The sequence below is a fragment of the Lissotriton vulgaris genome, chromosome 5, assembly GCF_964263255.1.
Source record: "Lissotriton vulgaris chromosome 5, aLisVul1.2, whole genome shotgun sequence".
NCBI classification, from domain to species: domain Eukaryota; kingdom Metazoa; phylum Chordata; class Amphibia; order Caudata; family Salamandridae; genus Lissotriton; species Lissotriton vulgaris.
The window spans coordinates 1144651778-1144723866 of NC_141693.1; the positions used below are offsets into that span (position 1 = coordinate 1144651778).

At 39.7% G+C, this 72089-nt stretch overlaps 1 protein-coding gene across 1 annotated transcript; it reads left to right on the forward strand.

Moving 5' to 3' along the window:
* Positions 1–32121: 32121 nt before the first annotated feature.
* On the forward strand, positions 32122–43596 carry LOC147712116 (uncharacterized). The gene is made up of 4 exons (XM_086920288.1): positions 32122–32130; positions 39499–39936; positions 41284–41499; positions 43333–43596. Exons 2-4 carry the CDS (start codon positions 39499–39501, stop codon positions 43594–43596), a joined length of 918 nt encoding a protein of 305 aa, XP_086776414.1. The 5' UTR covers positions 32122–32130.
* The last annotated feature ends 28493 nt before the right edge of the window (positions 43597–72089 follow it).

Here is a 72089-nt window from a genome sequence, read left to right on the forward strand (position 1 = left end):
CAATAAACTATTGTCTAAGCCTACTGAGTGTGTATTTTAGTTGGTTATGTGAGCATGCTGTATGTTTACATGCCCGCTTGTTCAGCATATTATGTTCATTACTAGCTTGTAGAGAATTTTCCCAGAGTATATTTTATGACAATGCTATTCACATTCAGAATAATATACGTATAAACTTACTTTAGTCTGCAGGCACATGCTGTGCATGTATGGGACATTTGTGTGTGAGCTATGCATGAGTACACTATAATATGTGCATAATAATATTATCTTATTTTGATGCCTCGACCATATTTTATATAGGTTGTGTGTAGTCTGTATGTGGCAAACTGTGCATGAACATTGTGTTTACCTGGGAAATGGAGACCGGCCTACCAAAAAAGATAGCAGCTTCTTAATATTCGCCCTGCGCCCTTTCAGCTGCACGCAGCCCCACCACTCTCAAAATTCACCAGCCACACCTGCTTTTAGAGCAATGTCGTAACACACTGCAGTTTAGCTGCAGATGCTGAAAGCTAAAGCGTGGCATGTCACTGTTGCTACAAAAGTCAATAAATAGAAAAACAAAGGCAGGCATAATCAGATAGCCTTTTTGAGCACTATATTTCAAGATATTCTTTAAAAATCCATAACTCTGGTTCCACTTATTGGATTTTCGTCTCTTTTGGTCTTGTTTTATTCATTAAATTAAGATCTATTTTTCTAACCAGGTGTGGTTTATTTTTGTGTGGTGTTTTTATTGTTTGACTGTATTAAGTTTTAGATGAATACCTTACACATTGCCTCTTAAGATGAGGTTGACTGCCCTGTGCCAAGTTACCAGAGTTTATTTAAAATGTGTATCTGACTTACCATGACTAGGATTGTAGTCTCTACTTGGACAGGGTGCATACGTCTGCCAACTAGAGATTCAATTTCTAGCACCCATCCTCATTAGTAGGGGACATGTCATATTCTAATGGAGCTTGTTGCTGATTGGGTAAAATGATCATGGGTGCGGATATTACGGCCCACTAAAAGAAGCAATACCGAGGATATACATCAGGATAAATACAAGATACACAATATACAACAGCGACAGAAGTACAGATTGCAAAGGTTGCAAGGGATGGAAAGATACACCAGGCAGAAATTGCAGAGGTTGTTGTGGTTAGAACACAATATGTAGAGGTTATTGCAAGCACAGAACAATATGCAGAGTTTGCCACAGCCACAAAAGTACAATGTACAGAGTTTTCTGGAGTGGGGAAGTACATTGTCAAACGTTATAACAGCTGGAGAAGTACAGTATTCACTTGTTGTAACAGCTCGATCTCAATATGCAGATAGCTTGGCAGCCAGTCAAATACAATATGGAATGTTTATTGCAGCTGGAGAGATTTAATATACAAAGTTCACTAGAGATGAAGAGATGCAACGTGCAGCGATTGTTGGAGACGAAGCAGGACAAACAACAAAGCTTGTCATCAGAAGAACCTGATGGTGTAGGACACCACCAAAGGCCGGACAGGCCTTTTATTCCGTCGGGGCATTTACCTGGTGGGCAGGAGCCCCTGGAGGCCGGTTTTGAAAGCATAAAGCCATCCCTGATGCCTCTATCAGTCTCCCCAGATCACCGAGGTTAATTGCATTAGGAGCAGGGAGATTTTAAGAGACGGACAGACAGAGAGGAACAATGTTGAGAGAAAGCGATCAGAGAGGGAGAAGAGAGAAGGAGGGACTAAGAAAGCGAGAATGCACAGATGGAGCGAAAGAGATTGCACAATGAGATGAAGGATTTTGGCCGGGGCTCGTTTGGCTCCCTAGTCTAACCCTGATTCCGTGTATCAGGTGCAAAATAGCTGTCAAGCACTGCCTAATTACCCAAAGCAACCTTCTTGCCACGGAAAGAAAACAAGGGCACTCCACTTAGTAGATTGTAGGCAATTTAATTGCACAGGTTACAAGGTCTGATGCCTTGGACCCAAACAGGTCTTTTCTCAAGGTAGTTTATTTAACAAACATGGCTGACTCATTTATAGTGTCAGACATAAACAAAATACTACCATAAACTGAAATAAAGTGTTAAATTATCATCATATGTCAAATATATACTCTTTTACAACAATGTATTCAATTACAATGTCTTTATATGGTATTCGCAGATCAGTGAACCAAACCCTGTTGCTTTTACATCATAGACTGGCACACTAGATATAATGCTAAATAGTAGCTGTCAAATATTTATAATAAAGAATGGATAAGACAGGCATCCTTTAGGGTGCCGAATAATGAAATAATAGAGTAAATAATGCACAAGTGGGTTTAAAAATTCAGCATTAGAACACCACACCTGCTTATTTAACGAATTCAAGTATAAATTGGCATGCCTTCTAGTAACATAACATATAAAGGTGGACATAGGATAATATATATAATTGTGATATTACTTAATAAAGACCAACTGGGGAAATAATCCTTGTGTTTTCTATCATCAATTACATAGTATCATGTACTAGAAGGCATCTCAAGTTTGCCAACTCTGGAAACTTTGGCTATAGATTCTTCTTGAGTTCAGGAACTCAGTGTCTGCCGCTCCAGCTGTCCGCACGGTCATGGTAACAACACATGTTTGTTAAAGTTGTTCTTAATTCACCAGTTTCTTATTTGTGGGCAATGTGCATAGTCTATGGGACTTCTATGCGGCTCGGATTACTTCCCTCTGACCACGGTCCGATATGTCTCCCATCTTTGGCACCAATTGGATCCCTACTCACTGTTTTAATGATAAGTTTATTCTTTTTCTTTTTTTTTTCCTTCCTTCTTTTGCAAGTATGCTATAATTCCATTTACTAATAGTCAATGTTTTATGATAGTTTCAAAATACTACTCATAACAGTGGATTTTAGTGAACACCATACATGGAAGTAACAATGTCTCTCTTTATGATTTTTTACATTGGAAAACAAATCCAACACACATTTCATAGTCAAGATGCTCTCCAGTGATTTCAAGAGATGGTCCCAAGCTGTATCCATTAAGTCCATGTACATGAACCGAGCCCGCCACAGTGCAAGCACGAACAGCATTAGAAAGCTACATTTTAACAATGTGTGTGTCATTTCCTTGATGTGGATGTCCTCAGTGATGTGTGGAACGTGGGATACATTGTCTCCTCACTGGCTGAATTTAGGAGTGTTGCGTGGCAGTCTGAAATGTTCATGATTGTAAATATTGCCTCTAATGCAGTGAACAACATGGAGCTGGTTCTCAGGTTAGAAAGGAATCACCGTAGATAGGTTTACAACTGATATTTATTTATTTACTTATTCATTTCTTATTTTTTAATCTGTTAAATTGATTTAATCGGAGTGTAGAGGAGTGGCTTTCTGCTGAAGTCTCTGGACAAAACATAGTCACCACATTACTGATGTTAGCGCCAGAGAGGTGCGTAACAAGGAAGACTCAAAATGGTGTAAATCTCTAGGTCAGATGTACCTGAAGCCAATGATGTCTGAGGTGGCAGTGGTTGTGCCCTTACCCACTGAGGTCAATGGTATTTGATCGATAGGAAATGGAATCAATCTCACTCAAGTCTAGTGGGTCTGGGGGTATATCAAAGGTCCAAGAATTGATTCTCCACGGATACAAGAGACTCTGTTGAAGCTGTGGGGGTAACTGTGTCAGTGTTGCAGATACTGTTTGCAGTGAAAGGGACCTGGTCTATGAAGGACTTAACAGAAGAGTACAAATACATATATACGAAGAGTGATTGGATTAGAAGGACCAAGACTCCACTTACACTCACCTATGCGCTCTGATAGCAGCAGGGTGCACTGATATGTATGGTATCTAGAGCTTTGATAGTCACTATGGATTTTGTCTCCAAAGGTCATTTGGAAAATTCCTCTAATTGAACTTACTACTCCTAGTGGAGGACTACCTTACATGACCTTACTTCATGAGTTACACAAGCACATTTTCGTTTGTACATCTGGTAGCCAGTGAGCGAAAGAAACAACTGCAAATAGTTTATACTGAAGCTTGCTATTACATAAAGACCAATGAGGGCTCAAATCAAAGTGTCCGATGGATCATGATAATGAACTCAAGAATTAATGCAAATGAAGAAGGCTGGGGTCACTATGCTTTATGAACCGGCTAATCCTACAGTCATAATCAGAAAACTGAGTAATACAGGTAGCACTCGTAAAACACTTTTCTGCTGGAAGAGGTGGAAGGTGGAAAGCTTAAAAAGAGTATGTGGGGATGGATATCCACGTCTCCTGCCATTTGTAGTGTCTTTGCATCCTTAGTATTGGACACATTGGGGGTGCCAATGAGACACTTCATGTAAAGTTCTATCAATGACTTCTATGTCACCGTTTGGGCCTTTTCTGGAAATCGGTTACCCCCATAGCAATAATTTGCTTGCACTTAGTTCTCACTGATAACGTTCCAACATTTGGATGCCCCAAGCATGTGTCGGAGTAGGTTCTCACTCATTGAATACACTGCTACCCGTTTGCATTCCTCTCAGTCATATGAAGGTGTTTGCACCAAGGGTGTCTGCTCTTCTTGATTTGGGTCCTCATCTTCTGGTGCTGCTTGAGATTCAGGGTTACTGGATGCATGCCCATCTTGTCTATGTTGGTCTTTGGATCACCATGTCATGCCCTCAGCTACTTCTGCTTTCTTACCAGGTCGTCGTATCTGTAGTTGATGGTTTTGTATCTTTTCCAAAGGTGAGCCTTTTGCCTTTACTTCTACGTTTAGTTTGTTATTGTGGTTTCTGCTCTCTTATGCCAGGCTTCTTTGGTATAAATGGAGAATGGTTATTCTCCCACTACAATGATCTTAACTTTGGCAAAATAGACTAACATATATTTAATGTCCATTTCATTGGAATCTTTTTTTTTTGGCTAGCATTGTGCTGGAACCCAGTTACATTTGCAACGTTCAGGAGATGGGTCCCTGTTCTTCTGAACTTAAAAGTGGCCACCATTTTAGCTTGTTGTAGTTTGAAGCCCTGATATTGGTAGTCCAATATCAGGCACCGGCTACAAACAGTCTTCTGTGAGCATCTGGTGTGGGGCAATTGCTGAGCCCTGTTCATAGTGAAGAAAGCTGAAAAACCTAGAGTCACTACCTGCTTGCTGAATCAGGCTTACAAATATTCTGTCATATATTCCCATAAATGTTTTTTCTGTCAGATCAGTGATATTTACACTATTTGGAGCGTTCCTCAGAGCCCTGCCATATTGCAGACTCTTTGCTGTAGATCTGCCACTTGGTTTTGTACAGATGTTCTCTGTGAGGGAAGTTTAGAATCCCTCCTGTTTTCCTTCATTGTCCTATTCCTTACTCATTGAGGACTTATTCTCCACCCAACAAATGGCCACCACTTACTGCACTTTATTCCATTTCCATGGATGAGGACAGTCATCCCCCTATAAACTTCACTGCCTCCAAAGGGTTCTCCTATATTTTTTCCTTTTGCCCTTCTCGTGTTCTAATTCTGGCGTTTGAAAGCTGGAGGGGCCCTTTCCTTTGTTTACTGGTTGTTTATCTTACATTTTTATAACAGTGCAGTGGTCTCTCTTAATTACTCTTTTTTTCAGCCGAGGCAATGAAGGGGCTGCAGGTGTGGCAGACATGCCGCGCTCACAGAATGGATTTTTGCCTCTTCTGGCTATCGGGATTCCCTAGTGGAGCAAGGCCCACTGTGAGGTCTTTGAAGGCTCTCTCTTTATTGACTGCTGGGAACATCTTCATGCCAGGTAGGTGGTGGTGGTGCATGAGCCCGTTTGGACAGCTTACTAGGCGTGCAACGCCCATTAGGCTAACAGGGCTTCAGCTCACCTCCCGCCCCCCCTCGTCGTGTGTCTCAGCCCGGGTTGCTGTGGGCTCGGCTGGGCAGTGTCTGGAGTCTTATCTCCAGCATGCCTGAGTTTTTCACAGGTCTTTAAGGACCATTTGCATATATACATACCTTTGTAAACTGGTTACCGAGGCTTAGTTTTTTTTTCCCGGTTCCAGTACCACCTGTAAACCCACTCTACCTATTCCTTTGCTGTAGTGTGAGCATGCATTTCATGAAAACAATTATAAAGTAGGGTTGCCAAAATTAAAATGCCAGCCATGTATTGTTTAAAGAGCCTGCAAAGATCTCATCTTGACTAAATAGGGGTTTAAATAAAAAAGTATGCATTCATTTGTAATGTGACTTTTCGGTCTTTGATCACTTTAATTATTGGCCATGGATCATTCAGACAGCCCTAGAACTCACTTAAAAGTGATTTTTATTTATATTTGCTGTTCGAAATATGCACAGATAAGTGCTGAAAACACTACTTTGGGTGATTGTTTATTTTAGTACCATCTGGTTCATAAAAATAATTAGCTGGCAACCCTAATCCTAAGACTGGAAGTTTGTTGCAGGATCAGCACATTATTTATTTCCTCCACCCTCGGTACCTGATTAATTCCATAATAGCAATAGTTTAACTTGTATCTTAAACCCCACGCCACTGTCAATAACATACTGAATTACTTGAAATGTTGTATCAATGCAGGGTGCATTCCCAGATGCACTCCTCATTCCTGCCCTTCACTTTCACGCTTACCATGCACTCACAATGCACTCACACTGATCCCCATGCACATGTTGTTTTAACTATGTACTGGCTTTTGTCGAGTTTTTTAATTTTGAAATAAGTAGGAACATTAAAACACTGGCCATATTGATTAAAAGAAACAAAAAACAGACAAGCGGCAACCCGACTTCCCACTAAATCAGCCCTTCCACGAGTTCAGGAGGATTGCAGCCATATTATAGAAAATTCACTGTAGATGCAGGGGTCGGCGTTGTTTTCTTTAATTGGATCAGTGGGAAGGTATCCACCTATATTAGGGAGAGAAATTCTAAAAGAGAAAGAAGAGGAGAAATAAAGAAAAGACTAACATTGACAATAGAATTTCCTTTTTAGGGCTCGCACTGCGACGCAATCGCGAAAGCGATTGTCGCAGTGGAGTCCTATTGTAATCATTCTGGCTTTCAAGGACTAACGAGGTTTGGGACAACAGACTGGCACGCGCACGCACGCAGCCTGCCAGGATCGGATCAGGTCGCGCGCTCCGATTCCGGCAGGCTCTTCAGTCACCATGGATCACGCATGCACACAGAGACACACACACACAAGTGCACACATGCACACATACACACACACACACCACACCTCCACCCTCCCCCCCGGCGCCCACGCCCACACGAGCGCACCCACAGACAATCCCCCCCCCGCCCACACACACGCGCACATACAGAGACCCCGCCCCCTTAACTAACCCCACTCACCGCATCGCCGGACTCTGCAGCCTCCGCGGGGCTGTCCCTCGGGCATGGGAGCCCCGCGTCACCAGCACTGTTTATGTCCAGGCACTCCGTGGGTGCGGGCTTCCGAAGACGGAAGTCCCGCCCCACGGCAGGTTTCGTTTTTGTGCACGTCTTGTTGAAGCTGTGATGGGATAATTGTATTTTTTCATCCGATAAATATATCCTCTCATCTAGGTTGTAATTATTCATCCATATTAATTCCAGTTTTCTTTGACCTAATCTGCCTTCCTTTAGCTCACTTTAAAACCATTCACACTTTAGAAACATTGGTTTTACTTAATGTGTTCGTGCATACTCAGCGATCGTGCTCATACTTTATTTCTCTCCCGGTACATTTCCCCATTCAGTAATAATAACGAAAGTTACTGTCATTTTAACGTTCAAAATATTAGATGTGAGTGGATTATTGTTCTGCCGTATTCTGTCCCAAAACGTGTACATACTACTTGCCATCTCTGCAGCCTACCTTTCGTGAGCTACGTTTTGCTGGAGCCAATTTAACTCGCATTTACAAAACAAATGATTTCTTCACCCTTAAATTAGCACTAACCTTAATCCCTGCCTTGAGCAATTAAATAATCGTCTCAGATAGATTAGCATTGCTCGGAATCATCCGCTGGCAGATTGTAAGGGCTTCAAATCCAGGACGCTCCATTGTCTCTCCTTTGTCTCTATTGCATGGACTGCAAAGATGCCGCTACTGGGCCCTCGGGAGAGCCCCGTCTGCGTAGTAAGATTGCCGTGGGCCCTAAAGCAAGCAAGGAAATGGCCCCAGCGATCCTTTTGTGTGATGCTTTTCGAAGCAGGCATGGTACAAGGCCCTGCTGGCTGCACTTGAAGACTTTGCAGCATTGCCTCTGCAAGGCGCACCTAGAACACTCTAGACTTCCTTCGTCCCTCGGTCTGACAGGATGGCTGGCTCCTGACGTCTTACACTCGTTAATCACTCTGATCGCATACGAGTACTCTCTCCCTAAACCTGCCTCCCCCATCCTACAGCCCCCCACTTATTTCATTGTGTGTACCCGAGGCAGAGGCATATGTGAATCACACATTGTTTATACACAGCGGATTTCCCATGCACATGGACCCTATGTAAATATCTGGATACATTAGCATACACTCAACAAGTTATGAAGAAATCGAAATTCGCTTCCGACCACCGTGTGAATATTTTACAGATTCTTTGGCAAGACAGATTTACTGGCGGCGACCAAATAAAACCGATTCCAAAAAAGCGCCCGCCTATCGGGAATAGATCCCATGCACATCGGTATGTCATGCAAACACTCGAGACGAGAGTATGTACCATCTGTGATGACAGAGTAATAGAAGATCTTGCTGTTTGGAAGGACCTGTGTGCTGTGTTCCTAGATCCGGAGGCGACCGTGACCTCTTCTGATGGCGAGGATACAGAAAATGGGGCAACCAATGGGGGAGGAAACAGAGTGGGTGAATGTCCTATAACCAAGGTATCCTGGTCTATAGCAGGTGCTTATGTCCGTGCAAGGGATCAAGTGTCTGGAGATTCAGAGAAAATGACATGGGGCCAGTTAGGAGTTCTTTATATTCCCCAGAACTATTGGCGTATATTTATAGGCATACATTGTCATACTATGCTGCTCTACTGTGTATGATAAAATTGAAAATTAAAGGTTAATAAAACAAGCATTTGCAATGCAATAGGTCTCGCATTACTGAATGTTTGAGCTATTGGTGTTGCATTATTATTATCTATGCCAATAGCTCAAACTTTAATAATGCAAGACCTATTGCATTGCAAATGCTTGTTTTCTGTTGTGTCTCACTTTCAGCATTGTGTTGTTCTGAACAAGTGTTTCTTGCTAAATTTCTAAAAGGTCAGAGGGGGGACGCTTCTGATTCTTCCTTCTTGGAGAGAGGTTTGAGGCATGCAGCAGATCTGCATGTCGCTTCTGTATCAGATTTTTAAATATGCCTTTTTTTGATACATTATGTTTTTTTTACATTCTATACAGAAGGCAGCACTATGGAATGCTGTCTTTTCCCTGCTTGTGAGGAAACCAATCCTATCTGGTCCTCTTCGCGGATGGTGGTCAGGTTGATGCACAAATGTTTTTATGGTTTAGAAGTCACCAGTGCCTAGGTTGTTTTTGGCAATCCTCTTCAAAAAGACCCCACTGCGCCTGGTGGCTCACTAGGCATAGAATGCAGATTTATTGATGATGATCCATCTTTAGAAATTTCTCCACAGGTGCTGATTTAATAAAAAAAAGTTATTTGGAAGTGCCAAAGTGGAGCTCATTGGCAATTTGGGTCCACTGTTTTGCTTTGAAGCAAGTATTCTTGTAAATTAATCAGTGCCTTTCCTCTCAAGCAGTCTCTGATACATGCATACAAGTCACAAGGCGATAGATTACCTTGGTAGTTAATTCCTGGGCACCTGAATTTGTGGTTTTGGGTTTGCTCCCCACAATCCACGAGGTTCTCAGTTCAAAGTCTTCAACTTGGAGTAGTTAGTAGTTCTGGAAGACCGGTTGCCTAGCTTATTTTTGGAACGAGGAAATAGGATGTTTCTCCTGAATGCATTTTTATTATTCCTGCAGTAGAATTTTTTGGGCAACATTTGATCAAATGCTCACTTTATCCTTTCATGTATCTCTTGCCGAGTCCTTCTGTCTTTGAAGTTACTTGGGCATAAAATCTTAAGATTTCTATACCCATACAGAAATCTACTATTGGGTTTTACTTGTGTTACCTTTGTTTGAGAGACTCATGGAAAGGCCCAACTATAAGGAATGTTTTCTTAGAGGCATTCAACTCATCGAAGAAATTCGGAGAAGTGTTTCCTTCTCTGTCATCAATATTTAGGCTCATGTAATGGCAGATTTGTCTTCTCTTTCCAGCACAACTTTCTTTAAAGAGCTATTTCGACCTTTGCTAAAGAAGAGGAAATGTCCTTCTCATTCTGAATCTCGATAGCTCTTAGGAGTTAAAGTTCAGGCCTGGATTGAGGCCCCCTCCAATCACCTAATACCCTAGTGGCTCACAGGTTGCCCATCTGAATGGGCGTGCCTGCCGCTTGCATCTAAGGAGGCCCTCCAACTGCCTAATTCCCCAGTCTGTCAGGGACATTTACCTGAGGCCTTCTGGATGCAGCCACTATGGGCAGACAAAAGAGAACCAGGAGCCAATCCTGCCCACCCTCACCGACACCTCGAACATTGAATTGGCTGGAATGTGGTGACCTGGTACCTCCACAGCCCCAAAATAAGCGAAAAACGATATTACATTCCATCAAGACCTCACGCACAGCTGTCGAACCATGTATAGAGGAAATTCTAGTAGAGTTTGGACTCCTCCATGAAGACCAGCGGAACTTAGCCTCTAGGGTCACTGATGCTGAGCATTGCCTCTTGGAGATGACGCCCTGTTTGGCAGATCAAGGCAAGTCCACACAGGATCTCCACAAACTAAAACAAAGGTTGGAATATTGCCAGTAGGATGCTGAGGGGATGGCCTGGCAAAACAACATCTGGGTGGTTGGTCTCCCAGAGGGTGCAGAAGGATACCAAGCGATGGTTGAATTCCTAGAGGGGTGGGTGAAGACATTCACACCAACATAATCCCTCCCCCAACATTTCCCAAGGGAAAGAGCACACCGGGTACCCTGCTGCAGACTTCCACCTGGAACACCCCTTGGCCAGTGGTGGCAAAGATGCTTCACTACAAAGACAGGGATTCTGTCCTACAAGCAGCTAGACATGCCGCTCCGCTGAAATGTGAAATCTGTTGCATATTGATTTTCCCAGACTACACAGTGCTGTCTCAACAGCAATGCTCCTCCTTTCTCACAGGTAGGCTAGGGGCGTCATCCTTAGAAAACATATTAACTTAGCTGCACAGCTCCAGTCAGTATCCCGATGGCTCGCAAGAACCAACCTCTATGAGCAAGCACAGGAGACGGTTCACTCTCCTCCTATATAATACGCTAGCTCTTACACCCCACTATCAAGAAACATTGCTCCTAGTCTCTACATGGGTGAATAGCCCGAAAATGTCTAACTAGGGTTTTCCAGCTCACAAGAAAAATCACCCCATACTCCATGAAAATACTCCTCCAAAGCCTACCGGAACCATTAGGTCCACTTACAGATAAGCAACTGTTGGAATTGTAAACACACTCCTTGGAAACGGTGGGAGACCTCTTCCAAGATGCCCAGATCTTTACATTCGAGCAAATTCCTCAGGACTATACTATTCCAGTGATACAGTTACCAAAATACATGCTATTGCTTGTGGCACTCTAATCATTATGGGGAACACTGTAGGACAAACCACCTTACCATGTGGTAATACATACTCTATGCCTCATGGGGGAGGTTGACATCTCATCACATGGCTTTACAAAGCCATTAGGGAACACATGGACATCTCTCTGGTTCACCCTCGTTGTCTGTGGGAGGACTTAACAAGACCTCTTCACAACACCGAGTGGTCTAGAGCCCCTGAGTCCCCCTAATGCTGTTCCCAGGAATGCTTCTTTTTAAAACATCAAATATATGTACTTCACAGGGCTTTTCCTACAACCCCTCAACTAAACCATATGTTCCCCGCAGCCCATTTCACTTGTCCTAGATGTCTCACCCAGGTTGCCAACTTTCAGCACATGCTCTAGTCCTGCCCCAGCAGAGACGGTTTTTGGCACGCAGTACATGCTTCATTGACCACTGTCACAGAACTCATCACGTTAAATTTAAGGGAGGCTACTGCCTGAGGTTTTTCCACAGACAAAAAAATCTCAAGGTACGGGTGCGCTTCACCAACCTTGCCCTCCTGTTGCCGATACATCTACTAACCATGCACTGGAGGGCCCAACACCCCCTGCTCTCTCCGAATGCTGCAAGGCTATGCTTAGATGGGGAAAGGCAGAAATCTCTGCACCGCCTTGGGAGGAGGCCTTTCATATACGCCACCACCATATAGACACTGCATGGGACACTATGCTTATACAGTAAAAAGAACTGGCAGGAGAAGACCTCCCTCCTTCACCATGTAAAATTGAAAGGCCTCAGGCCCCCGATTACCCTCCATCTCAATCAATCAATCAGGATTTATAAAGCATAGCTAATCACCCGATAGAGTACCCAGGTGCTTTCAGGCCCCGGAGGCTTATTTGAACAGCAAGGTCTTGAGGGCAATTTGGAATTCCAGAAGTGAGTTGATGGTCCGGAAGTGCATGGGGAGGCTGTTCCAAGTCTTTGCTGTAATGTGGGAGAAGGAGCGTCCTTCAATACTGCTTCAGTAGATGTTGGGGGTACGGGCAAGGGAAATGGAGGTGGAGAGTAGTCTTCCTGATGGTTGGTGGAAGTTCAGGCATTGGTTAATGTAGGAATGTCCTTGGTTGTGTAGAGCCTTGTGTGCTTGTAGCTTTATTTGGCATCTCTTCTGTGCGGTGAGTCAGGGGAGTATCCTGAGGTGGGGTGTGATGTGGGTCCATTGGGGAAGGCCAAGCATGAGTCTGGCTGCAGCATTCTGTATGGTCTGAAGTCTCTGTAGAAGGTGTGTGGCATACCTAATTAGAGGGCAGTGCCATAGTCCAGTAGGCTGGTGATGGGGACTTGTGTCACGGTGCGTCTCATGTGTAGGGATAGCCACTTGAAGACCTTACATAGCATGCGCAGAGTGAGGAAGCAGACAGAAGAGACAACATTGATCTGTGATTTCATGGTGAGTTTGTTGTTAATGACATCTTCGGTTTCTGGTGTGGTTGGAGGTAGTGTTTGAGGGTCCTAGGTCTGAGGCTCACCAGGAGTCTTTCCATGTGTTTCTGCTGTTGCCAAAGATCAGTAATTTTTTCGTGTCTGTGTTCAGCTGCAGCCAGTTGTTCTTCAACCAGTTGGTGACATTGGTCATGCATCTGTGGAAGATGGTTCTGGTGGTGGTGGCCCATCAGTGAGTAAGAGGATGAGTTGAGTGTCGTCTGAATAGGAAATTATGTTGAGACCGTGAGATGTAAAGATGTTGGCCAGCGGGCCATATAAGCGTTGAAGTGCATAGGGGTGAGGAATCAGCTCTGGGGGACAGCCCAGGAGATCTCCTTGGGTTCAGAGGTGGGAGGTGGATCATCTGGGTTCTTCCAGTGAGGAAGGAGGTGATCCATCTAAGCGACTCCCCTACGATGCCAATGTGGTGACGTCTTTTGATCAGTGTGTGGTAGAATACTGTACCGAAAGCTGCTGAGGGGTCGAGGAGGATCAAAGTTGCTGTTTCTCCTCAGTCAAGGGGGGGTTCAGCTGTCATTGGTGGTTGTTACGATCAGGGCTGTTTTGGTGCTGTGATTGCTGGTATAGTCGGATTGAGAGGTGTCAAGTAGCTGATTCTGCTCCAGGTGTGTTATGAGTTGATTGTTGATGATCTTTTCCAGTACCTTCTCTGGGAATGGGAGCAGGGAGATTGGGCAGTAGTTTTGGAGTTCGCTCCGTTGATGGAGGGTTTTTTGAGTAGTGGTCTGACTTCAGCGTGTTTCCATGCACTGGGAAATGTTGCGATGGTGATAGGGGTGTTGAGTAGGGTGGTGAATTCCTTGCCAATCCTTTGGTTTCAGAGGTTGAAGATGTGGTGTGGGCATGGGTCTGTGAGAGCTCCTGTATGGGTGGATTTGATGGTGGAGTTGGTGTCCAGGGTGAGAGGATGTTCAGGTGGTCAGTGTGTGGTTCGTGTCTGTTACAGTGATTTCTTGTCTGTGGAGGAAGTCCATAGGTGTGGGTTGGGGCTTGAAGTTTCTAGGTATGGTTGTGATCTTGTCATGGAAGACGTGGGTGAGTTTGTCGCACAGCTCCTGCGTGGTTGTGATGTTGTTTTCTCTGACAATCAGGTTGGGGAATTCCTTAACGATGTTGAAAAGTTCCTTGGTGTTGTTGGCTCTGATTTCAATGCGTGGCTTTCTTCTTTGTTGCCCTCAGCAGGTGGTGGTAGAGGCTGAGGGAAGTCTTGAAGGCTGCCCTGTGGGAGGTGTCTTTGCTGGTGCTCCATCTCCTCTCCAACTGTTTGCTGTCTCATTTTGCTGTTCTGAATTTATGGGTGTACCAGCTGGCCTCTTTGGAGGATTTTCCCTGGATGTTGCTATTGATGGGGATGATGCTGTATGCGCAATGGGTGAACCAGGCGTTGACATTTTTACTCCCTGTTCGAGGTTGGTGGAGGTAGCAGGAGGTAGAGGTGTTGAAAACATTTGCCCAGCTGGTCTCTGTGATTTAGTTCCACCTCTGGTGGGGGGGTGTCGGTCATCTTGGGGGTGGCAGGGCAGGGGCTGGAGGAGCTGAAGTGGACAATGGAGTGATCAGTCCATGTGAATTCTGTGACATGGCTGTATTTAATGCAGTTGCTAAAGGAGAAAATTGGGCCCAGCATGTGTCCTGCAGTGTGTGCAGAGTTGTGAATGATCTGGTTCAATCTGAGGCTTCTCATACTGTCAAGAAGGTATGCAGTGTTTTGTCATTGTAGTTGTTGATGTGGAAATGTAGGTCTCAGAGGAAGATGCACTCCTTGTAGTCTAAGGCTAGGGACACAATGAAGTCTGCAGTGGTGTTGTAGAAGCTGGAGCACAGGCCTGGGGGTAGGAATGCAAGGGTACCTCTGATGGTTGTCTTGTCGTCTGTGTAGAGCTTGAAGTTGAGATGTTCCATGGCGTTGGTGGTATTGTTGGTGGTACACTGTATGGTCTCTTTGTGGATGATGTCTGTTCCTCCTCTTGGCTTCTTGGTGTGATCCTGGTGAGGGATTTTATATTCGTCAGGGACTGCTGTGGCAAAGCCTATGGCCGATGTGGGTTTGAGCCAAGTCTCAGTGAGGTTCACTATGTCAGGTGCAAGGTTGGCGATGAGATCCCATAATTCAGTGGAATGCCTGCATAGTGAGCGTGTGTTAAGAAGGGAGCATGCAAGTTGTTTTTTGTTGTTCAGGTGGTGTTCGGAGTGGGGCTGGTGAGTGGACTTGTGTGTGTGCAGTGGAAGGTGAATTAGCAATGGGATCAGGTGAAAGGTCCTACCGTGGAGCTTGGGTCGGCACAGTGGCAGTGTTTGTTGTGGCATCCAGGGTCGAGGGTATAGAGCTCAGCAATGGTATATCTTCGGGAGGGCCAGTGGTCGTGGCGTAGGTGGGCACAGATTGGCTTGCCTTTGACATGCCTGTTGCATGTGTCCTCTGCACGGTTGCACTGAGGCCTGCATTAAGTAGGTCCTGGGGTGGTTGGGACTTCTGCTGGCAGGAAGAAAAGTGAGTGGAAAAACCTGGTCTGGAAAGCACCAGCGGGAAAACCCGAGCAGCTGCAGTGTCACTGGATCAGTCTGGAACAAGCAGGAACTGGTGGCCACAGGCAAGTGGCAAGCTAGGTGTCCAGGTGCCTACTCACCAGATTTCACACCTGCTCCAATAGAGTGCACACCTGCTCCGCAAACCCCTCCAATTTCTGTTTCACAGCATTATACCATTATCGCTTGTGCTCCCCTGGTTTCTTTTTCCAAGTTCTGCAACCCATCCCCATAATTCATTGGGTCCCCCTCTTCTTTTAAGGACACATAGGGAGACCATTTTTAAATGGCAGCACATAGCTAAATGATTCTAACATTTTACATCATTATGAGCCAATGCAATTCAGTCCTAGCCTATTGTTTCTGGAGGTACTGAACCTTGGTTTCTTTCATGTATAGATATTTTAATGTATCTGAAGATTGCTACCAGTTTTGTTCTTATCCTGCTACAATTGCTAATGTCTACATAAGAATGCCACCCATTTTTGTTCTCCTCTTGCTGCAACTGCTCATGTCTATCTATATCTATACTACTATAATAAAGCAAGAACTTTGAACCTTTGAGGCGGGTAAACTCGGGAACCACAGTGCCAATACACACACCCGATACATCATTAGAATCGTGAGGGTCTGCAGATGGACATAGGCTATATAAATTAAAAAAAACAACGTTATTTAAAAAATTGACGATAAAAAAAAAGTAGTCCCTTGGAAGTAGCGCCGGCCGTGTGCGCTAACGACGTGCGTGCTGACATCTGCGTGGGGAGAAGCGGCAGCCAGGAGCGCGGGGAGGAGCGGTAAAGTTTGCAGTGGCTGAGGAGCGGCGGTGCCCGCGGTGGGCTTGCAGCGTGGAGCGGACAGGAGCGGTGAAGTTTGGCAGCGTGGAGCGGACAGGAGCGGTGATTTGGCAGCTTGGAGCGGACAGGAGCGGTGAATTGAGGAGCGGCGGCGCCCGCGGTGGGCTGAGGTCGGTGAGTGTGGGGTTGCAGCGTGCAGGAGCGTGGGGAGGAGCGGTGATGTTTGAGAGCCTGATTGATCCCGGACAACGTCGGGACGGGCTGCTAGTAGTTGATAAAACCCAATAAAACTGTTTAATCAAAATAGTCTGTGTCCCTTTTGACTTTTCCTTGAGTGGGTGAAGTATCGGTTCTCATCTTTTGCTTGCTCTGTCAGTAGAGGTGTTTTCTATGCAGGATATTTCCTCCTCCCAAAGGAGTTCCTTTCTCAGACAGCTGCAGACTGCCCCTTGAACTGCTCATGTCTTCCTTTGTTTCTCAGAAGGGAGGTCACAAAGCAAGTTCAATGATTTTTTGGGAATTCAGATTAATTTTTAACCTAATAAAGATTTCTTAAATCGTCATTGCATTTATGATACATTTGTTTCATCAGGTTGCAATAATTAAATAAGTATGGTTTATCTGCACCCAGGTTTGAAGTTGTCTGGGTGGTGTATGTTGCTGACTGTTTCTATCAGACCGTGATGAAGGCCTACTGCTTGTGGAAACCCTCAATGAGCAAGGAATAAGATGAGGAAGAAAAAGAGGCGGTATTGCAAAAAAGCTTGGAAAGTGGTGACCGTTTGCGAGGTGAAGGATTATTACTCAATTATTAAGTACTGCGATGAGGAAAGACCAATTGGAGTAATGTAGATTTCCAGTAAGTAATTAAGGCATTTGGTCTCGGTGCTGTGGTTGATCACTTTTGCTGGTCAGCTTTATGAACACTGAGGTCCAGCTTTACAATATCAGTTTTGGACTTCGGAGCATTACAAGTTTCTTTAACGGCTGAAAGGATGCGGGCCAGTTTCCCATCCCTTCTCTTGTTTGGTGTTTTTGGCAGTTGTCTGTTTTGGTCTGTGTTCTTCATTCATGTTGCTTGCCTGGGGACAAATTAACTCAGTCTGTTTTACAGTTTTAGGGTGACCCATTAAGAAATTCATCAGGTCCAGATTTTGCTCTGCCTTTCTCAGTTCATCTTATTGGCCGGGCTGTCTTCACAGCATTATAGGCTCCAGGGCAAAGCAGTGCACTGGGCCCTTCCTACACAACCACTCACAGGAATAAAAATGTTTAACAGAAAATTAGTGTTAAATTCTGGTCTGCCTATGGCTCCTATGCTCCTAGGCCCACGGGCAGCTGCCTAGTGTGCCCATAGGTTAGCTTAAGACGGCACTGCTTTTTGGAGCCTACATCAGATCGTCTCTGAACCGTCCCGTGGCAGGGAGGAAGGTGAACAGCTCATTTACTAGCCGGAGGCTGTCCTCAACATCTGGTGTGGGTTTTGGACCTATACTGGAGACACCTAATTAACATGCATCTCAGTTCAACTAAGCTTACCAGCACCATTAGGCTGCTCTACACAAAAGGCATCTTAAAGAAACATGTATCATGAATTACTGCGCAGCGCAACGCACAATGTTTTGTTTTTTAGCTCAGAAAGGGTGTAATAGGGTTGACAGAATGTGAAACTGCAAAAGGCAACTTATGCCTAGGCATCCAAAGTCGGTGCACAGGCCACTGAGCTATCTTACCAGCTTGTAGGTAAATTGAAGGGGTGTTATTAAAATCCGACTCTCTGATGATGTGGGGGTCTGCTATTGCACTCTGTGGTTCATTGCTGCGAAACAGTGGGCTAATGAGGGAGAAGGCAGAAGCGGAGACGGAAAGTAATGGAATTGAGCATAAACTGCTAAAACAAGCAACATTTCTGCATTCAAACGTACCTGGAGTCGCTAAGATGCTAGATCAGCACTCTGGGGACGGGATCACAGAACGCGGCGAAATGAATTCAGCTGCTGGAAGGAAAGGCACACGGTGTAAACGCTCTGAGGAGTTTCCTGAAAGATTTATTCTGCGTACACGGTCGTAATGAGGGAATAAGTATTTTCTCGCTATACGAGGTTCCCGTAGGACTGCTGACCACCGTGGAACACTAAGGTAGACTGCGCACCTGATATGGCTGAGAGACAAACACGCTAACATTTAACAAGTGAGGCGCCCGAAGGCTTTTTTGTTCCTTTTTATTTTATTAGGTCTCGCCTGGAAATAGCATCCGAAGGATGCGTCCAGGCTGGAGACTTATAGCTACCTGACACGGGGGAATGAGGGACACAAAACTGTCACGAGCTTATCCTTGGGTGGATTGAGCTGCGTGCACGAGCTTTTTGCCTTCAGCCTCCAGTTTCTTTTACAATGTTTCTTTTTTCTTTGTGTGAGCTTGCCTTAACCGACAATGTTTCTTTCTTGGTGTGATCGTTCTTTCACTTTCGTTTCCTGTGTTTCTCGTCTTAGACTAGAGTGTGGTTGTTCTGAACACGAAGTATGGGGCACAAGGCACACATTCACGTGATACGCAGCAATCAAACATTTTAAATAACAGATGCACGATGTTAAAAGCAAGAATGAGTGCATGTTGTTTTCGACTAAAGCGCCATTATAACACGCAGCAATCAAACCTTTTAAATATACCTGTCCGACTGCATGCAATCAAACAGCACAGATGCACGATGTGAAAAGCAAGAATGAGCGCATGTTGTTTTCGACTAGAGCGCCATTATAACACGCAGCAATCAAACATTTAAAATATACCCGTTTGACTGCGTGCAATCAAACAGCACAGATGCACGATGTTAAAAGCAAGAATGAGCGCATGTTGTTTTCGACTAGAGCGCCATTATAACACGCAGCAATGAAACATTTAAAATATACCCGTCCGACTGCGTGCAATCAAACAGCACAGATGCACGATGTTAAAAGCAAGAATGAGTGCATGTTGTTTTCGACTAGGGCGCCATTATAACACGCAGCAATCAGCAACAATCAAACATTTTAAATAACAGATGCACGATGTTAAAAGCAAGTGTCGTTTTAGCCCATAGTGTGTTTATTTCACTGTTCACTCTCATCCAGGGTCACATTTCAACACAGACCACATTTTAAATACAGCCTTTCGAGTGCGTGAAAGTAGCACCCAAGAAGGGCGGGAGTTATTGTTCGAATCCAGGCGCCATTGCGTGAAAGCAGCACCCAAGAACGGCGCGAGCTAATGTTAGAGTACAGGCGCCATTATGGCGGGGCTGAATGCAAAGTGAGCCCATGCATATGCCCCATGTTAAAAGAAACAATGAGCGCATGTTGTTTTCGACTAGAGCGCCATTTGCAGGTGCTTAATGCAAAGTTAGGCCATGCACAAGCAGCAAGTTAAAAGCTACAACGAGCTTATGTCGTTTTAGCCCATAGTGTGTTTATTTCACTGTTCACTCTCATCCAGGGTCACATTTCAATACGAAATAATTAGAATATCATGTGTCTTTCTACCATCACTTTCGTTTCTTGTCTTAGAGCTGAACGTGTTTATTTCTACTGACCGTTTAACAATGGGCATTTTCCAACATAAAATATATAAAGTAATATTGTGTTTCTTTCTCTGTGCTATTGTGTTATATTTTACAAATATAAAATGTGGCATACAAGCATACGTTTACTTCACTCAAAAACATTAACTAAAGTAATCACTTGCTTTTTATTTAGCACCGACTTCACTCGAGTGCGTAAAAGGAGCAGGCAACAGTGGGCGATTTAACCTGTATTGTTGACTTTACTTATGGTTGTTTCTGCTTGTAATTGTGCTTTCTAGAGCGCATCAGCCTATCTTACTAACATCCGCCATTATTGGGGGGCTCCAAACAAAGCGAGTGAATGTACACGCAGCAATTTAAAAGCGACAAAGATACCATGTATATGCAGTCGCTCGTTGCTTGTCTTAGAGTGCCTTTACTTACAGTACAATATTCTCAAAAATAATAAAACACTTTTGATGTACTGCTTCTGTCTACATTAACATTATTTTGATTTTCTTTTCGTAAGCAGTTTGCTACAGACTTTAAAGCCTGCAGGTATCTACTTGCATGAATTCGTTTACACATTCTTTTCTCGCCCCTACAGTTATCGACATGGTGTTATTTAGTAGGTGTAAACAGTCGGAAATAACAATAGCACTTCAAAATGTGCTTTGCGGCGGCACTATGTCTGCGGCGATGCTATGTCTGCTTGTGTAATGAGATTTAGAAATGTTGTGCTTTGGCTTTATATTTACAGAAAAAGATTATAGTATTTATAGTGTTGCATTATATATTGAAGGTACTGGCATTATACATAATGCGATAAAAAATAGCGCTTTTTAAATACGTCGTTGGCATTAACTTTTGAGGCCTTGATTGATATCTGAAAGAAAAAGCTTTACAGTAACATGCTGCAAATTGAAATAGTAAGTTTTAAAAAACGTAGTCTTCACCCTCTTAAAGATCGTGTTTACATGTGAAAGAAAATGCTTTACAGATATTTAACGTGGCATACTTTCACTTTATACCTAGCAACTAATTTCTTCGGCCTGTTTTTACATCGTAAACAAGAAGCTTTACAGATTTACATAGCATACGTTTATTTTACACGCAGCAATTATATATCTCGTCGGTATGTTCCTCGATGGTCTAGTTTCAAATGTTGAAGTTTGCATACTTGCATTCTGGTTAAAACACCCAGGCTTAGTCACACCACTTGTAGTTTCATGTGCCACATGGCATCGCCTTCTTTGTTTTAGGAGTTTAACATTTCTAATATGGTGCATCTACTTATGCGTGTAATGAGTGAAAAATGTTGGAACTAGTTATCGCTGAATACAAAGCTCCATAAAACATTAGCAGCGATATTCTTAGAATAAGGCATACGTTCACTTTACATACAGCGATACAATAACTCAGCGGGATGTTTGTAAAAGGCCTTCATTCAAAAGTTCAAGTGAATGCATGTGCCTCATATTAAAGGCATCACAACAAAAAACTGCCGACAGCATTTTACCAAAATGTTTTACGTCTATACATTTTCAAATCCATTTTGTATATATTTTCGCATGCATAACTTTAAAAATATATCCATTTACATAAAGCATTCTAAGACTTATGGTAAACAACTAATATACATTCATTAAGTTATATTTTACAAATACGAAATGAAACTCAAGCATGTATTACAAGAAACGAAAGTGTTTAAAACTGAAACTCACGGCATGCATTCAAAGAAACGAAACTGTTTAAAAAGAACAGTCCCCTTTGCCCTTTTAATTTACATTGAGAAGTGCCAGACATGTTTTTTCGCACTTAGCCGACTTTCTCACGGCACTGAAGTATTTGTTAGTCCTGTGAGCCTTGCATTTTATTGCTTTTAACGCTTGGTATCTGATCGCAGCCGATACTTATGTTGGGACTTTACGAGTTGTTACACAGACCCTCTGTTGCTGAGAACAACAACCTACGTTCGGATACTTATTTGCTTCGTACTGGACTTCGCTGCTGATCTACCAATTCTTTGCATTTAAAGGTAAGCTTTTATTTGCGTATTTTTTAATATTATTTGCTGCTATTAATGTACCAGCATTCAATAATTCATTAAATTCGTTACTTTATTTACTGGCACGCAGTCTAGTCTGACCAAATTGATCACCTGATATTGTGCATGCAGGTCTTTACAGAGAGTTAGTAGAGCACTATATCTTAAACAAATACAAAGACTGTGCTTTGTACTGTTAAATCATGTATGCGCGCTTGCACGACGAAACGCTAGTAATAATTTGTTGATATGTTGGTGAGTGCTTCGAGAAGCTACAGTTCATTGAAAGTCATTTTCTAAGTGACATAATTGTGCGTCAATGTGGCATTATTCAGTTAAATATTTCTGTAATGTTACTTCCATTTGTATAGCTTTGATATAATGTGACGGAAACGGAGTTTTCTATTGCGCAAAATATACTAGCTTTTAAGCATTTCCGCCATTAAGTCTACCTTCTACCGTACACGAATACTAGATGTTTCGCCTGCAAATATCATATTCAGCAAAGCTATTGTGCTGAATTATAAAATATTACACAGGGAGTGTGCTTTAAATTAAGGCCGTGCACACGCAGTTATTTGAAAGCAACAGCAAACGCGTTTAAAAATATAACCGCTCCTTGTTGTATCATTCTGCTTCCTACACTGCGGAAGCCCATGTTAACAGGCGCCAGTATGGCGGCTCTCAATGCAAAATAAAGCTACGCAGCAATTAATAAGCAAAACGAGCCCATTTTAAAAAATACAGCCGCTGGTTGTCTGTCTTATAGCACCTTTGCTGATACCACTGTATTTAAATAAAGTCATCTGTAGCAATTAAAAAAGCGCGGACCTCACCCAAGTGCGTGTAAGCTGCATACTACGGGTGCAGTCATGTCACCCGTAGTGTCGACTTAGCAATAGACAACAACGAGTCCATTTTAAAAAATAAAGTCGCTCGTTGTTTTTTTTCATAGCGCCTTTAATTAGACAACCGTATTTAGATAAAGTAATCTGTGACACTTGTAGATAGTGCGGACTTCACCTAGCATTTTATATTTTTTTTTACACGTTACTCTATTTAGTGCCCCGCAGTTTTGGTCTACCTTAATTGATATTTAGATATTTTGCATGCAGGTTTCATTTACGATGAGATGCACAACTCTATATTTAAAACAGATACAAAGAGTGTGCTTTGTACTATTAAATCATGTATGCGCGCCAGCACGAATAAACGCCATGTTCAATAATATATTCATATGTTTGTGAGTGCTTCGAGAAGCTACAGGCCATTGCAAGCCATTTTTCCAGTTATATGATTGTGAGTTAATGTGGCACTATTCAGCAAAGTATATCCGTAATGTTACTGGCATTTGTGTAGCTTTGATATAATGAAAACAAAAGCGTTTTCTATTGTGCAAAATATACTAGCTTTTAAGCATTTCCGCCATTAAGTCTACCTTCTACCGTACACGAATACTAGATGTTTCGCCTGCAAATATCATATTCGGCAAAGCTATTGTGCTGAATTATAAAATATTACACAGGGAGTGTGCTTTAAATTAAGGCCGTGCACACGCAGTTATTTCAAAGCAACAGCAAACGCGTTTAAAAATATAACCGCTCCTTGTTGTATCATTCTGCTTTCTACACTGCGGAAGCCCATGTTAACAGGTGCCAGTATGGCGGCTCTCAATGCAAAATAAAGCTACGCAGCAATTAATAAGCAAAACGAGCCCATTTTAAACAATACAGCCGCTGGTTGTCTGTCCTATAGCACCTTTCCTGATACCACTGTATTTAAATAAAGTCATCTGTAGCAATTAAAAAAGCGCGGACCTCACCCAAGTGCGTGTAAGCTGCGTACTACGGGTGCAGTCATGTCACCCGTAGTGTCGACTTAGCAATAGACAACAACGAGTCCATTTTAAAAAATAAAGCCGCTCGTTGTTTTTTTTCATAGCGCCTTTAATTAGACAACCGTATTTAGATAAAGTAATTTGTGACACTTGTAGATAGTGCGGACTTCACCTAGCATTTTATAATTTTTTTTACACGTTACTCTATTTAGTGCCCCGCAGTTTTGTTCTACCTTAATTGATATTTAGATATTTTGCATGCAGGTTTCATTTACGATGAGATGCACAACTCTATATTTAAAACAGATACAAAGAGTGTGCTTTGTACTATTAAATCATGTATGCGCGCCAGCACGAATAAACGCCATGTTCAATAATATATTCATATGTTTGTGAGTGCTTCGAGAAGCTACAAGCCATTGCAAGCCATTTTTCCAGTTAATCGATTGTGAGTTAATGTGGCACTATTCAGCAAAGTATATCCGTAATGTTACTGGCATTTGTATAGCTTTGATATAATGAAAACAAAAGCGTTTTCTATTGTGCAAAATATACTAGCTTTTAAGCATTTCCGCCATTAAGTCTACCTTCTACCGTACACGAATACTAGATGTTTCGCCTGCAAATATCATATTCAGCAAAGCTATTGTGCTGAATTATAAAATATTACACAGGGAGTGTGCTTTTAATTAAGGCCGTGCACACGCAGTTATTTGAAAGCAACAGCAAACGCGTTTAAAAATATAACCGCTCCTTGTTGTATCATTCTGCTTCCTACACTGCGGAAGCCCATGTTAACAGGCGCCAGTATGGCGGCTCTCAATGCAAAATAAAGCTACGCAGCAATTAATAAGCAAAACGAGCCCATTTTAAAAAATACAGCCGCTGGTTGTCTGTCTTATAGCACCTTTGCTGATACCACTGTATTTAAATAAAGTCATCTGTAGCAATTAAAAAAGCGCGGACCTCACCCAAGTGCGTGTAAGCTGCATACTACGGGTGCAGTCATGTCACCCGTAGTGTCGACTTAGCAATAGACAACAACGAGTCCATTTTAAAAAATAAAGCCGCTCGTTGTTTTTTTTCATAGCGCCTTTAATTAGACAACCGTATTTAGATAAAGTAATCTGTGACACTTGTAGATAATGCGGACTTCACCTAGCATTTTATAATTTTTTTTACTCGTTACTCTATTTAGTGCCCCGCAGTTTTGGTTTACCTTAATTGATATTTAGATATTTTGCATGCAGGTTTCATTTACGATGAGATGCACAACTCTATATTTAAAACAGATACAAAGAGTGTGCTTTGTACTATTAAATCATGTATGCGCGCCAGCACGAATAAACGCCATGTTCAATAATATATTCATATGTTTGTGAGTGCTTCGAGAAGCTACAAGCCATTGCAAGCCATTTTTCCAGTTAATCGATTGTGAGTTAATGTGGCACTATTCAGCAAAGTATATCCGTAATGTTACTGGCATTTGTATAGCTTTGATATAATGAAAACAAAAGCGTTTTCTATTGTGCAAAATATACTAGCTTTTAAGCATTTCCGCCATTAAGTCTACCTTCTACCGTACACGAATACTAGATGTTTTGCCTGCAAATATTATAATCGGCAAAACTGTTGTGCTGAATTAGAAAATATTACACAAGGAGTATGCTTATTATTAAGGCCATGCACACGCAGTTATTTAAAATCAAAAACAAACCCATTGTAAAATATAACCGCTACTTGCCTGTCTTACAGCATTTTTTCTTAGACTATCGTATTTGAATAAATTAATCTTGCATTTCTATTTAACACGGACTTCAGTGTAGTAAGTAAAAGCTGCATGCAACAGTGATACCATGTCACCTATAGCGTTGACTTAAACATGGTTCTTTCAGCATATAATTGTGCTCTTCGCAGCGTAAAAGCCCATATACACAGGTCGCTTTTAAGGCTAAATACTAAATTAGCCGATGTAACGCAGCATTCAATATGCGATGACTGGCAAAAAAACTAACATGAAAAGTACTTTACTTAATGAAGTCTTTTAAGGGTTCTTTTTCACCTACCTACTACCGATGCCTTCCTGCGCTTTGCCGATCACGTACACATTTTAGTCCGGCCTTAATGGTCTGTTACCACCATTAGCAGCAAGTGTTCAAGGAAGTGCCCCGGGGTATTGCTAACTGCTGTAACGGTCTTTCAGTCTTTACTGTTCCATTCTAACGTTCGTCTGAAAGCTACTCGGCGCCACAAGGCTGGCGCCCGGGCTGATTTGTTTCAATGTAACATTTCAGCCAATCTTGAACACATTGCAAACAGTTAACTATTAAGTTACTGAGCACCGCTGTTACTCAACTCGGGCCTGCTTATTCACCCACTACCCACTTCGAGACCTCCTTTTCGAAAACAAATAAAAAAATTCCCGGTAGACATAAAATGTACATGTCCATATTTATGCTTACTATGTCGCGCATGTACAAAATAAGATGTGCATTGAAAAAAAAACAATCTGCAATGCGTTCCTCCTCCTCCAAATACATCTTTTAAAAGCATGCATACACATTCTGTCAAACACACAACTGGACGCATGTATTACAACGCTAATATAATTGTAACATGCATATTATTAATGACTGCATTCGCGCACAACCATTAATATGTCTTTTTACATGAAATTAATTCATTAACAATGCTTACATCACAGGCTGTCGATATATTTAAGCAATGTCGAATTAAACGGAATATTATAATTCAACAACCAGCAAAATACTTTTCAGATGACTATATAAAGTCCATAGTTGTTTTTATTTTAACTCACCTTACTTCTCGATTCTATCTTGTAGCACGTAACAAAATCCTTTAACAAACAGCTCCACGCTCAATTTCTATTTTACTACCTGCTGCAGCTATTTCAATAACCACTGCTGAGCACAGGCTACAGTTCCTTACTAACATTAACATTACGATGCTAGACTTCGCTGCTTTGCTGCTTGCTTTGCCTCTCTTCCCTCCCATTCACTTCCTGTTATCCACGTAACTTAACCACTCCCACTTATTCTTCCTTTTTGGAATCGTTCTCCATGAAAGTGCACACAATATGCATCTAGCTTAAAAAAAAACGTCAATAAACACTTAGCCTGCTAAGAAATAATACATATATAACAAATAGGAATTGAAAAAGCAGTTAAACTCCCTAATTCGTACTTACCTTAAAATTGCAGCTATTTATATATTTTGATTTTACAAATCAATTGTTATTAACATTCACACATGAGGCTTTTAATGCCCCAATAATAAACGTGGATGAAGCATATATCAATAGGGAAATTATTATATTGCATGGTAAAAAATATTATTTATTTATCGTTGCTTGCAACTCTCATTCATTAAATAAATAAAGAAATGTGGATTGTGTAACTGAGCACTTGCAGTGTGCTTAATTTTATTCATTTATGCATGTATGTTGCTTGGCTACAAATTACTGTCATATTATATACTAATAATATATAAAGTATTATATGTATATTGTAAATAAGAGTTATACCAGGTTTTATTTATTTTATTTATTAATACATAATTCGAACATGCATTAATCTCAATCCATTTGCATGCATACATAATACTTTCACACACCATCAATTCATGATTTCATCAATACAACCATTTATTATGCAAACAGCCATAATTCATGCATCATACATTTATCCTTACTTCTATTATGCAAACAACCATAATGCATGCATTATACATTTACCTATACATATATCATGCATGTATTTATCATACATGCATCTATTTATACAGTTAATGCTCTCACTAATCAATCCACCCACTTGCATCTAAACATACTTACATGCAAGCTCCATTCATCTATTTATCCATCCATTACTCCATCATGCATACAGCTATCATGCATGCATTCATGCAATTATACATACATCATTAATGCATCCATCTATCAACTGATCCAATTATCATGCACCCATTTATCAGACATGCATTCACCTATTTATGCATCTAACAATGCTGTACCATTACATTACTAATCAATTTACCCACACATCTAATTATACAATTTTCCATCTATTCACAAGTATTTATCATGCATGCATTTATTTGTACATCATTCTTGCATATACTATTACATCCACCCACTTGCATATAACACTTTGGCTGCTAAGGGTTTTGCCACTTGGTGCTGGATCTTTATTTTACCATTGTTCATGACAAGGTTAGCTCGTCATCAGCACAGTGCAGGTAACACCCATGATGAGGTGACCTTGTCATTAGCATGGAAGGGTTAAAAATCTCACTGTGATTTCTAAGGTTAATAAAAACAAGACAGCATTACTATTTTCAGTGTCAGTCTCATTACTCCTGAAATCCCTGGTCATGTACGTTACCTCTGACGGCAGTAGTGTTCAAGCAGACACTAACAAGCATTGGCTACTGCAAGTGCTTTCATACACATGGCATTGGCACAAAGGGACACTTGGATAGTTTAGCTACTTGTAAACTTCCTAGAGAAATAGGACCTGACCACCTACTGCCTGTACAACTTCCTCCTGAAAGGCTGGTACCTTACTGGTACCAATGTCTAACAACACAGTGAACTAAAGCAAGGGTGAAGCCTGCAGAGGCACAGAAATGACCATATTATGTCAAAGGAAATGCGAGTTAGTTGGCAAAGTGTTTAACAATCCTGCACGTGTTATTGAGAAAGTAAATTTTTCAATGATTTGGGATTTGCATTTGTTGAAGTACCAACAGACAGGCAGGTTTTGATGCCAAATTTTGCTATACTTCCCTAGTTCTTGCATTGACTGCTCTTTTTTGTCCTTCGTCTATTCCCAGGTAGACAAATTATATCTGTAGTAAAAGGGGGGGGGGGGAAGGGAGCATAAATTAAATACTCAATTGGGGGTACTCTGGAGAGTATCAATTTGCTAATGGCCTACCAACCACTAGGGTGACTATACCCCTCTATATAACCTACATGTGGGAAGTAGGAAAAGCCCTAATTCAGAATTCTTTACTTTTATTAAAATAATGATAGTGAAACCCATTTTTGGTAGTGCACCTTAGGTAGCCCACCTTTATGTGTATGACCAGCCTGTATGTGAAACACGCCTTTTGAACATCAAATTTCTCTTCTAGAATGATGGCAAATAGGCTTCAGGGCACGGATGGCATTCCCAGATCTAAGGGGAAGCCGTAGTATTAATTTCAATGCAGTAGATGCTTTGAAACTCTTGGCCATGTGATGGTAATCTGCTAGACATCCTTCAGGAGGAGGTGTAATCACTTATGTTAAGCAGGCCTTGTTCGTAGCCACTGGGAGGGCGGGCTCTGACCTGTTACAGTCAGAAACTCTCGGTAATGTAATCGCAGGCTGTACAATTTTAGTTAGCCATTACACTAAGTGACTAGAAGGATTAAGAGAGCACCTTTAAAAGCCTTTAGTGTGTATGTATTTATAAATACAATACTGTCTTCATACTTCATATGCCATGCATTCATCCATTCATCTTTCCATCTATATATATCCATCATTCATATTGTTATAATGCATGTATTGATGCATTTATACAAACATTAATAATTCAAGCATTCATCAATAAATACAATTATCATGCGTTAATCTATCAAGCAAGCATTCACCTATTATTGCCCATCCTGCATCCATACAGCATTTATCAATTCTTAAAACTTACATTTTCACTGTAACTATTACTACTTGTGTTTGTAACTTGTTAAAATGTATAATATAATGACATCTTCATGTAAAGTACTTTCTAAATAATATGACAATAAATGAATACTTCAAAACATAATGTAGCACTATTATAGTCTACAGGTAATTAAGACAAGCTTTTTATATACTGCGTACTGTATATGAGGCCGCTAAATATTTCATACAACTGCTTTCAAAAGTACTAATCAGTTGCATTATAAAGATTGTTACATTTTATTATTGCTTGATATACAGTATAATTTAATATGAACTTTTGTAAAATACCCACGAATAATGCTTTCTAATATTTCTTTACAGCATTTATTACGCCTACACTAAACACCAAAAGAAAAACAAAGAAAAGTTCAACAATAAATACAACGTAAGTGCATTTGAATAGTTTTTTAACTTCTGCTTTACAACTAGTTATTATCCTAATGTAGACATATATATTTTGCATATTACTAGAAATTCTGTTCAAAACTGTTCTCTTACATGTACAAAAGGAGTTTATTGAGCAAATTGTTTACTAATTTCAGAAACAATTAATAATCAACATAATAAAGTGGTTTTGTAAAGGATGGTGAGTTAATGCTATTGTAGGCTAAAAGGTTGACTGCTACTGTAGCTATTCAGAAATGAGTACCATTAAAAGCAATGGAAATTAAGTGGTGATATAGACATTAGCCATTGAGTGATGATATGAACAATGCAGATTGAATACTGCTATGTGCAATATGTTTCAATAATACTGTAAACATTGCAAGTTAAGGAATAATATAGTGGCAAATTACTTCTTACTGTATGCATTCAATTTTTTAGCAAGCATACTCCTTTAGACATTACTGCATGCTTTCATCATACACACATCCTTATTTGTTAGTGCATGCTTCAGCAAACATACATAACCTCAGTTATCACTACATGCTTTACAAGCCACATATACTATCAACAGTTAGTACCTTCTCTACAAAACACAAACACCACCAGCTGGCAGTATACATTTTCAACAGAAACACACATTATTAGTTATTGGTACACGCTTTTACCAAGCAGACATCAACAAATATCAAAGCCCACTTCTAACAAACATACACCCTTCCAGCCTTCACAAAATGCTTTCATTACCAGCTAGCTGTGCACACTTACACTATGCACAAACAGCAGTAGCCATGAGTACATGCTTTCACTAATCAAAAACTACCAGCTGACAATACATACTTCCACCAGACACACACACTATCCATCAATATACAATTTTTACATGCACACACACCACCAACCATAAATGTATACATCTTTTCTGGACACAATTAGAATTAGCTATTATAGCAATGGCACTATTGTGCACCTTACTTTTAAATATATTCATCTGAAATGCAACATGCCACTATTGCAACAAAAATAAAAACATATCTTTTATCGTTTCTATTTATACCGTTTTTTGGCATTTGATGTTCAGATATTTAGCAATGCTAATAGCTAACATATTAATAAATATAACACATATTGCATTATAAATGCAAGTATTTTAAGCTGTCAGGTGTTTTTCATGCTGTGAATAATGAACACTGACATGTTTTATTCTGTTAGAAGATAACACTGCACTATTCCACTTAACATACAGCACCATCTGTCATGCATGCTTTCACAAAAAAAACATCAACAACATTCAATATATGCTTTCACCAGGCAAACATCAACAACTAAAACGGCATATTTCAAATAAACAGACAAACATCCAGCCATCAATGCATGACTTCCACAGACACACATATCACAAAGCTGTGCATGCATTATGTTAACATTTTTATAATTTACAAATATATCAATTGCAATATGGCACACCTAACTTTCACACTAATTCATAAAGCCAGCATGCCACTATTGCTACGAAAACAAAGATACACATTTTTGAGCTTGCTATTTGTATTCTTTTGTTGCAGTAGCTGTTCAAATATTTAGCAAAGCAATTAGGTGAAACTTACTATGAAAATATATCGCATTAGAAATGCTAGTATTTTAAACTGTTATCAAATTTACATTAAAAATTAATAACAAAATATGTATAATTATTCTTTTATGGAAATACAAGCCTAACATTATAGTAGGATTGAGTAATTAAACATTATAATATTATGGTAAGGACTAATATGTAAGCAGCCTGAAAGCACCAGCATAGCTAAATAGACAATAAGATGCTACTTATATATACTTTTAAATGATATAGAATGTATTAATGATGCTGTATATAATATATTTGTGCAATATTACAGCAATCATCTCCAAATAAATATTAAATGTTTGATATATTTATATTAAATCATACAAAAGTTTATTATAACATCTTGGTATCATCCGGTTCAACATGTTTCTTAAAATATATGTTCTTTAACATGCATATTGTTTTAATGCTATTATATTACAGATATATCATATGTACATATTATTAATTATATTAAACAAAACTTTGTATTTCAGGTACTTCAAATAAAGAAGAAGAAAACAATAAGGTAAAGATCTATTCTTCTATTGTTATTATCATTTAAAAGCTGACCTATAAAACAGACTACTTGTTATTATTTGTACAAAATTGTAGATATACAATATATTTAATAAATACATACAATTTGTAAAATATTAACATACAAATAACCTTTTGTAAATATAAAATAATGCATAATAGCATACAAGCTCAATACCATCAAGGCCATGAAAAGTTTTCTATACATTCAAGAGGCAAACAATGCCTTCCAAACAGTACTTTTGCTATTATTCACAACCAAAATAAAATAGCTAATATATGGGATGCAGAAGATTTACATAATATAATGGATCTTGGAAATGCATTATATTTAGAGATGCATTCCATCAATAAACAGGATTATATGCATCCTGATGATCTGCCTAAATATATTACACATGGAAATGATATTTATGCAATTAAATTAGGAGAAGCTTACTATGGTAATATATTTACACGTTTTGATTTGATATATCCAGACATACAAGAAGCATTAAATTTAACAATAACAGCTTCTGGAGTATTGCTTTGTATGGATGTCTATGTTATATCTATTTTTAAAAATGAAGATAGCTATTTTGTATTTGATTCACATAGCCGAAATGAGACTGGAATGCCACAACATGATGGCACATGTGTACTACTTAAAAAAAAAACTTTTGAAGAAGTAATTCAGTATATTAAAAATTTAGCAAATAGCATCAAAGCATTTAATGCAGGAGATGTCCAGTTTGAATTAACGGCAATAAATATTCAGAAAATACTAAAAAGATCATTTAATCGTGCTTTAAAAATAGAAGAAAAAAAATTAAAAAATAAAACAAATTTTTTTGTACATAAAGCAAACATTTATGTACAACAAAATAGCAATAACATTGACAATGTTAAAGCATCAACATCTAGATTGCAAAGTACACTTACAGAAAATGCTACAAATATCGAAGTAGGTAAATCAGCCTTAAATACATTATCTGAAACGACTACTTTAATAAAAACAGCAACAAAAAGACCTTCCACTAAAATTAAAAATAGTAAACGTTGTAAAAAACAAAAAATTACTGTTCTTAGCAAAGAAACAGAAGTTACTAAACACTTGCAAAATTTTAAAAAAGATAAAAAGAAAATATCAAAGAATAAAACAAATATAGAAGAGTTAATTTTAAAAGAGCAATTACTATCAAATATAACATTGGATACTAGCCAAAGTAAAGTCAGTAATGTTACCGCAAAAAAATCTAAAAATAGTCATATCGAACAACTCTCAAACAAAGCATTACATGTTAGTAATATAAGCATTGTCAATAATGAGTTTACAGGTAATAGCAAGTTATTGGAAGTAAATAATAGCATTTTAAAAACAAAATTTCAAGATAATGAACTACATAGCTTATATATTTGCTATATTATATTTGCTGTACTTTACAACAAATTAACATTTATGAAAAACTGGTCCATACAAGAGATACATAATATAATGCAACTTGGCGAAAAAATGTATGAAGACATGCTGATGTTTTATAAAACACAAAATATAGACATAAATGACATACCTAAATACATTAAATATAATAATACAACATATTCAATTCAGCTTAAAAAAAAACAAATACATATAATATTACAGAATGATACTTTACAAAGAAATATTACATTTGCTTTACAAAATACATTAACTACATATAATTCTGTCATAATGTACTTGAATAAAATTGTATTTGTTATTACAGAACAAGATAACAACTACTTTACTTATTATTTGAATACAACATCACAAAGTCAGGAAACACATAATTGCAAAACAATACTTTTACATAGTACAACAATAACACATTTAGTGAAGCATCTAACAATGCTTTCAAATAACATCTTGCCCCTAATTTATGAATCAATATCACTAACTATTATACCAATTACTATTAATTCAATACTTAAAAGTTCTTTTCAAAAAACTCAGAGGAGACTAATTACACAAAATAAAAAAGGACTTGCACATATGATAATACATTATAGTGTTAAGTTGGCATCTGAAACTATACCTATTACTCCTATAGATATTAGAGTAAATGTTACTAACAAGAAGGGTAATATTAGTTTACAACAAACAAATAAAACAGAACATACTATAAGCCCTAATATTTGTAATGACTACTCAGAAATACCGGATGCTACTATTAGCCAAACAAAAAATAATGATTCTTTTGTTGAAAATGTAGCATTACATGTAACACAGAATACAAATATTAATCAACCAGCTACAAAGTCCATCATAGATCATTTTATTAATGAAATCTATTATGGACCTGAATATATATGCACTATTTGTAACCAAATGTGGCATAAAGAATCAGTTAGAAATATCTGCAATATAATGCACAACAAGACTTTTATATTATGTAATATTAGTAACCAGCCAAGTAATTATTCATGTAATACATGCTATAAGTACATTATTCAAAATAAAATACCACCATGTTCAGTTTATAATGGCATGAGTTTCCCTGATATACCACCTGAATTACATTTGTATGACTTAGAAGAAAGATTAATATCTCCAAGAATACCTTTTTTACAAATTAAAACACTGCCACGTGGATTTCAAAAATCCTTAACAGGTGCTGTAGTAAACGTTCCAGCCGATGTTATGACCACCGTTACAATATTACCAAGACAAATAAGTGATACTATGACAATACCAATTAAATTAAAAAGAAAATTACAGTACAAATCATACACACACTATGAAAATGTAAGACCAAATATAGTTAAAAGAGCAGCTTCATGGTTAGCATACAATAGTGATTTGTTTAGAGAATATGGAGTAACTATAAATTCAGATTGGGAATATGTTCCAATTGAAACAAATAGTCTACAAACATCTAATAGTAGTGATGATTCAAGTAGTACAGACAACATGCCTGTAGGCAATTTAGATACATTATTAACTAATGAAACAATAACAGACGATAACAGAATTGTATTGAGTTTGGCACCTGCTGAGCATAATACACCACGTGGATTATTTGAGGATAAAGATTCAGAATATTTAGCATTTCCTACAATATTTTGTGGTAAACGTAGAACAGCTAATGAAGATAGACATGTATCAGTACATTATAGTACAATATGTAAAGTGGAATTAAGAAGTTATGATAAGAGAGTAGCTAATAATATAACTAATCTGTTTTTCAAATTAAAAAAATTGCAAATTAAACAAATACAAGATAAAATATTTATATCACTTAGAAAACATTTTACAGATGGCAAAATAATAACAGTAAAAGACATAAAAGAAAATTTACAAACTATATTGCACTTTAATGAGGGATACAAAATATTGAAAACAATACGCAGTTCTCCTCCTTACTGGGAAAATTGCAAACGTGATTTGTTTGCTATGATAAGACAATTGGGCATTCCAACTTTTTTTTTGACTTTGTCTGCAGCAGAAACAAAATGGTATCACTTAATTAATATATTGTTACGTATAAAGAAACTTAAAGAATGCACCAGAGAAGAATTCAAAAGTATGTCTTGGGAAAGTAAATGTAGTTTAATACAACAAGATCCTATTACTTGTGCACGACAATTTGATTATCAAGTAAAGAAATTATTTAACTGCATATTATTACACAAGAGTAATCCAATAGGTAAAGTATCAGATTATTTTTACAGAGTTGAATTTCAACAAAGAGGATCACCACATATACATGCTTTACTTTGGGTAAATAATGCACCACAATATAGCATAGACAAAGATGACAAAGTTATATCTTTTATTAACAAACATATAACTTGTCAAAAAACAGAAGAACTGTCCTTTGAATGTTTACTTCCATTGCAGAAACATGGACATACTAAAAATTGTCGTATAAAACATAAAAAGATTTGCAAATATCAATACCCAAAATATCCTATGCCATGTACTAAAATATTAAAGCCATTACAATTAGATAAAAAAGATACAATTGCAAAGCAACAAATTGATATTATCTATTCGACTATGTCCTCAGAAAGCTTTCCACATTACACATATGAAGAGTTTCTACACAAAATAGAATTGACAGAAGAGCAATATATAAAATGCATACGCTTACAAATAAACAAAACAACTATATTTTTGCAAAGAACACCTGCTGAATCTTTTATTAATAATTACAACAGAATAATATTACAGGCATGGCAAGCTAACATAGATATACAATATGTCTTAGATGCATATGCTTGTGCAGTATATATTGTATCATATTTGAGTAAATCTCAACGAGGATTAAGCAAAATAATAGCACAAGCCGCGAAAGAAGTCTCTCATAATGTAAACATTAAAGAGCAATTAAAGCATATTGGAAACAAATTTTTGAATTGCACTGAAATTAGTGCACAAGAAGCTGCTTATCTAATTCTACAAATGCCATTAAGGAAAAGCTCTAGATCATTTTTATTTATTAATACAAGTTTACCAGACAAACGGACGTACTTAATGAAAGACATGCATACAATTAACATGATGCCAGAAACATCAACAAAAATACAACTTGATAATATAATTAATAAGTATAGCAAACGACCAATAACATTAGAAACATGTACTTTAGCTGATTATGCATCTAAATATGATATAGTACCAAAGAGTAAAATAAGAAAAGTACAAAACAGTTATGATAATTTACTGTTAGAAACAAACTTTTATAGTTCTGATGATGAAGAACTTGAAATAAATGAATTAACTTCCAATGAAACTACTAAAAAATACACTTGCCGTAAAAAAAAAAAAATAATACGATATCGCAAATTTAATAAAATTAATGAACCAGAAGACTATTACAGGGAATTATTAATGCTTTTTTACCCCTGGAGAATAGAAAGTAATATAATTTCAGACAAAGATACATACTACGAAAGATACCTGGAGTTACAAATAGAAATTGATAATAATTTTTCATTATATAACAAGCAAAATATAACACCCTATGATGATGTAGAACATAATAATGACAATACACTAATATCACCAGCATCACCAACAGAACAAATACCAATAGATGACAGTGAAATACCTGCACATAATGATGATAATGTAAACTACGACTTGTCACTAGATTTAGGAGTTAGAAGCACAACAGAAGAAGATTTACTGGTAAATAATTTATTACCTGAAGAAGAATACAATAACATAATGCAAAATTTAACATCTGAGCAACTAAATTTTGTGTATCACCATTTACATTGGCTCAAAACTCAAACAACAAATTTCTTTACTTTTTGTACTGGAGGTGCTGGAGTAGGTAAAAGTTTTCTCATAACTGCACTTTACCAAACATTACTAAGATACTACAATACCAAAGCAGGAGAAAATCCAGACAATATTCATATCTTGCTTACTGCACCAACAGGACAAGCAGCACATAATATTAGTGGACAAACATTACATAGCACATTCAAAATTCCAATCTCACAAACTTTATCATATAAACAATTAACACATGAAAATAGAGCAGCACTACAAAGCAAACTAATGCATTTAAAAGTATTAGTAATAGATGAAATTTCAATGGTAGGAACAAATATGCTCACTTTTATACACAATAGAATGCAAGAAATAAAAGCCTCAAACAATACTTTTGGAGGAATTTCTATAATAGCTATTGGAGACTTTTACCAATTGAAACCTGTTTTTGATTCATATATATTTGAAAATTCAAGACACATGTATGCACCATTAAGTACAAACTTGTGGCAAGCTAATTTCAAATTATATGAACTTACTAAAATAATGCGACAAATAAATGATTTACCATTTGCAGAAATGCTTAATAGACTAAGAATAGGTGAACATACTAATGATGATATACAAACATTAAAGACTCGCGAAATACAACCTGACTTACATACAATGAAATCAATACCATATATAATGGGTACAAATAAAGAAGTAGATGAAATTAATAATAATGTTTTACAAGAACACATGAAACACTATGCTGTGTACACAACAATAGCAATAGATACAGTAGCAGGAGACCTAAGTGCAAAGGCAAAAGAAGCAATACTAGAAAGATTACCTACAAATGCAACACAAACAATGAATTTATCAAGGACATTACATATTGCAATAAAATTACGATATGATTTAACTTCAAACATTAATGTTAATGATGGTTTAACTAATGGTGCAACAGGCATAGTTGAGTATGTAGATTGTGTAGATGATATCCCAATTATTATTTGGATATTTTTTGACAATCAGAAAATAGGTACACAAACAAGACAACAAAACAAGCATCTATTTCATACAAGTATTTCTAATGCTTGGACACCAATATTTAAAATTTCTCGTCAATTTCAATACAGCAAAAAATGTATCACTATTATACGAAAACAATTCCCCATACGACAATCATCAGCACGTACTATACATAGAACACAAGGACAGACAATAGAACCATTATATATACATTTTAATAACATCAAAACACATCACTTACATTATGTAGCAATTAGTCGAGCAAAATCATTGAAAAATATATATTTGAAAAATTTCAATGAAAATAAGATAGCAACACATTATAAAGTACATGAAGAAATGCTACGCTTAAAAACAGACATGATATTAGATATATCTATAACACAAATAGCACAATATAGCAAATACTTTACAATAATAACACATAACATAAGATCATTACAAAAACATTTCAAATCAATGAATGCTGATAATAACATATTAAGCGCAGACATATTATGCTTAACTGAAATTAATATAACACACAAAACACCTAGCAATGCATATAATATAGATAATTATAATTGTGTAATATTTGACAATTTTTCCAATAAACAAACAAAACATGGAATTGCAATCTATTCCAAAGCACAAATAATTATAAATCCAATATTTACTACAACACAACAAGTTGACATACTGACAATAACACAAACAATAAACAACACAAATTACTTAATAGTATTTGTTTACAAACAACCCAAAGTGCCAACAGAAACATTTTTAGCAATATTGACAACTACAATGAATGCATACCCACTCCATAAATATATAATAATGGGTGACTTCAATATTGATTTACTACAAACAACACACAATGCTAAATTACTTTTAAGTCACATGCTAACATATTTCAATTGCGAACAAAGAATAACAACAGCTACGACAGACTACAATTCTTTATTAGACCACATTTTTACAAATACATGCTTTATAAATTGTGGCACTTTAGAATCATATTACAGTGATCACAAACCTATATGGATAGCTATCTAAATAAAGCATTACATTACTGTCTGTATATATTTATTTTACAACATTATCTACCATTCTAACTTAATGCATTATATTTTACAGATGATTTCTATTGAAGAACTCAAGAACGACAGACAAGTAGATGCCAAACCATATCAAAAAGGAGTCCGTGTCAACGTTATACAATGTTCATCTAAAACTTATTACAGAAATGCCAAAAATGAGAATAAAGTATTGTACCACATGTCACTTGCAGATGAAACTGGATGTATTAAATCAACTTGTTATAATGAAGAATACTATCAACAAACAAAAGAACAAAATGGACTCATGATTAGAAATTACATTTTGAAAGATGGTGTAATATTGATAACCAAAAAAACAAAAATTGCAAGAATGCCTGCACTTTCGATTTCGCGATCTCTTATCCAGGAAGCACAGTATATTTTAAATCCAGTGGCACCGCCAGTCTCTCCTATTAAGGCTGTACGCGAAGCTGCCATAAAAACACTACTAAGTGTATCTGGAACAGTAACAGAGGTAAGATGCAGTAAATTATTTGCTATTACTATGATATTTGCAATTCATCTCCTTTGTAATGCCCAAAAAACATTTCCACAAATGCCTATATATAACTGTTTGCTATGCAATTGTACATATAATTTGCATATAATCATATGTATAAATAATTTGCAGTGTACATGCTATACTATATGAACATAATAAATATCCAATGTTATTTTCAACTGTTATTACCAAATATCCAAGAAAAATTTATAAATGCAGCCAATCCATAGTTTACAAGGTAAGTAAAGCGCTTTACATGTGTTTGCATTTCCTAAAAAATTACATTCTACAAAAAAATTGAATTAGCACTTTGCCCCCAGAAATCATTGGAAATACAGCCAATCAGTAGTTATTATAAGGTGAGTAAAGCGCTTTACATATGTTTGCATATCCTAAAAAGTTACATTCTATGAAAAAATTGAATTAGTACTTTGCCTAAAAAATATTCTTTAATATTAAGTGAGCTATCACATTGCTTACTTGCAAACAATTTTCAAAACAAAATACAAGTTTTAAGAATAACAATTAAATACCAACTATAAGGTAAGTAAAGCCCTTTATATATGCTTGCTTCTTTAATAAATATTCATTCCGAAAAGCAAATGGCATTTGCAGTATTCTACACCACAAATTCTTCCAATGCTTTGTAGAGTTTTAACAATACTACTAACAAACAATTATAGACAAATGATACTATTTTAGAGTAAAAATTACCTATCAAGTATAAGGTAAGTAAAGCATTTTACATTTGGTAGTAATTACAGTTAAGATTAAATACAATAACAAAAACCAATGTGAAAATGCTTTCTGCATACAATGTTATCCAGTATGAAATACATTTTAATACTATTTTGTACTAAAAATTTAAATACAATGTTTACAAATATACAGCAACAATCAATTTAAATTAAGAGGTAAGTAAAGCACTTCAGATATGAAAATAGCATTTCTTTCAATAGTAAAGTAAGTAAAAAACTCTAATACAATGTTTACAAATATACAGCAACAAACAATTTCAATTATAAGGTAAGTAAAGCGCTTTAAGTATGATAGTAACACATTTATGTAATACTAAGGTAAGTAAAGTACTTTAAACATGATAGTTTCAATACACTTACAATAAGGGCAAAAGAACAAATCGCGACTAAATATAAGGTGAGTAAATAATTTAGAAATAAATATTGATTGCTTAAAACAAATGCTATTCTTTTACAAAAGTATATAGTCCTAATAAAAATGTGTAAACAGATTTATTAAATTAAAACAATACATAAATGTGACTGCATTAACTCAATACTAAAAACAAAATTTATATTACAGATTGAAGATACAAGAATCATAATTGTTAAAGGACAAGAAACAAAAATAAGAAGCATCACTATAAAAGATGCTACCGACTCTGTTAAGATAAGTCTGTGGAGAGAAGCAACAGACTTTATTTTTAATCTGGGAACATATGTACAGCTAACTCATATGACTGTACACGAATTTAGCGGAGAAAAAATATTAAATACGACAAGACATACAATCATACAAGTAAGTGAAATTTCTAAACTATACAACACCAATGTTATCCTTTTTAATCCTTTTTTCCACACAATAATGTTTTTCAGGCAAGGTAACAATATGTACAAATGTATTTTTGGAGTAAACTAAATAAGCCTGTGCCCATGCAATTGGATCGAAACAGAATTTCTGCCAATTTTTACCACTTTACAACTTTTATACTAGTTTTAGCAAGTTTTATATAAAGCAACTATTTTTAGAAAAACAATACGTGTGATATAACAGTTGCAATGCAACTCTTATTTGACCTGTCAACCCCTAATATATGTTACCGTCTAGCAACTTATATTCTTAACTATATCGAGCACAGGAAATCAATTATAATATGATCTGCATTAAAACAGACACCTACTTACCCCTGTAAGCTATTGCAAAACGTTTTGCATTTCTCATACACATGAACTTTAGTTATAATTATCTCTTTAGATATCATTATCTTTGTTCCCTTGGCTTTGTACCCCTCTGGACCTATACCTTTTAAAACTTTCTATATATAATTGTTGCTAAATACATAGGAAACTGATATTGCACCTTACTTATAATTGCATATTTTTAAACATACTTGCACTTTATGCCAGATTTAAGCCATTCTTTTGTTGCTACTAAAATACGTAAGAGACGTTATTAATTGCACTATAGTTATCCTTGCATATTTTGCACACACTATTGCACTTTATTCTCAATTTAGACCTCTCTCCAACTGATACTACCTCACTTGTCAAATTTTGCACTAGATGCTAAAAATTCCTGTTAATATAACATTCAATTTTTGTATATTTTGCACATACTATGGCACTTTAGGCCTAGCATAGGTATCATATTTGTACCATCTATTTGCATGCTATATCAAACTTTTAAAAAAGACTGCTATATATAAATGATTATTTTTAATATGATATGTCTTTGCATTAATTTGCAAAATTGCTGCTAAATGCTATATCAAATCTTGGCTTATTTTGCACATATTACTGTACTTTACATCCTATATAGGCCTCTTCTTTAGTACTATTCAACTTGGCATGCCCTGCAGCAATGTTTACATTGATGCTACATTTAGTGCTTACTTTCTTCTTGAGGTTTTTATCTTGATTAGCTATATGAATGTATTAATGTAATTGTTTTAGCATCTTTTATCATGCTGTAATCCTTTATAAAAGTGACTTCAATTATACATGAATGTTACTATATAATTGTAAGTGTACAAAATGAATCAAGCATTTTAAAACTGAGACTGAATTCCAAATAGAAAATTCCAACAAGCAAGCATATTACTTAAACATCCTGTAGCACCCCCATAATATACTACAATGCAATAGCTTAAACAAAATATGCAATCACAATTTTGCATATCTTACCATAAGTCTACGTACATGCATATAATGCATGCAAAATATTTTAGTATTTTACAATTAGAGAAATTTGATTGTAAAATACCAATACAAAAAAAATCTACAAAGAAAGCATATACATCTATATGCCTACACATATAAAAATAACTTAATTGTTATTTTACTAAATCAATAAAAATGTAAATACACTGATGATTTAGTAAAATAATGCCCGCAACATACCTATTACATGTCTACCAATATATATAGACTACAAGATTGCCACTATCTCGATAAAATAAAAGGCTACTTGCAAGTACCTCTATTTATAATATTGACTTTTCATTTAATGTATGCTGCCGAAGTATTTAAATATTTTTCTACAACTTGATGTATTGCATTTATAACACTTGCATATATTTTAGAAATAATGCAAATATAACAATAATGGTTTTTTACAACAATTTTTCAATAGGTTGTGCAACCTCCAAAGGAAACAATTTTCATTACCTTATATGGAGTTGAAAAAATATTACAGGAAAATACTACGATGACAGCTCAAGTGGAAACAAACGAAAATTTACAGTCAATAGACATTGTGAATATTGCTTTAATGGACTTCTTAGGAATAGAACCAGAGACTGACAACTTTGAGGATGCACTAATGGCATATTTACCCATTAAACTAAAAGTCTTGTTTTGCAATGGATGCATCACAGATGTCCTTGAACAAATATAAAGAAAAAATGACAACAAAAAAATTTCCTTCAACTACTACAAAAATTTTTTTTTGCCTAGAACACTTATCACATGTGAATTTCCATATCTAAAGTCATTCTTTGAAAGTATACAAATGATACTAATACAAAGAAATATTTTTGTGCAAAATTGTACTTTTATATAATGCACCTAATTTAGAATGTAAAAGTCGCTTCTTGAAAAACAATGTTCATAAAAAAAAAAGAACAGTATGAGTACAACAGCATTGCAATGTTTGCACAATATTTATATGATGTTTACCATTACACTATACTACGAATGTATGTTTACTATCCAAAACTGTACCATTATATGTTACATTTTATTAGAGTGTTTGCCTTTTACAATCATTTTCTTACAAACTACCTCATAAAACGAAAATATTTATGGTCAAAATATTTTGCCCTGTTTGCACGATTTTGTGATGTTTACAATTATACTATACTATTAATGTATGTTTAATAGTTATAACTGTACCATTATATGTTACATTTTAATTAGAGTGTTTGCCTTCTACAATCATTTTCTTACAAACTACCTCATAAAACGAAAATATTTATGGTTAAAATATTTTGCCCTATTTGCACGATTTTGTGGTGTTTACAATTATACTATACTATTAATGTATGTTTAATAGTTATAACTGTACTTTTATATGTTACATTTGAATTTGAGTGTTTGCCTTTTACAACCATTTTCTTACAAACTACCTCAGAAAACGAAAATATTTATAACTAAAATGTTTTGCACTGTTTGCACAATATATTTGTGTTGTTCACACTTACCTATTTGATATTAAAATGTACAAATAAACATTTTATCAACTGAAACTTTTTTGTTAAGAAATTCTTCTAGTATTTTATGCAAATAAATTAATATACTATATAAAAAATATTAACAACAAATACTTATATGTTGCTTTTTATTTAAATAAAAAACTATAACAAAAAGCAAAAAGCATTGCCATTTACAATAATAATAGCTCAAACTTAAATATTGCGAGACCTATTGCATTGCAAATGCTTGTTTAAAGTGCGAACAATGCTCCGAGAAAACACTGGAGTGCCCGGCAGCTAGAAGGATAAAAACAATAAAAATAAAACGGTATACAAAATAAAAAATATGAACTATTAAAGGATGAATTTAGTGAAAAAAGGAAATATATGCGACATAACAAAACAGTTCGTCAGTATGTTGATGGCAAAGAGTAAAACATGACATAAATATACCAGAAAACTGAGAAGAATAAAATATAGCCTCACTCTTTGTACACAGACACGTTTTCGTTTCCTCCCAACAGACACACCATTCACACCAAACATAACCAGAAAGAGGTTCCAGAGTGATACCTGGCAACAAAATCACCTTGTAGCAGAGCATAAGCTGGGTTTCAGGCCTAACCATAGCACCCAAGAAGTAATCATCTTCACCCTAGATCGGGGTTCTCCAATGTCGGTCCTGGAGACCCGAATCCAGGCCAGACTTTTAAATATAACCACATTTATCTAAATGGGACAATGCTAAAAATGTGGCATGGATCCGGTCAGACTTTGGAGAACCCTGCCCTAGATGATCTACACGAAGAGGAGGATTGGACCTGTGAGCATCAGTCAGTGCTGCGGTCCACATCCAGGGAAAGTGCCTAAAACATTACTAGTTGTGTAGGAACTTAAGGTACTCAGTTTATTACTTTTCAGTTTCAACAAGAGCCTCCGAGAGGGTGTATGTCTGCTCAGTTATAGTATGAATATAAAATATCACTTGCACTATAAAAAAAAAAATACAGAAAATAGCAAATGCACTAGTGTGGGTCCTCAACATTTTGGCTTTTCTGTACTGTAATTTTCGGACTTCACCAAGGTGTTAGTCCGGTGTACCTGCCTCAGCTCTTGTGCGCGTTGCTCCCCTCATGACCAGCAGTGTGGTACTGTATTTGCAAAAGAGAGGCTTGTGTATGGACAGAAGTAATGTTGTGTAGGATCGGGTATCAAAAGCATGGAATACTCAACCTCTGGAACACGGATACGTCAAAGACCATGTAACCCTCAGAAAGTGCCTAAAACATTGCTAGGTCTGTGGTAATTTCAGGTACTCAGTATATCACTTTTCAGTTTCAACAAGAACCTCCTAAAGGGTGTAGATCTGCTCAGTTATAGTATGATTATAACATAAGCTGGGCGTTACTGAGACTGCCCCGAATTTTCATTTGAATGACGCACTTATAATTTAATATTCGTTTACCATGCCAAGATGGTCAACACATTGCTTCCAATCACATCGTCTATGTTGGAACAGTAAAGCAATAATAAAATATTGGTAAAACATTCAAAATTTTCCTTTGCTTACACATGCACGGGCTTCAATCTTAGAATGTTTTTAGCATCGTTCTCAATGTATAACCATTCAAAGAGGGGCGATGCTTTGCTTCTGAATGCGTTGGCCATCCTGGGAGAGTTAAGCAATGAGAAAGTATATCAAAAGCATTAAAAGATGCACCCACATGAATGCAAACCATATCAAAGCCAATAGTGCAGCCATCTATTAGCATATTAAAGACCAGACCAATTGACTTTGCCACTGCTCCTTTACCGTGCACAATATCCCTCTTTTGAGACTGATAAACTTCTTTGGAATAGTCTTTATAACTAGTCGCAGGATAAAAAAGTCATTTAAGTAAGGCCTATAGAGCGTAGACCTGAAGAAAAGCATGCATGCTGTCTGTCAGTAATTGACAAATGGATGGGTTACAGTGGAAAAAACTGTCACTAAAAGTCAGAAATAATAAGTTTGCCAGTACAACAGACATTAGCAAATGGTTAAAATCCTCTAGGTTTTCATGGATAGTTCAAATCATGTGGCATGCAAATTCAGGTGGTGGTCTTCTTTCATTTTTCAAAATGTAAATACAACTTCCTTTCACTATACTTTATTTTCATTTCATGCTCCGTCTAAGTCCTTTCACATTTTTACAATGTGGCTAAGAATGTGTTTCGAAGAGGTCAGATAGGAAATCGAAAGTGAACAGAAATATCACTGTCTCTGGCATTAGAATTCAGTCATCCTTCAGCTTAGACAGGCTTACAGGGCCAGACTGAAGATATGTCTGTTAGTTGATTTCGATCTCAGAGGGCATGTACAATGAATCTGGGGGTCATAAAAAGATATGACTAAAGATCTTTAGATGTCCCCATGACATAACTGCCATAGGAGCAAGTAAGTGCTCTCTGGAAACAAGGGTATGGTGACTGCCACTGTATCATTGTGGCCCAAACTCATTTTATTTAATACCAGCTTTTAATGTGTTGAAGTGCACTTTTTGTCCCCAAACTATGTTTAAGATACAGTAAATTTGAAAGTATATATATATATATATTCCACCTCTCGAGTAGAAAGACTACAAGTGACGAGACTATGTGCTAACCATAAAATGTTTATTTCATGTCGCCTGACCAGCAGGCTTGCTCACCGATGCTTCAATACACTACAGTCGCCATTTTAACAGTGCACACCCAGTCGATCATGTGATTTGGAACTACAGCCCGTTCCAAATCACATGATCGATCGTGGCGACTGTAATGTATTGAAGCATCGGTGAGCAAGCCTGCTGGTCAGGCGAAACGCGTCCGATTGCGACATGAAATAAACATTTTATGGTCAGCACATAGTCTCGTCACTTGTAGTCTTTCTACTCGAGAAGTGGAGTGTTGTCAGGACCCGACTTCAGAGGTCCTTTTTTCCGACGAGACGCCCGCTGTTCTGGAAGGCGTCAGTTTCCTTCTGAAGTAACGAGAAGTAGATATATATATATATACCATGTAGCTCCTCCTCGAATCTCTTGGCGTCTCAAGCGCTGCCTCGCACACCAGCAAGCGAGGGAGACGGACCACAACGAATCAGCATCAGTGAGTTTATTGAATCACAGAGATCAGCTATGCGTTTCTGGCAAGTTATGCCCTTGATCACGCTGCAACATGAACATCAGACAGAATGCTTTTTTTATGCAGTCTTCGGATCACCCCCTCACAGTGACGTAATACATCATGTGATGAATAACCAGTGAAGAAATACTACCACTGATAGCTAATACAATTAAGTCAGCACATTAAAATATATCTGGATGAATCCAAAATGCACGTGTATAGACCTCAAAGATATTGATAGTCTATCTACCTACACAACTATATCATAAAGTTCAACAAAAATTAACTGTATAAATACAGAACACTAATATGACATACCTTTAGACATGTACAATTTGGTAATGAAAACAGTCTTATTGTGATAACCCTGTAATAATGTATGGGTTACACAATATGTGCCAATGTAGCTTAAAAAACAGTGGTAGGCAATAAAGTGGTAAGTGAGAGTAAAATATATGCAAACAGTGCGAGAAAAAAAAAAGTGCAATACCATTCATCATAGAAGAGATAAAAACATCATTATATAGGAAACTTCTCAGATCCCTAAGATTCGTAGACTGCATTTCATCCATGAGTATAAATTATCTCTTAGCAATAAATAGTATAAAAATATATATCAAAAATATGTTAAAACCCAATAAATACACCTAAACCGTAATAAATATATATATATTTGATGCTCCACTGCCAAACAAAGTCGACACACCAGCACTCCCAGTAGGTTAAACCTAGTTAGGTTTATTCCACAAAAGGAAAATAATAAAACAGACGCATTTCAGCACTTGCCTTCGTCAGTGTCATCTGGCGACGGTGAGGCGGAGATTAATAACGGCATTTAGAATAAACATAAAAAGCGGACTAATGTCCAAAACATAAGCGCCATCTTGTAATGGCAAAACCAAAACCACCCCGTTTAGAAACGCTTTATAAATCACTTCCGCCATGTAATCTCATGGCCACGATTTAGAATCCCGCCGGTAGAGGTCGTTCACACACCCTAAACTTGCCGGCAGTGCGTTGTGTTTCCAGTATAATGTACTTACCCGACTTTACCATGTACGTCTGTCTTCGTCCTTTATGTTTTGTGTACAGTAAAACGGAGGGAATCCCCCTCCATACACGTATAGCACCTTAGCGTGTGCGACACATTTTAAAACTCACTTCACTTAATAATAATTATATTTTTCACTCACACTCTCATTGGTCCTGAGGAAAGCCAGTTTTAAAACAAGAAAGGCCTGGCTGAAACATGTCGACCACATAGGACGCGGGAGTTCATAATTCGCTCCACCGCGTCCGCTTGCCTTTTTATACGCTAGCGTGGGCCCAGCTATTAAAGTTCTGTATACCCTCGGGCACTGGGACCCACAGCATAGCTTTTAAATCACTTTCTTATACACCCCCTCACAGCACACTCAGAGAAGTATACCAGCTCCTCAGTAATCTGGAGTCGAAGCACACCCGGGATGCATTCGGTGTCACTGTGGTGGGCCCGATGATGAAGCATGCCACCGACTAGGTCGGTGGGTGAGGGCTTAACAACCAAACCAAATGGTTTGCCATCATACGTACTGAGTCTCCCTTTGAACACAACCAAGCTAGTCCTATTTTGATAGTTACATATTAACTTGGGGATCCGGACTGGCTTATCTAGTCCTCTCTCTCCGTTTTGATTTGCTGACTGCTAAAACCAAAACCAAATCATAATTAACTTAATTCAGGTATATCCATACGAGTTACATGCCGGACAAAATTAATTCATGTCTTTTGAAGCTTTATACAGGTAAAATAATTACAACCTTATTTAAAGCCCTGGATGGGCAATCGTGATAAGACAATTGATTCGACGTAATTTCCATTGCTGGGTTTACACAGTCCAACATTTACGGTTTCAACCGGAATTGTTACTACATTTCATGCTGTGTTAAAGGGAAAGTTGATTATATTAGAATACACAGTAACCAAAAAGCCCTGGATGGGCATATATTGAAAAAAATTATTCATCATTACTTTTTAGATATTCTTAATTCGTTTTACAATCACTATCTATTCTAGATAGAAATATACTGTATAAACTATATCATACAATCCCTTGACACTTTGTTACATCGGTTTCTTTGATTCCTTCTTAATAAAATACTCTGGCATTGACACAGCTCATAGTTACTCTCTTATATCAGTGATTACAGATTTGATGTTAATTCTTCCCCCGCATTGAGACCTCCCGGTGACTTTGTTTGGAGTTCAATGATATACCTTGACTCCAAACGTCTTAGTTTCCGTTTGTAGTCACCCCTCCCAGATCTTGTGGGATACAGTCTAGGCTAAAGAAGCTAAGAAGAGTTCTATCGCTATTGTGGTGTGTAGCAAAATGGCGAGCCATCGGATAGTTCTCATCCTTGTTGGCGATGGCCCGTTGGTGTTCTAGTATCCTTAGCTTCACTGCTTTAGTGGTGCTCCCTATGTAACGATGTCCACAGGGACACTTCAGGCAGTATGCCACAAACGTGGTGGAGCAAGTTATGAATTTGGGGATTCTAATCTTTGTTTCCTTGTGGGGTACCTGATAGAATAGCACCCTCTGACTTGTGCTACAGGCCTTGCATTTCCCAGATGGGTATGACCCATGCATGGCATGTAGTTCTCCTTTACATTTTTCTTTGGACAGATGACTTTGTACCAGACTATCTTTCAGTGACGTGGTTTTCCTGAAACTTATCATTGGACGATCCGATAGATCCTTACCAATGACCGCATCTGATTTGAGAATGCCCCAGGTTTTAAGCATTATGGCTCTCACCCTATTAGCTGCCACTGAATAGTTGGTGATTAGTCTTATCATGCCATTGCCGCCCTTCTTTTCCCTGCTCTGCCTCTCAATCAGGAGTGTCTGCCTGTCAGTGGTTAACACTTTCCTTTTTGCTTGCTGAAGCACCGTGTGCGAGTAGCCACGTCATTTAAAGCGTTTTATGCTCTTCTCGGCTGCCTCCTCAAAGTCTTTGTCAAGAGAACTGTTACGTTTTATTCTTAACAGTTCCCCGTAGGGGATGCTCTTTACGAGGGTTCCGGGGTGACCACTACGTCCATGAAGGACGGAGTTCCCCGCTGTCTCCTTTCTGTAGAGCGCAGTTTGAATTGCGCCTGATTCCACGAAGACCCTCAGATCCAGAAAATTTACCTCACTCTTGCTCATGTTATAGGTGAAATTTAAGTTCAAATCATTTATATTTAGGGCTGCTATGTATTCTTCTGCTGAGGATTCTGATCCCTTCCAAATATGGAAGAGATCATCGATGTATCTCCTCCAACAGATCACCCTCTCCACCTATTCGGCCTTGTCGTCCGCCCAAGCCACCTGCTGCTCCCACCAGCCCACCAATAAATTCGCGTAGCTGGGGGCGAAGCAGGTGCCCTTAGCCGTCCCCCTGATCTGCCTGTACCTTTGATCCTGGAAAATAAAAATATTGTTGTTTAGACAGAAGGATATAAAGTTCATAATCATTCTGCTATGTTCCAGGTATCTAGCAGATCTTAAGTCCAGGAAAGTTTTCACCGCTCTCATCCCATCGTTATGCCTGATGCTTGTATATAGGCTGGAGATGTCTAAAGTTATCATTATCAGGTCGTTCTCCCACTCCACATCCTGTATTTGCCTCAGGAAATCTTTGGTGTCCTTGGTATATGAACTTAATTGGGTTACCCATGGGGCCAGAAACAAATCGATAAATTTCGACATATTTTCTGTCAATCCTCCAATGGACAATACGATGGGTCTCCCTGGTGGTCTAGTGGGGTCTTTGCGTATTTTGGGCAGATGATAAAAGCTAGGTAGCCTAGGTTGTTTATTCTGCAAGTATAGGTACTCTTCTCTGGCCAGGATTCCCTTGTCATACCAGTGATCGATCAAGGTATGGTATTCACGTATGCTGCGTTGATATTCCTGTTCTGTTGTGGGTAAATAGTTATCGCGGTCTTGAAGCTGGTATAGGGCTTCTTTGCAATAGTTCTGACGATTCTGGATCACAATATTACCGCCTCTGTCTGAAGGCTTTATCACGATCGAGTCGTCCCTCTCCAGGCTGAGAATAGCATCCCTTTGGTTCCGCTTGTGTTTGTTGACTGTTCTGGTGGGCGCTTCTTCCCATCCCTCAGCCAGCGTTGCCGCATTAAATCGAACTCCTCGTGAAAAGAAGGTTGGCATCTTGTTCCCGTCGGGCTTTCACCGCCGACGTTTTCGTCTTCTGACTGCTCTGCGCTTGTTACCTCCGATTCCGAGGTCTCTGCAGGCGCCTGCGGCTTCTGTTTCTTAGCCCTCAGGTCGCTGCGTGGTGAGTCGTACTTCCGCGCAAAAGTTAGTACTCTTCCTTGCTCATAATCACGAGCATCGCGTTCGAATTTTTGTTGTTTTCTTTGATGTATTCTCTTCTCGTAAACAGTAAGCCGTTTCTTCATGGATTAGTTCTCATTGTCCAATTGCCCTTGATCTACCAGCTCGAGGATCTCCAGCTCCCAAGCTTCGATGTCTTTCAATGCCTTTTCTCTATCTTTCCAGGCAAATTTTATTTGAAGCCTCATCATCCCCTCAGATGAGTGCGCTGTGTATTCCGCCCACTCAGTTAATAGGTCCGGGTCCGGGTTTTCATATGTCGGGATCGTATATATACGAAGACCGCAAGGAACCCTTTTTACCTCCACATAATGTTGTAGGGAAGTGGCCTCCCACCACTTCCTTGTTTCGTGCTCGTAGAGTCTTTCAAACTGTTGATATTTCTTTTTCACATTGGTCTGAGCTGTGTCTGGTGCCTGAGTTGCGTCCTGTGATTGTGTTCCAGGGCGCCCTTTAAAGATACCCCTCTCCACCTCCCGGCGCGCTGTGTCGCTAAACATTTAATATCATAAAAGTTCTTTGTAGATCTGATGTGCCTCCTACTTCGCTCGTGCCCGTAGATAAAGAAGGTGTCGGGTATCTCCTACCTTCTTCTGTCCGTCACTATATGTCGCGCTCCTCTATTCGAGCCCGTGTTCCTCGGGACAGATGCCGGTTTCGCCGACCCTTCGTGGCAGTGCGGGTTCCTTCTCCTCGTTTTACACCACTCCAATTACGTCAATTGAAATCCGCACTCAATCCGTGCGGGTGCCGGTCAAAGCGGCGGCGTGCCGCTTAACGTATTTGATGCTCCATTGCCAAACAAAGTCGACACACCAGCACTGCCAGTAGGTTAAACCTAGTTAGGTTTATTGCAAAAAAGGAAAATAATAAAACAGACGCGTTTCAGGGGGCCAACTATTGGGAACACTGAGGAAAGGCATTATAAACCTACTAAAGGTAATACTGGACTGCAAATCCCAGCATGCCACACGAGTGGACACACCTGATACTAAATGAGGAAAGCACGTGCTGGTAATAGTGCATTTCCTGTTTTCCTTTGCCTGCACATGGTACTGCCTGCACATGGTACTGCCTATGAACAAGGAGTTTTTTGCTCCGAAACGCGTAAGGCTGAATCTAATTAATTTCCGAAAGGGAGTGAAGCCGCATTGACTCACTAGGTCTGACTTGGAGTGCATCTTCGAACCGAGGTTCATTTGTTTAAAAAAAAAATTATTTATATATATATAAATATATATATAAATATATATATATATATATATATATATATATATATATATATATATATATATATATATATATATATATATATGAAAACAGCAGACTCCCAACTGCTATGGACGCAGTATTTGGCGAGCGCAGACCTCGAAAACAACTCCTTAATCTTCGATCAGGTGATAAATGAGCCAGACACCAACGTTGTTAGTTGTTGCAGTGCATTTTTAATTAGCAGTGGAAAGTGCAGAGCAAGTGCCCTCCATGACGCGTTTCGCCCCGCGAACGGGGCTTGGTCACCAATATATTCACTGAAAAAAACATAGGTTTCACATCCGTTATAGTTAGGAATTAGCATTTAAAAAACCTGAGTGATGTCACTGACCATGTCATGAGTGATGTAATATGTGACGTCATCAGCAGTGCATTGCAGGCGCGCAAGTTATAGTGAGTCCAACTAACTATAACGTGGGAATTTCAATGTTTTTATATCAGTAAAATTTCCAGCTAACTATAACTGGTGTGAAACCTATGGTTTTTTCAGTGAATTTAATAGGTTTTTTAAATGCTAATTCCTAACTATAACGATGTGAAACCTATGTTTTTTTCAGTGAATTTCATAGGTTTTTTAAATGCTAATTCCTAACTATAACTGGTGTGAAACCTATGGTTTTTTCAGTGAATTACATAGGTTTTTTAAATGCCAATTCCTAACTATATATAAGGCCCCAAACCTATGTTTTTTTCTTTGAATTTTAAAATTTTGTTAATAGCAAATGTCTATAGCTATGAAATGTAATATTTTTGAAAATAAATGAATCCTATATTTCATTTGTATTGAAAACAATTTTTTTAATGTATATTTTTTTAATTGAATTTTTTTTTTTACCCTGGAGCGCTTCCGGGGCGCGCCCCGGTGAGCGCCCCGGAAAGCGTAGTCTTTTGAAGCGCCCCAGGGCGCGCTCTGGAGAGCGTCCCGTTAGCGCTATTGCCGCGAATGAAAACATCATCGTGACGTATCGCGTAGCCACGTCCACGTGATACGCATGGCGTAAGCGCACCCGGAAGCACTCGAACGATTACGATCGCGCAACGTAAACATTCGACGCGCTTACGCGACGCAACCCGGGGCGCGCCCCCGGGCGCGCCCTGGGGCGCACAGCATAAGCGCGTCGGTCATGTGACATGAAAATAACACTTTTTATTGGTGCAGAACAGTTTTGGTTTCATAATGATGAAATCCCTGGTCTTGTGACCTGAAAATAACACTTCTCATTGGTTCAGGCCTTTTTCTTTCTCCAAATGATGAAAGACCCCACCTTTTTTCCTTATTCTGACTTTGTCCTTTGACTTAGGAAGACCTGTTTTGCAATCTTTGAGGTATATTTTGTACTTTGAAATGGCTACAGTAGCTAGAGCATCTGCACCACCACCACCACCACAACCACCAAGAGGACCACAAAAAGATTACATTGGTGGTCAACAAGAGGAGGAGGAGGAGGAGGAGGAGGAGGAGGAGGAGGGGAGGAGAAGATGGCTGGAAGAACACAATACCCCATACCAGCCAAGACCACACATTGTATGGGAGTATTTTTCGATTCCAGAGGGCAAGAAAAAAGTCAATGCGGCTAAGGTGACTTGCCTAATCTGTGGCATGGAACTTTCAAGGGGGAACCCTAATAAAAAATATTCTTTCGGAAACAACACAATGATTAGACACATGCAGCGCAGGCATCCGATCAACTATTCTGCTGCAGAAATGAGTGAACTGGCCAGTAACCCTCCCCAATCTACAAGCACCGCCTCCAAAAGAAAGCAACCCACTCCGTTGGGACCAGAGGCAAGGTAAACGATCCCTTGCATTCAGCCACAGTTTGCGGATTTCCGAATAACATGTATTCATTGTGGTAAGACCATCTCCTATTGTGAACTGAGCATAAAGCTCATCGTCCTCCAGTTGAGCCATTTTCAATTCCCTGTTTTTTCGTTTCTCCCCATGAAAAATACAAAAAAATATAAAACTGTTCAGAAAACCTCAAAAAAGGAAAAAAAATTAAAAAAAAACAATAAAAAAATATAAAACAACAAAAAGAAGAAAAAAAAACAGTTCTTTTTAGAACTACCTCCAATTTATAAAAAAAAGGCTACATTTTTTTAAAAACTCTATCATTCTTCTTTCCTTATGGGCCGCTCCCCGGTCTGCTCCCCGGTGCGCGTACCGGGCGCTCCCCCCGCGCAAATCAAAAAAAATATATATATATATTTTGCACCGCGGGGCCCTTTTATAACCCCACATCAAACCTAGGGGGTCGGGGGGGGGGTCTACCCTGCCCCCTTATGGTCATTTCCCCCTTTTTTTTTTTCACCTCTTGTGTCTCTATCCTACCGAGACGCAAGATGGCGGCCGGTCCGGACTGTTTTGAATGTTTACAGATACCCGAGAGCCAATCAGCTTTCCATGCGCACCTCGCGTGTCGCGCACGCTGCGCTCACCGGTGCGTGTACCGGGGCGCTGCCATAGATATATATATATTTTTTTGAACCTAAATTACTCAAAATCCACTGGAGCACATATCTTGAGACATAGCAAAGGCACATCGGGCTACCAGTCCCTACAATTTTGCCAAGCTTGGTGGAAATCCATTCAGCCGTTCGGGCTAAAAGTGAGTTCGACCGCCCTATGGAAATTAACATGGAGAAAACACGATTTGGGACCCCCCTTTTATCTTGGCCCCCGCTTGACGAATCCCCCCCAAACTTCCAAGGAAGGACCGAAGCTCCGCGAGGCAAATTTGAGGAAATTTTCAGGCAGATTCGTCAACCGGCGCCAAAGTTATTCACAATAGAATTTTGAGATTTTGCATTGAAAAAAATCCTAACTATAACTACCTACTGGCGACCGCCAGTAGGTAATATATATCTATATATATATATATATATATATATATATACACCACCTTTTTGCTGCAATCCCTTGCCCCTAGAATCCGAAATATATATATATTCACTGAAAAAACACACAGGTTTCAGGGACGTTATAGTTAGTTGGCCATTTCACTCGTATAAAACAAGAGACATTCGTCCATTATAGTTAGTTGAGCTAACTATAACTCGCACCCCCGCATTGCACTGCTGATGATGTCACATATTACATCATTCATGAGATGGTCAGTGACCTCACTGATGACATCACTGATGACATCTCAAATGACATCACTGATGACATCATCCACGTGATAATATGATGCAACTCCTCACACCCTAATATAAACTTTTATACACCCACTCTAAAATACAGACTACCATTTTCAAAATCATTGACACACCAATACAAGTTACTACATACCCACTCACTGATTCCTAGGTCTACACACATATCCACTCATTCACCCATGCAGTCACTCATACATGCAGTCACTTATCAATACAGCACAATAATTTTCACTCAAACACCTATACAGATACTCACACAGACCATAGAGTTACTCACACACCTAGTCAATCATGCAAAAAAACATTCACACTGCCATTTACTCACCTATACAGTTCTACACACACAATCTCACTTATTAATGCAGATATTAACGCATACTTACTCTCTTATACAATCACTGATACAACACACTCTCATCCATGCAGCCACTCTCACAATCACTCACTCTCATATATAGTGATTTATATATTCCAACACTCCCATATACTGCCTTTCACATATGCAGTTACTCACATATGTACCACTGAGATATCCATTCACTCACCAACACACCCATACACACACACCCACCCATACAGCCCTTCACAGATGCACTCTTGAACCCAGACTCCTAGTGAATTACCCACTCACACATCTATGCACAGAGTCCCACACCGCACACCCACACAGACACTCAGGCACCCATACAGATACTCAGACAACCAATAAATAACCCATTTAGACACTCATGTACCTACTCACCAACCCATGCAGCCGCTTACACACCAACTGACAGACTGATACAGACATTTACACAGTTTACTCACTAGCCCATGCATTTAGTAATGTCAGGGGACACGGAGGCTCAGCTCGCAGAGGCACGCGATGAGGCTTCAAGAAAGACTACAATTCCCGGCAGCCTCGGTTGGACGTCTGGCGTCAGATGCTGCATCCCATGTGATGCGGAAGACTCGAGATAAGGCAAGGCCGCGGGTTTGGACGCTGCTGATTATTTGAGTTGTCAGACGGTTTGCAGCTGGCCTTTTACTGCTGTGTTCCTGGTCGGGTAAGGGTACCTTAGGCACCGCTATTCCTTGTTCCTATTTGGAGTTTCCTGAACGCCTTAAATTCCTTGGGGGGCACTTCGGACGTGAGTGCTCATTATCTACTTTCCCTACGATGGCGATCTCTACGCTGGTCATATTCTAGAGCTCTTGCGAAGGAGATAGGGATTTGGTTTCGTTGTTACTTTCAACTCATGGATGTAGATTAGGTGGGTGTCCTATATGTGATTTCCCTACGTTGGCAAACTCTTCCCTGTACTTGTGCCCACAGAGTTCATGCGAGGGAAATAGTAATAGTCGTTGGCAATTACGTTACGGTGTTACCGTAATGTTATGATTTATTGGCAAGAGGTTCTTGCTTCTGCTTTGAGTGAGTAACTCTACATTTTTCGTTCTTTATCTCGGAAATTCCTGGATATCCTTTAATGACGGAACTAAGTGCTACTCAAACATTCATTCCTGTTCGTACTGCTGTAAATACTGGACTTGTTTATGTATGACTGTTACAGCTTATTATTTGCACACTCTATTATTTTTTCCTCCACAGGGGTGTAATTGACAGAGGGTCTTCTGATCAACTGCCTTAACCCTAGAATACCAGGTATATACATGTGGTTACTATTACTAAACATTAGTATAGTACAACGGAAGAGGAGGTATTAGTCCTATGATCCTTTTTATGTTTTCCAGTGAATGGTATGGAGATTTGAGGTTACAAGCTCAGTACCCCTATCAGCCGGCCATCTTTTCTTTTGTATGGGTACAAATAAGAACTAAAGGATTCGGGGCGGTTGTGAAGGCAAGTTAGTCATTTCTTCTTTTATGTCTTACAGGTGTCCCTCCCCGCTGCCCCTATCCTTCCCTTCCCCGCTTAACCACCCTTTAGTCTGTTTGGATTAATATCTAGACTTGGGGCTGTTGAGAGGTGGACCCCTATGAGTATCGGTTCAATCCTGAGGGTACATTTAAGCCTGGGACAAGTAAGACATGTTTAATCACTCACTTACACAGTCAGTCACGCACCTACTAAATCATCTAACATCAGCTAACTATATGTCTGATTGTGTGTGAGTGAAATGTCCAACTAACTATAACGTCTCTGAAACCTGTGTTTTTTCAGTGAATTTCAAAGGTTTTTTAAATGATCATTTCTAACTATAATGCCCCTGAAACTTATGTTTTTTCAGTGACTTTCAAAGGTTTTTTAACTGCTAATTTCTAACTATGCCTACAGAGGTAAGACATGAGCAGAAGGTGCAGAAATAAGCAAGAGAAATGCTGAAAGAGGCAATAGAAGTCCAGAAAGATAAAGAAAGGTGAAGAAAGAAGCAAGAGACATGCAGAAAGAACCAACAGAGGTGCAGAAAGAGGCCTTGTTGCAAAGTCATCCTGTGCCCCCAACTTTTTGCTGACTGGTACTGGTGGTAACTGACTCTGACTAACCAGGCCCAGAGCCAGTGCTATGCTAAAAGACACTTAGAATACAGTGCAAACACCTACATACACTAGGGTACACTATGGGTTGGGGTACCCCTGTGACTGGCATGACCTCCTCTGTAAGGCCCTAGTATACAATAGGGCAGGGGGATTAAAACTACCTCTATGTCAGAGGTGCAGAAAGATGCTTCTTGAAGTAGTAGTCATGTTTGCAGAGTGGTGGAGAAAGATTGCTGGGCCTCCAACCAGCGCTCAGGAATTCCACTGCATATGACTTACAGGAGATACCAGGAGCGTTCTTGGCCCCCAAACTCCCTCAGGAGTAAATTGGACTTCATTCCCCATCCCAATGTCTGCCAGGAGGCGCGTTTGCAGAGTGGTGGAGGAAGGAAGGCATGGCCTCCGAAGATGGCTTAGCAATCACACTGTGTGAGACTTACTGGAGGTAACAAGAGGGGTAGTTGGCCCCCAAGGACATCCTTGGGTGCCAACTACCCCTCCTATTACCTTCAGAAAGTCCCACACAGCAGCATTGGTAAGTACTCATAGCAGGTCATGCCCCTTTTGCCCACCACTCTACAAACGCGCTCCCTGGTGCGCGCTTGGATGGGGATTGAAGTCCCCTTCGCTGCTGCGGATCCTTTAGGGGCCAACTAGCCTACCTCTTACCTCCAGTAAGCCCCACACAGTGGGATTGCTGAGAGGTGGACAAAGACCATGCACCCTTTCTCCACCCCTCTGCAAACACACCCCCTGGGGCAGTGGCGTCATTAGGGTTGGTGTCACCCAGTGTGGGGAACTCATGTGGTGTCACCCCCCTCACGACTTACCGCATGCACCTCCTTTGCAGGAAAAGTTAAGTGATTTGCCCAGAATCACAGGCTGATGAGCTGTGGCCGGGATTCGAGCCTAGTTCGCAGCTCCAAAGTGGGCAGCTCTAGCTGCTAGGCCTACCCAAGCTTGAATCTGAGACCATCGGATCTCTGCAGTAGGAGCCTTAACCCAAAGTGCTTTCTTACGTCAATAGAAAGTAGTGACGGAGGTGGACGGTGGCCCAGATCAGATGGAGTGCCGAATTCGCGGTCTCTGGGTATACACCCCCCTCCCGGGTGAATCAGTGTTCACAAGGGGTCGCTCTTTACCACCGCCGAACCCAGTGCCCTGCGGCCTGTCATGCAGTGCCTGTGACTCACACTGACTGTCAGTGGGAGGCAGTGACTCACTCTCCGCACCCTCCTGACTTCCTCTGACCTACCGCCAGTACGACCAATCAATCTATTAGGAGACAAAAATACGCTGGTGCACAACTGGTGTCCACAAAGTGCACAGAGAGGCCAACCTGGCAGCTCTACTTATATGTCTAACCGCCAGGACAATGGAGGTGCTGGGTTTTACTGCAACAGACTCACCCACCACAGATGGCTACCAGATCATAGCAGGAGCCATTACACCCCACAAGGTAGGAGCTTAATGCCATGCTCGCCGGGTCACACTGCACCCCAAAAACACCCAAGGCATTAAGCAGCTTGGCAATACAATCTTAAAATACAAAGGCATTGAGCCAGGCCCAAGCCTGCTTATCTGTGTTGAAAATCTGTTTATTCTCTTTTCTTGTTCTCCAAAAGCAGCAAGCATAGGCAATTACCTAATGCTAACACGCAGAAAAACTGCAAGGCCACGAGCCTTTCTTGTCTCCCATAACAAGGGTGCACAGGCCCCTGCTCCTGGCTACATCACTATTGAGGGGTCTTGTGATCTCAGCAGCGCCTGGCTGCATCCCTTCCACACCACAGTTTGGGAGTTTAGAAAGAACAAAGCTGGCCAGAAGGGCTGAAACACCTGAGGGGAGGGCGGTGGCTGGAAGCTGGCAAAGTCTTACTCAAACTTGAATGCCTTCGCAGAATTTGGAGCCCGCCTGTGACTTTTTTTGTTGGGAGATTGCAGGGCTGAGGCTCTCAGGGGGACACAATTTTAAATAAATACCTTTGTATTACCAGATTGGTATAGGGCCTTTGAAGTGGTAAATGTCTTCTTGTTGGAAAACCCAATGAGTGGACTATTTCTGGCAATCGCTCGGTGCCTATCAGTAATTTAGGGTCCTTATAGGAAAACGGATGGAGCGCAGTGATATTTAACAAACCTAAACTCAGTAACACCTACTGGGAGATTCCGTTGCGCAACTGGCATGAATGGAAGGTACCGAGGCCCATCGATTCTCACTCATGACCCATCTTCTCCATCCGTTCTCGTGGAGATGGCACAGAGGTGGCATATGTATTGCGTAGGATGTCATTCTACTCTTCCCTGTGAAGGAAACCAAAATCCCATCATATTTCTGTGGCAGAACCCGTGACTTCCTGAAACACCTACTTATGGTATGGGGGGCATTACCTGTACGGGTCAGACCACCCAGAAGGGCTGGTCTGACAGGTCAGTGGGTGAGCCGTTTTTTGACTGTTACTGGGCTAGTTTTTCTTTACTTTTCTCTGACAATAAGACACAGATTGCCTGAAACAAGCACAAATGCATGCACTCCACCTATACAGCATGTTCTTTATAAATACAAAACTACCCCGATTTGCAGAACGGATCCAATTTTTTTTATTTATCTCTTTCGCTAATGAGAATCACTTTCATTTTTCATTTTTGTGCCAGCTTCTACTTTCTGGTCCAGTTTGACGCTGGTCCCAGTAAGTGGACAGGGCACAATTAGGCAGGGGGTCTATGACAGGGCTGTATATTACAGCCGAGTTGCTCCACAAAAAGTAGCGCAATGCAGGTGGCATGTTTTGGGCCTCTGTGGTTCCCGTACCGACATCTCTACCTGAAAGTTCGAGGACCCGCCATAGGTGGAATGTGGCCATGGCTTTCATAGTTAAATCAGCTTAGAATTTATTTGGGTTTCTGTGGTTCTGTGACGTCGACCCGTGGGTTTCTCTCTTGCAGAACAACGATTGTTCTTGACTTCTGAAATTACCGGATCTGCATGGCAGCAGGTGGCACTCAGCTTTAAAAATGTCTGTGATTGCCAAGTTCCTTTGAGGAGCGCCTGGAAATTTCGTTGAAAAAATGCAAAACGCAAAACTACCTGTATCACAATGCCAAGCAAGACATCGATGTTAATTAAATAGTGCCCACACCGCCATTGCTCCCGCCCGCTTGTACAATACACAAGTCCCACCCAAAGGAAACTCTGGAGACGTATTTGTGGGAAAGAACTGCTGCAGGTTTATTTCATACAACACAGGTATGACGTTTTTGGTGGGTCATCTTACGGGCGATCCAAAGCAGGCAGCCCCTCGCTGTCCCGCATGCCTAAGGAGCCATCTTGCACGGCGAGTCGATGCTCTGACGGTGCAGCACATTACCATCTTCGTTATACTCCCGCCCCCCCCTGTCAGTGCGGAGCGGTGTTGCACACCCCCGATCGGTTCAGGCCCCCCGACCGCCCGAAGGACTAACGGGGCGCCGTCGCGGTTTCCCGGAACCTCCTTCGGCTCCTGGTCCTTGGCTCAGACACCCTTACTGTGCCAGGCAGAGGTACCCTTACTGTACCCTTCTGCCGCAGAGGTACCCTTACTGTACCCGTCTGCTTCCAGATCGCCCTGTAACTCCGCCTGCAACACAAAGAAGACCATTACAACATTCAAATACTTAGCTCCGCCGCTCTAGCTGCTGGGTCAGGGTTCAGGGTGGGAACAGCGCTTGAGCCGCGGGTGAGCAGGAAGGAGAGAGGCCGAGCTACGGCCACCGTGGTATAAGTAGCGGGGTCGCTCCTCCCCTAGGTAAGACCTCCCCCTGGCCGGTGAGAGGTGGCGCGGGGAGGGGCGCCTCATAGGTGTAGGCTGGAGCTAGCCAGGTGGGACTAAAGAGCTGCCCCGCCCATGTTCCCGCTGCGGGTCACGCGGTCAGCGGCAAATGGCAAACCTGCCTCTTTTAACAGGGTGCAAGTACTTTAATAGACAGCTAATTTGTAAGAGTAAAACCACGCCATATTTTCTTCTCTTTAATGTTCCCGTGGCTCAGAATCTGACTTCACGGATCCATGCTTACATAACTTGTACCCTCTTAAAGAGACTGAAGCTTGGGGAATAGGACAGTAACAAAGCAATGTCTTCTCTTTATGCAATGCAACTGTTAGGTCTCACGAGGCCCTGCTGCTCAGGACTTAACATTTATGAGCGTCCAATCCTACTTCTCAGCACGGACAATGGAGACCTCACTTTCATTTATTAGAGACCTAGATTGGCATCGATTTTCAAAGAGCCTTAGTACGTAGTACGTACCCTCAGCGCTTTCAATGCCTCTCTTACCCCTTGCTCTACTCCGAAGGGGGAAGGTGGCATGAAAAGCTGGCGACATTATTACACGTACAGGAACGCAGTCAGTTGCCACATAAACTGCCCTGTTGCCTGTGGCTTCTTGATGGCGAAGATAAATCTGTGACGACTGTGCTCTTTCTATGGAATAAGTGGGAGAGAGAGACGGCCAGGGGTATCATACCTGGCTGTTTATCCAAAGCTTTTCCAGTCTGTACCTGAAATGGGGTCCGCTTCATCATGTTGGGTTTCTTAGGCCGGCCGGTTGGCTCTGAGTGCTGATGTGCGCAGCATCTGCACTGCCAGGCCCTGCCCCCGGTAGACTCAACGGCCTTACAAACTTTACGTCAATCGCGCGTGGCGCAAGCCCCTACAGGAGCTCCGTAACCATGATGGGTGTCTCCCGGTGCGGTCCGCACCCCCGCACCCCCCTAGTGATGCCACTTCCCTGGGGTGTTCTAAGTTAGGAGATTAAGTCCCCTTGAATACTGAGGGTCCCTGGGGGTAAATTAGCCCACTAGGTAAGCGCCACACAGCTGGATTGCAGAGAGGTGGTCCTAGGCCTCGCCCCCTTTTGACTCAGCTGCTCGGGGGATGAAGTCCACTTGTGTCCTGAGGTCCTCAGGACACAAGAGGACCTCATCGCCCCACCAGAAGTGCTCCAAGAGGCACGTTTGCAGAGTGGTGTGAAACACAGATCTGTGGTGCATCCTGGAGGTACCTGGTGGGCTAGTTGGCCCCTAGAGACCCTCAATATTCAAGGAGAATTAATTACCAAACTAACAACGTGTCAAGGGGCCCGTTTGCAGAGTGGTTGAGAAAGGGGGCATGGCCTCTGGCTAGATGCCAGCTTTTTAAAAATAATTTTATTTACAAGGGGGGCTGTTTGGCCCCCCTTCTGTTACATTTTTGGAACCCTGGGGACCCCATCCCCCAGAGCGTGACCCCTTTTTATAATAATTTTTTTTAAATCAAGATGGGGATCGCGTGCCCCCCTCCCGAGGCCAATTTCGGCCCGGTGGACCCCATCCCCTGGGGCATGGCCAGACTTTAAAAAAATGTAATTTACTAATTATTTGGAGGGGGGCCGCGTGGCTGCCCTCCTCGGGCGAATTATGGCCCCGGGGACCCCATCCCCTGGGGACGTTTTTCAGTTTTTTTGGGTTTTTTTATTCACAGGGGAGGGGGTCCCGTGGCCCACCTCCAGGGACACTTCTGGCTCCGAGGACCCCATCCCCCAGGGCCTAGTCTCTCCATTGGGGACCATGGGGGGAGCCCCAATGCCCCCATGGTCCCACCGCCTCCCCGCCTCCTGCGGGAGCCGGTATTGCTTTTGCACAAGGGGAGCTGCAGACATGCCAGACACACATTTTCTTTTTAAAACAGAGCCCGAGGAGGTTGCGTTCCCCGGGGCTGTGAGGGGCCGTGGTCCCCGCATTTAATTGTCAAAGCCCTCTCAACAGGCCTATGGAAGCAGGGTGTTTCTTATTTTTTAATGTTTTTCTCACTGTTTTCTTGTGACTCGGTTGCCGAGTCGCAAGATGGCTGCCAACACTGCCTGGTTTGGAGTGTTGACAGCCAATCAGAAGTCAGCTTGTGCTCGGGAGGAGTCGTGAGTCCTCCATGGTGATCAGATATCAAAACTTTTCTTTTTCTAATTTCTCAGGAACTACTGAACAGATTTACACCATTTTTTAAAAAAAATGGGCGCTTTCTGGACCAAGGCCTACCGTTTTGCCAAATTTGGTGTAATTCCGCTCAGCAGTTCAGGCTGTAGCTTTGTCTAAAGTTCGTATGGAAATTAACATGGGGAAAACACATTTTGAACCCCCCTTTTTTCTCGGCCCCCACTTGACGAATCACCCCGAAACTTTCAGGACAGGAGCTAACCGGAGTGCACCATTAGTTTTCAAAATTTCACGAAGATTCGTCAACCGGCGCCAAAGATATTGGCAAAAGAAAAATAGCTTTTCGAAAAAAAACGAGGTCCTAACTATAACTACCTACTGGCGACCGCCAGTAGGTAATGTATGTGTGTATATATATATATTTTTGTTCCTGATGTCTGGCTTCAAAACACAGAAAGCAGAAAGTGCACTCACGAACAAGTTGAATTTCTTCTTTATTAGCAATCTGTGTACAAAAAAACCTCCCCAACGTGTTTTGGTCTGCCTTCAGGCCTTGATCATTGTTTTTTTTCTTCTTTTTTTCCCACTAAGCTTTTTATTTCCTGTTGTGACACTTGACCTCATTTCCTGTTGCCATAAATCGTACTGGTTCTAGCAGTCAACTTGATCTGAGGACACTTTGTTTATAAAGTGCAAACGTGCAAATCATGCTCTTAATGTGCAAATCAGTGACTTTTGCAAATGCGCTTTTGATTTAAATGACTGTAAATACTTTCGTTACAATGGGAGGAATGAATAATGTTAATCTCATTATCATATAACGAACACGAGTCCCAGTCTGTTCATGTTTTCTATGGCATAACATGAATATATTTTCTGTGATGTTTGTTTCATTGCAAATTGCTAGTCATATACCCTTCAATGGGTTAAGGTATCCAACCGATGCCATCGTATCGTGAATTGGTTATATTGTAAATTACCAAGATTTGCCACAAACATCTGATCACCATTTAATACAATTTAAAACACTTTACCCTAAATAGTAGCCTTTTGCTTCTGGTAAATGGAATCTATTTAAACATTGCCTAGTCATCTTATGAAAATATATGTTTGCCTTTATAGCCTTAAAAAAAAACGATATAATGTTTTATGCATACATTTTTCTCACATACTGATTTCCAAAAAGCTCAACAACCATAAGCCATTGTAGTATCTGTTTGCACATGACATGCCTGTGTCCTGGGCATGACTGATCAATATGTAACGAATAATGTGTAGTTCAGAAGGATGAAAAATAAGAAAACAAATGCCATATTTCCGTTTCGAGGCAGCTTGGTCGGAGGACTAAATAATTAACAACTTCTCTTTGAATTCGACATAGTAGGTTGAACAAACACTGATACACATTTCAAAACATTCCCATATTGGAACAGATAGATGCCAGAAAGCATACTTTTTTCCCGACTCTAAGAAGGCACGCATCCTTTATTACATAACATTCATGGTGAATGTCACAATATATAACATTATATTTAATACTTTGGGACTGAGGATTGATGTGCTTTATTTATTTATTGCGTAAATAATTGATTCTATTATACCATGTTCCTTTTTCTACGTGAAATAGACACATTGGTACATGTAGAAAGGTGCATAGAACTGTAACGTGAGTAAAAGAAGAGAAAGACATATTTTGAGCCTAGTTGATCTGCCCTAACAAGGCAGATCAACTGACATTTTGTGTCATGGGTGCAACACTTTTTTGGCTCAGTGAGATGCAAAATGTTATTTGTGATTTACAAAGCCATGCAAATCTGATTTTTCACACAAACTAACAAAATCCAGCTCACACCACTGTATTTCAATATGTTAGGGAGGCTTTCCATGGGTGGAGCATGGTTGTTTCCATGCATCCAGCCATGAATTTTGGTGCATTCCCAAATTTGCTAAATCTGGAACTGGTGCACCCATTGCGACTGTGTTAGTTGGTGCCCCCAACGACCACCTCCGCCATGGATTTCCTTACTACCACCCATTAACAGTGCGCATCAAGTCTCCATAACCATTCTCTCTCTGATGCATTGAATTAGTTTTATAGTGCCACTCATATCAGTGTATGGTGTTGGAGCACTTTACATCACACAAACATTAAACAGAAACAATCAATCATACACGTATAGATCAGTCAATAGGAAATGTTACATAAGATAGAGGACTGCATCATATAGGAGTCACAAGTCATCCATACTGGTAGGTAGTATAGTTTAAGAGTGTTTGGTCTGAGAAGCACAAACTCAGAATTAAAAAAGTAGCACCATGGTTGGGAGTTTGCTTTAATAATAATATTTGATGTCTACCAAAATTAATCCTTTTTGCAACATTAGGATAATGAAAGAAAGGAAAAATCCTAACACTCTAATCCATACCTTGCAGTTTGCATGCAGTTCTTTGATGACAGTTAATAGCTCACTGTTCTAGGTTAGGATTATTACTTCTAAACTACAAATACCAAAAGGATCTCTCTGACAAAAACAGTAACCCACTGACCTATTTACATTGTATGCACTTTGTGATCATCATGGTACACGTTCTTCAGCAGGCATCTTAACCCTCTGCACTTAGACAAAGCTCCGATCTCTTTCCAGGAAGAATATTAATCACCAGAGTTATCTTGACCTTTCATTGTTGCCTGAAACATGCTGGAGGCCAGGAAGCAGCAGCAAGGGCTTCTAAAACCATAACATACTTGAAAACACAGACCACTGTGCGAAGTCAGCACGGTGTCACTGGTCGCACAGCTTCAGAGCCGGCCCCATTTGGGAATGCCTCAAAATGCTGTGCCTCTGTGCACCAGGAGTAACAAGGAGAAATGTGCTTATTTCTTCTCGTTATGTCCAATTTTATGCATCCCGTACTCTGCAGTGTGCATAGAAAAAGGCAAATGCCTTTAAGAGTTGTTTTTGCGCAGGAAGACATCCCTTCCTGCACAAAAACAATCCTTCCTGTAACCAAGACACCATTGCACCATAGTGCCTGAGTTTGCTCTTGGCAGCACAGAGTGTGCCAGCGCTAGGAAACAACTGAAATGTGCCCTATCTTAATAGATATGACACATTTCTGCTGTCTCCCTTTCACCCAAAAGAAGCAGTCTTGGGTGACATGTAAGTAAATCTGCTCGAAAGTGTTTATAGTTAACCACATATCTGCGTGAGAAAAAGGCATTCAAATGAGCCAGCAATATGGTGAAACAGCGCCTCACTTTCTGCATTATAGTACTCTCGACTGGAGTAACATGCAAAATTCAAAGGGCAGGCATTTGTTAAAAATAAAATGATATATGTTGCTATGGAGGTTAATTTTCCTGACTCACCTGGTCCTCAATACTAAGCTATCATTCTGTCTGGGTCATGGAACATGAAACAGAAAGGCAACAGAGTACTTATTGCTACTGGATACTTGCTTATGGCTATATGTTTCCAGAATAGGAAGATAGTTTGCGTAAAGTACATGCTTTTTTTGTGAGGCTAGAGAAAAACAACGATCCAGCGCAGAGTTACACACCTAATGGACACCTCTAGGAGACGCAGACCAACCACAGTCAGGGCGGGAGATCAACAACTGCTAGGCCTGTGGAAATGCGGATAATGCTTACTTTTTACATTTACATTAATATATTACTCATGCAAACTTTGAAGAAAAGTGAGAGTTACGCAGTATTTAGGATCAGGCTACTTAACTATCAAGTTTACCCTTGAATGAATCATATTTTTCTCTACCATACTGTCTGTTTCGTTCATTCTAATAAAGCCTCTGCATTTTAAAGAAAAACATAAATACATGGGAACATGTTTTCCATCGCCATTTTCTCGCTTTCATTTTATGATGTCAGTATAATAGACTATCAAACCCTCCTAGATTATTTTCTATTTCTTTGGTGTGGGATGTTAATGGCCTGCGGGTTGGCTTCAGAGAGATCCCATTGGTACACAGAGATATGGAGGATTCAGGAAGCGGTCTTTCCCAGCACACATTCGATTTGGGTAGGATCAATGGCCATTGAGTTGGCTCACACTAGACACTCTCTGTGAATAATCTAATCCCTAACATTTCTGCCAAAGTTTGAATCCAGGAACTAAAGAATCCAAAGATGCAATCTGATTGGTAATATTTTTCCAAGCATCCATGGAAAATACTCCCTTTCATTGGGTTCTCCAGAAACAAAGTATTATATTTGATATATCCAAATTATTCCTCATGGACATCATCCTAAACATTTATCCCTGAAAACCATTGATTCATCCTCTTTGGCTAACGTGTATAATATTGTAGCCCATAACTGATGGCTACCCCGGCTATTAAAGTTCATATTCATGAACTATAGGCCCAAGCCACAGGTGACGCTCTATAAAGAGGGTGCGGGGCATTAACAACCAGAATTACCTCAGGCAGAAGGCTCAAAGATCCATTTAATTATTCAATCCACTGAGGTTGGAATGTTTTAAATCAGGCATTCAATTTGTCTGCATATTTTGTGTTTTTGATCCTCCTTTCAAAACTCCATTTTTAAAGTTGATTTAGCCAATCTGTGATTGACATAGCTATTGCATTTTATTGTGTGATGATTTTTATTTCTGGACAAATTGGCAGGGTGTGCATTGTATTGTGCTGTGTTTAGTGAGATACAATAGCAAGTAACAAAGTGCACCTGTTTTTATTGTCAACATTCATTTAAATAATATATTAAATACTCTACAGGTATTGTGTCTGGAGCAGTGCCTTTACTTATAGGGATGGTTCACTTAATCTAACAGTACGTTAGTTGTAAATGCTTAATTTAAATTGATGGTCGAATACAGTTGAGGGAACAGCACTGCATAGAATGTAATGACAACCACATGGGACTTGGTGCAACAAACGTGAATAAATAGTGCAGGTGGCGACGCAAGTGAAAGAGAAAACAGCTTAATCGGCGCACTGTGCAAGTGGTGCAAGCTATTTACAGTGGGTGGCTAGAACGGTGCATGTGACATTGTGATATCACAGTGGGCACAATTAGTTTTGATTCAGGTCTTAAAGCCACTAGAAGAAAAGTGTGCCTGTTATTCAGGCTGTTGGGTCGACGGCGTTTCGATATGGAGAAGTTAGGATCATCATCAGGACTGGTTGTCTGAATTGGGAAGTGCTGTGGACAAAGGGAGCATGTATTAGTGGGCGGGAGGAAGGGAAGGAAGGGTATGTCCAATTTAAGGAGAATGGAGCCCTATTTACCTTTAAGGGATCCCAGTGAATGTGGATCCTGAAGACTAAGTAGAGGAGGTAGGTAGGTATATGGCAGCTAGGTGAGTCACCGATGAATTGGTGTCAACGCTAATGGGCCAGGCAAAATTACATGTCTATTGTAGCTGGTCCCTTGCTGAAAATGAAGTAGGTAGGAAGTAATGAATGAGGTCTCTAGACTAGCGTATTAATTAGGTCCTATATAGTGAGGGAATTTACGTACCTCTTGACAGAAGAATCAAGGTTTCCTGGCCTTGTGGGTTGGCCTTGCTCGGTGACCGTCCGTGTATAGTTGCAGTTGGGTTCTGGACGAGTGTTGCCGGCAATAGCAATACTTCACGCTAATTGATAGAGTTAAGCTTCGACCTCGTTCCTATTACATCCCCTTCAGTTAGCCTGACAAACCAATAATTTGGTTACTGGCCACTGACTCTGTCCCCATTTATTCCACAGTGCTGACCGCTAGCGCGACTCAGCCGGCTAGAATGCAGTATCCACAACTCAGTAAATAACCGAGCAAGGCCAACCCAGGGAGGCACGGAGACGCGAGTAGGTACTCAGAACCCTTTACCCAACTGAACTAATATGGCAGCTTGGGTTTTTACCTTCCCTCCACCCCGTGAAGCCTAAAAGATCCTAAATGGGGAGGCACGGAGAGGCGAGTAGGTACTCAGAACCCTTTACCCAACTGAACTAATATGGCAGCTTGGGTTTTTACCTTCCCTCCACCCCGTGAAGCCTAAAAGATCCTAAATAGGAGTCTTTTTGCTTTTAGCTCAACCATTGTTGTTTTTGAGCTTTTTTTCACTCTGACTATTTGTCAGTAGTGCACAGGAATCTAGGGACCGGCAGGGCGTTAGTGTGTCCTGACCACCCATTTTCCTTCTGGTCCTGACGAAAACCCGGTAACTTCCATCCTACGGGTTGAAACATGTAGACCTCACACATAAGTGATACACACAGTCATAACACCTAAACGTATCCACACACTTAATTTTAATATTGTCCAGTTCCTTGAGAATAAATTTTCCACACAAGTATACCAGGACAATTTTTAACACTTTTTTTCACTTCACACACAAAATACCCGCTCCACTGTAGTCCAGGTGTCGCAGCACACCCTGATGGCACTCGGCTGTCAGGGTGGACCCCGATGATGAAGCATGTCACCGACTAGGTCGGTGAGTGAGGGGTTTCCTAAAAAAAGGAAGGACTCTCTTCTTTTTTTCATTCATTCCATTCAGACCGCTTTATCCAAGCTATCTCTGATGGTACTCCTTTCTTGTTTTGTTTATTACTGATACCCAGGGGATCAGGAGTGCTCTCCGTTCAAGTTTGTGAATTAATTCCCTTACTCTCTCCTTTGGTTGATTTTATCTTCTTCTTGTACACCCAAGTAATGCTATGTGCATGCTATGATTAACTGCCTAATAACTGTTACCTTTCAGGACATTGTCTTTCAATTGCACCTTATCTACCCAGTCCTGATTTGGTCTAAGGGTTATACTCCTGTCTTGTTTAAATAATTTAAATTGAGACATTGTTAAAGTGAAATGCTGTTTTCTCTGTGCAATCTGTCATACTTCCACGAATTAAACCTACAGATGCCAGGGATGACAGCAAGGCTTATATTTAGGAATGAAATGCGTAGATTTATCAAATATACTTACAGCTTTTATTTGAGTGATAATTTGTGCTGAGCTGGGACACATATTGCTCATGTTATGGCATCATTTCCGTGATGCCAAGTAGCTCTTGCTTGCTGATATGACAATTATTTCACAACTAGAAGTTTTGTGGTAAATGTCAGCAGATTTTATGAACTTACCATCACTATGGACCAGCTTTTGAAAAACATGTTTTAAAAAGTTAGAAATGCTTGGAGTAGATAGTGGAAAATCTGCAACAGTAAATCAGACACTAAACTTCCTAAAATCGAAGCAAACATTTTCCATAAAGATTCATAATATAAAACAAGTTCCCACAGCAGGAAAGACCCTCAAGGTAGAAATGGGCATGTAAAAATATTT

Coding starts and splice junctions, on each gene's coding strand:
- LOC147712116 (XM_086920288.1), top strand. CDS start 39,499: ATGATTTCTATTGAAGAACTCAAGAACGACAGACAAGTAGATGCCAAA. Junction 39,937..41,283: donor TATCTGGAACAGTAACAGAG/GTAAGATGCAGT, acceptor TTTATATTACAG/ATTGAAGATACAAGAATCAT. Junction 41,500..43,332: donor CAAGACATACAATCATACAA/GTAAGTGAAATT, acceptor ATTTTTCAATAG/GTTGTGCAACCTCCAAAGGA.